The 71,800-nt window shown below is 47.8% G+C and overlaps 3 protein-coding genes and 2 pseudogenes across 3 annotated transcripts; 1 reads left to right on the top strand and 4 right to left on the bottom strand.

Annotated features, from left to right (window-relative positions):
• Positions 1–3,118: 3,118 nt before the first annotated feature.
• On the bottom strand, positions 3,119–4,221 carry LOC123405699 (1,4-dihydroxy-2-naphthoyl-CoA thioesterase 1-like). Its single transcript, XM_045099290.1, has 3 exons — positions 4,127–4,221; positions 3,440–3,650; positions 3,119–3,307 (listed from the first exon to the last, which is right to left on the bottom strand). The coding sequence occupies exons 1-3, from the start codon at positions 4,219–4,221 to the stop codon at positions 3,119–3,121; spliced, it is 495 nt and encodes a 164-aa protein (XP_044955225.1).
• A 143-nt stretch (positions 4,222–4,364) lies between these two features.
• LOC123405698 lies at positions 4,365–5,393 on the top strand (annotated as a pseudogene).
• A 300-nt stretch (positions 5,394–5,693) lies between these two features.
• LOC123401409 (cation/H(+) antiporter 15-like) lies at positions 5,694–8,815 on the bottom strand. Its single transcript, XM_045095195.1, has 3 exons — positions 8,389–8,815; positions 7,266–8,285; positions 5,694–7,171 (listed from the first exon to the last, which is right to left on the bottom strand). The coding sequence occupies exons 1-3, from the start codon at positions 8,638–8,640 to the stop codon at positions 5,852–5,854; spliced, it is 2,592 nt and encodes an 863-aa protein (XP_044951130.1). The 5' UTR covers positions 8,641–8,815; the 3' UTR covers positions 5,694–5,851.
• Positions 8,816–34,543: 25,728 nt separating this feature from the next.
• On the bottom strand, positions 34,544–49,948 carry LOC123405696 (protein PHOSPHATE STARVATION RESPONSE 1-like). The gene is made up of 4 exons (XM_045099289.1): positions 49,685–49,948; positions 35,372–35,648; positions 35,179–35,255; positions 34,544–35,040 (listed from the first exon to the last, which is right to left on the bottom strand). The coding sequence occupies exons 1-4, from the start codon at positions 49,946–49,948 to the stop codon at positions 34,780–34,782; spliced, it is 879 nt and encodes a 292-aa protein (XP_044955224.1). The 3' UTR covers positions 34,544–34,779.
• Positions 49,949–55,263: 5,315 nt separating this feature from the next.
• Positions 55,264–60,319, bottom strand: LOC123405695 (annotated as a pseudogene).
• Between the last annotated feature and the right edge of the window lie 11,481 nt (positions 60,320–71,800).

Here is a 71,800-nt window from a genome sequence, read left to right as displayed (position 1 = left end):
ACATTGGTGCGGTTGTTTATCTATGATTATTGTATACCTTGTTTTCTCATGACATTAGTTCAGAAAGGTTTGTCAATTTGCTACTTTAGAAGTTATAGAAGATCCCTATCAGTTTTAACATGAATTTCTCTTTTGAACCAAATAATTATTAAGTTAGCTCATTTTTCTCGTCATTGAATTTCCTTGTGATGTCTCCATCGCTTGCTCTCCTTATAAAGCTTTTTTTATAGCATGCACTTAGTTTTTTTTTTTAGAAAATGAGCTGAAGATTTTAAAAGCACAAGTATTTGTTTGAATGTGTATGTTTGCTTTTATGTTGTCTTCAGGTTAGTGTCATAGACTCATAGCTACTGTGATTTTTTCCTTCCATTAGCCCGATGGAGAGAGGCTGTCTATGGATGCCATTATAGTGATCTGAGAAAGGTGTGATAGCTCCCGGGTGCCTAGGCACCCTCTATGAACAGTAAAATTAAAAAATTAGAAAACAAAATTAAAAAAATCTGAAACTTTGCATCATCAACGATGATGATCAAACTTTGTAGGTTCCTACAAGTTTTCATGCCAAAAAACTATTCGAGGAGCTAAAAATCCACTCTCTAAATCAAATCCAAGTTTTCATAAGGAGTACGAAGAAATCGACCAAATCCTGTTCGGCGCTTAAGGCGCTGAACATAGGCCATCTCGTACACGGCACGTATGTGCTGTTTTGCCAGTTGTCAAGCAATCCGACCCAATAAAAAACGCTTGGTCGACAGGGGTTGCACCCACAACAAGTCGAAATTATCATGCCTATTCAGTGAAACTTCTAGAAGCTCCTTGGTCCGGTTTTTGGAAACTTCCAGCCAGGTTTTTTCTTCTTTTCTCTTCCTTCTGGATTATTGCTCAATGGTTTTTTTTCTCTGGTTTTCTATTTTGGTTTTCTTGTTTCTTTCCTTTTCTATTTCTTTTTTTTTCGTTTTCTTGTTCTTTTTCTTTTAAAATTGCATTTGTTTTTTTATTTGATGAACCTTTTGAAAATTGCAAACATTATCTCCAAATTTGTGAACTTCTTTTGTTTTATCAAATTTTCTGAATATGCCATTTTTTTAATTGGCAAACTTGCTTTGAATTCATTTAAATTTTGCGATCTTCTACTGATTTTTTTTGGTTTTTCGAGGAGAACGTTTTTCTCTGGGTTTTTCTGATTTCCTTTTTTATTTTTAATTCATTTAATTTTCATAGTTTGTAAAATTTATAAACATTTTTAAAATTTGTGAACAATTTTTTTTCAAACTTTAGAACTTTTTGTTAAATCTGTGAATTTTCTCAAATTTGTGTACTGAGATTTAGCAATCCCGGGGTGTGGAAAGGTCTCAGCCAGTCAAGTAATGTAACACGTGAAAAAAAAACTGTTTTTAGGGATCTTAATATAAGATCTGTAGAATATAGCATCGACTAAGACATCCACTGAGATTTGGCAAGACCAATTCATGAGATCTTACGTAGAGTATTTTTTAAGAACAAGTATATTTTTCGTCCCTCAATTTTTTTAAAAGTGTAGCAATGGTCCTTCAACATCAAATCCAGCAAAACTAGGTCCCTCAACTTTAAATATCGGATAAGTTTAGTCCCTCAGATGGTTTCCGTCCAGTGTGAATAGTACAGATATGAACAATAAATTAGAAATAATAGCAAAAAATCAAAATAATCTGAAATTGTATGACATCGAAGATACTCAGGTGGGTGCAAAAATTAGTCATGTTTGATCGTTCAGAGAGCTCGAGGCAAAAAAAAGAACATAAGTCGGCTCTATCATAAACATTAACTTCAAAAAACAGCAAACAAAATAAAAAAAAAACTGTAATTTGTTGGAATCCATGATCCTTGGGTGAGCAAGGTGCATGTCAATTTTTGTGTCAAATGATATTGAAGTTGCTCGTGGCAAAATAAGCAAAATAGTGTACGTGTACGGGACGTGTATTTTTGGCTCCCGGGAGCATACGCTCCCTAATGAACAGTAAAATCAAAAATAAATAGTAGATAAGTTTTAAAAATTCTGATTTTTTTTTTGTAGATGTTCATATTAGTGTGGTAAGTGTGCTTGTCAAATTTCATGCCATATGGGATAGTGGTGCTTCGTTGGTGGAAAAACAAAAATTAAGTGTAACATTTGGAGGTAAAAGTTGTCGTTCGACTTGTTCATTTTGCACAAGTCAAAATACTTAAGTTTTTGACCTGTAAATTTGTATGTGCCATTTGAGCGTGACAACGAACACATGTATATTTTTAAAAAAAATTGACATTTGTAAAATACATTTTGAACATGCAGGATCATTTGCTCCCAAGAGCCAAAATGAATATCCGACGTGTACGTGCCATTTCAGGAGGTTTCCAAACACCACAATCTCCTCCGATGTTATTTGAGCACGAATTTTTTCATGCACCTTGCGCAACTGAGCTTCTTCGACGCCAAAAAAACCTTTTTTTTTAATTCACTGTTTATCATAGAACAGGTTTACTTTTGTTTTTTGCCCCAAGCTCCTCGAAATACGGAACATGACAAAAATCCGCATGCACCTTGGGCACCCAAGTGTTTTTTATGTCATAAAATTTCAGTTTTTTAATCTGTTGGCTATTTTTTTGAATTTACTACTAGCAAAATGGCCCGTGCGTTGCAACGGGAGAAAAAACATAATCTTCCATGATGATGATCATATTATCTTCACACATCATCGCTTGATTTTGAAATTTTGTGCATAAATGCAAGAAAATGTTTCTTCTTTTAAATTTATTCACAAGTTGAAGCAATCTTTACATTTTAAAAAATATATATCATGGTTGTCAAAAATCTTACAAATACTATCTCCAGGTGATTGTTATCTTACACAATCCCAAGCCTTTGGTTCAATCAAAAGCTCAATTTCACACGTCGCCTTGTCCTAACTGCCTTCCGGTCAAATAAATTGTTTGTCAAGCTAGCTTTACAACAGGTATTTTTGGTAGCAATTTTTTTATTGTTTTTTTGCAAAACTTGCTTCATGTGTTATTTTAAAACTGGAGATAGTATTTGTAGATATTTTATTTGTCAAAAATTATGTAGTAAATGTACACATCGAGATGATAATGATACTACGAGTAGCTACAGTTTGCTGGTGGGGGTGGTTGTTGATGCAGCTCCGGCGGCGTACTTCTTGAGGGCGTCGCCGGCGTGGTGCAGGTTGTCCGGCACAGGCAGGTTGCAGAGCAGAGTGACCCTGGACTCGGCGATCTGCGGGCCCTTCTTCCCCTTCTCCGACGGGTCCATCTTCCAGAGCTTCACCTCCCACACCTATCCAAACCCAATCGGTTCCGGTCAGCCCCTCAAAATCTAGTTCCACGTCCGATTGAGCAAGCAAGCAAAGCTGGAGCAAGGTTGATGGCGAGGCGATTAACAGGAAGGCGACGGACGAGGGGCGCAGACCTGGGTGGAGCGTCCGAGGTGGACGGGGACGGCGCGCGCGAGGACGACGTCGCCGAGGGCGGCGCTGCGGAAGTGGTTGATGGCGAGGTGCACGCCGACGACGCGGCTGTACCCGGACGCCATGTGCGCGCCCATGCTGGCCAGGCCCTTCGACACCAGCGCCGACACGCCGCCGCGAGGGGAGTAGGAGTTGGGGGAAGGGGCAGGAAAACTAAAAAAGAAAAAGCAAAAACAGAGTGCAGAGGGAATCGAACCTGGGTCTTCAGCTAAGAAGAGCAAGGCTCTCTCCATCCTGCTAGTCCTTTACTATGGACATAATATGGCGGCATAGGTTCAAATAATACGTGCGGGCCGGTGAAAGAAAAAACTGAATCGTTTTTTAACTTACGGGTGGCATTGGTGGGTAATTTTGATCAACTTCAGGGGCAATTTCGATGACGTACGGACAGAAGTTATCCGTGCTTTATTAGTAGGTAAAGATTAGAAAGAGATTAGGGAGAGATAGCAAGGCACGTACGGCAGCACAAAAGTTAAAGATGTTGTGTGGGTACTTGGTAGTACGTGGCGCACAGCATATATGAAATGCCACGTGTAGCATTGCCTAGAAAAAAGGCCACATGTAGCATCGCAACCAAACACTTGGTCTGCATGTGCCCATGTTTCCTTTGGTCAAAAAGATGACTCCACCTGGGAGCAGAGCAGACAGCCAGAGACCACCTGTTCGCCATCTCTCCATGCACGGCGCTACGCGCGCTCCTTCCAAACTCCGCCGACGCATCCATCTCCGCCGCCCCAACTCCCGCCGCCGCATTTACTCCCACCCGCCGCGGTTTTTGGCTACTTAACTACTTGGCGTCCGCAGTAACGCGTCCATGGAGCAGCCTGGAATGAGCTCTGCTTGATCCCCTTCGACCGGCCAGGGGGAATGGTGAAGCTTGCGACGGCAAGGGAGGCGCGGCTGTACGGGCCGGCGCTGGCAGTGCGCCGGTGGGAGTACATCAACGCCGGCGCGTACATGTTCGGGACCCTGCTCCTGGCCGCGGGGCTCGCGGCGCTGTGCGCGTCCGAGGGCGGTGTTAGCCCCAGGGGACGCCGGGCTCGCCGTGGCCGGCGTGGCGCTGGCCGTGGTGGCGGCCGTGAACGCGCACGACCTGGGGGGGCACCTTGCCGGCGTGGACTGCCGCGTGGGCCTCGCCCGGTTCGACCCCCAGCTCGGCCTCGTCGAGCTCCTCGCCCCCGCGCTCCACGCCGCCGGCTGCGTCCTCGCCATCGTCGGCCTCGCGCTGCAGCTCTTCTCCAAGGTGAGTGAGTGTGCACCGTCGACAACCACAATCACCGCTGAGCTCGGCGATTGCTTCAACTGACCGACTGCTGCATTTTCGTGTTGATGGTGGAGCAGGGCGACAGGTTAGAGAGGCGCGCGGCCGACGCCCTGCTCGCCGGCGCGGTGCTCTGGATCCTGGGCTCGGTGCTCAGCTCGTGCCAGACGGACGAGCGCGCCGACAGCCGCGCGCAGCTGCTGCAGTCCAGCGTGCAGGTCCCGGTCCTCCTCGGCAACCTGCTCTTCCTCGTCGCGGCCGTCCTCCACCGCCGCGGTGAGCCCACCCTGCCAGGCGAGAGCGAGAGGTGGATTAGCCTGTGCGGGAGCGTGCTGTGGGTGGCGGACGCATTGTTCAACGTGCTCAAGGTGTTCGTGATGCACCAGAGCGACGCGCCGCGGCTGGAGAAGCTCCGCGGCGGCGCGCAGGAGCGGCTCGCCCGGGACCGTGAGGGCCGCGTGCCGCTCGTTTGGAGACGCCGCACCCGGCTGCACATGGGGCCGTGGCGGAGGAGGCGTCGGGCGGGGGCGCAGGGGGCGCAGATCCACCACATCCCTGGACCGGTGGAGGACAGGGGCTGTTTTAAAAAAACGAAACGTTTTTTTCCACTTAAGAAAGGACTGCGGATTGATTAACTGAAAATGGAGGGACTTTTTCGTAAAAATGCCACGACGGACGACCAGAAACCCTATTTGCTTTATTGTTAGGGAGAGATATTCATTGTTGTACTGTTCATGTCAGACTAAAACCATCGAAGGGACTAAACTTATCTGGTTTTGAAAGTTCAGGGACCATTTCTAAACTTTCAAAAGAGTTGAAGGACCAAAAATATACTTGTCCCTATTTTTTAATATGTTATACTATGTCACTTGCTTAAGTGTTAGCCAATAAATCGTTCTCAACAAAGCTAAGCTAGTTCATGAGATCTTAATTTTCTGTATGCTTCTGACTGGATTAATTTTTTGAATGTCACACAAATTAGCATCAGTCGACTGATCATTCGACAATCGACACTCCCTAATTCCCCTGCAAAAATTAGGCGCTCCCTAATTAATCAATGTGCTACTGTAGCAAGCATTTCCAGGCTATACTATCAAAGCATAAAGTCAGCTTGTTGTCGTGGGCGCCTTGGCGGGTGCCCCGTCCTCATGCCGGCCTCCTGCGCCGACACGGCGGGCTCTAGTGCCGGCAAGACGGCCTCGCCGACAGCAAATTCGGAAGACGTCGTCGCCGCCGCCGACGCCGATGCCGGCGCCCTCCCGTAGGACTGCACCACCAGCACGGACGCCTTCGTCTGGAAGTCCTTGGACACGAGCAGGTCCCCGATCGGCCCCAGCTCCGGGCACTCGCTCCAGTCCGACATCCCCGCCGTCAGTGCCGACGCCCCCGGCGTCTTGCTCACCAGGAAAAGGTCCTTCCCAGCCGCCTCCACGTTCCGTATCTCCGCCACCATCTCGTTGGCGTTGAACACCCCCCTCTCGCAGTACTCCACGCCGGCGCCGCCACTGTTAGCTCGGTCAAGGAACTCCCGCATGCACCCGTCGTCGGCCTTGCGCTCCTTGAGAGCGTCGAACTCGCTCGACGTCATGCTGCCGGCCCTGCCCTTCTGGACGAAGCGCATCACGGTGAGGTCGACGGCCGGGTTGCGCGCCATGCGTGTGGCCAGGGCCACCACCTCGCGGTCGTCGCGCCCGCCGAAGAAGAGCGCCGCCACGCGGCACCCGCCGGCTCCGCCCGGCACGGTGACGCCGCTGCCGAAGCCTCGGTCGACGAGAATGGCCACCGTGCATGGCGAGCAGGACTGCACGCTGGCGTTCAGCGACTGGATCGCCGGGTGGGACACCTCCATGCCTCCGTCCACCGACCGGTGCTTGTGGAATGGGAGCACGATGAGCGCCGAGTGCTGGTCCTCGGCAGCGGCGGTGATATCCTCGTGCATGGACGCGTACGGCGACACGGCAGCCATGGTGCGCGCCATGACGCCGCCTGCCGCGTGGTTGTCCACGTAAGCCATGAAGGCGTGGGCGATGTGCTTGAACTGCATCTCCACGTGGCTCCGGCCCTGGTCCGAAACATCAGAGGAAGAGGAGGCTGGGGCAGAGGCGTTGATCAAGAGGAGAGCCGAGGCGCGGCCGGCGAACTCGATGAGGTGAAGGGCGTGCACGGCGACGGGCGAGCGCCGCGAGGGCGACAGGACGTCGACCAGCGTGATGGCCGCGGGGGCGTCGCGGGGCATGTGCACGCAAGCGAGCACGCGGATCTCAGCGTCCGGCTGCGGCCACGCCACGGTGCGCCGCTTGTAGAAGACAAGCCGGCGTGCCGGCTTCACAACCATGGTCAGCAACGGGCTCACCAGCGCCGTGATCAGCGCCGACATGAACACCAGCACCGTGAACGATTGGTCACTCATGATCTGCAACCACCAGAGAAAGACACGCATAGTTTAGCAACAAAATTAGTTCAAAAATTATACACTACAATCCTAGAATCGACTTGGTAATTGAAACCTTTTTGTTTCTTGCAATGTTGAGGATGACGAGCTCGATGATCCCCTTGGTGTTGAGCAGGAGCCCAATGGACGTGCCGTCGTGCAGTGGCATGCCGAACCCCACGGCCACACCGATGCAAGCGACCACCTTCAACACCGACGCGCCCATGGCAGCGCTCATCAGCAGCACAGCGGCCTCCATGCTAGTAACTTTGGAGGTGTCCGTGCGGAGGCCGGACATGGCGAAGAAGAGCGGGAGTAGCGTCCCCACCACGTAGTCCTCCACCTTCTCCACAAGCTCCACACCGACGGGCCCGTTGGGCACGGCGAGCCCGAATACGAAGGCCCCAAAGATGACGTGTGTGCCCCCGGCGTCCGCCACGAGAGCTGCCACCATGACGCCCACAAGCACGGCGCACTCCCGATCCTCGCCGACTACCTCCCCCTCGGTGGTTGCGCGTTGCGCCAGCCGCAAGAGCGCGGGCCGGACCAGGAGGACACTCACGCCGAAGATGACAAGCCCCGACAGGAGCGTCCACACGGATGGGAGCAACCCACCGCCCTCCGCGTACAAGAGCGCCGTGGCGACGGTGAGCCCGGTCCACGCGAGAGTGTCGTTGATGAGGGCGGTGGAGAGCGTGATCTGGCCGACGTCGGTGCCGGCGAGCTTGAGCTCGGCGATGTTGCGGGCGAGCACGGAGAAGGCGGTGGAGGCGAAGGTGGACCCGAGGAAGATGGGAAAGGAGAGTCTGTTGAGGAAGTCAGCATTCTGACGGGCATCGTCGGTGCTGAGGGCGATGTAGCCGGTCGCGGCGCCGATGAGGAAAGGCAGGAGTGCTGACGCACCGGCGAACCAGAAGCTCCGGAAGCCGGCACGGGTGATGGTGGGGACCTCGATCTCGACGCCGATGGTGAAGGTGTAGTAGACGAGGCCGAGGAGGGCCATGGAGTCGAGGATGAAGATGCTGCGCGCGGGGAAGACGATGTCGGTGAAGTGCGGGAGCCGGCCCAGCACCGAGGGCCCGAGAACGAAGCCGCCCTGCAGGCAAGGCATTGGCGCATGAAAAACAGTTCAGCCGTCGTTGCCGCCATGGATGATGATGGAAGACGCATGCATGCGGTGATCATGGAGACGTACGTACGAGTATCTCCGAGATGTAGCGGGGGAGGCCGAGCGGGGAGAGGAGGAGGGTGGCGGCGCGGGTGGTGAAGGTGATGAGCAGCATCTGGAAGAGGATGAGCGGGAGGGAGAAGTCGAGAGGGTTGTCGCCGGTCCAGATGCCGCTCATGGTGATCTTGCTCGGGTAGAAGCAGGAGAGGTGCGTCCTGTTGGGCGACACCAGGTGCTCCCATAGGTCCACCAGAGGGTCGCTCACCGCCGGCTGCGTCGTCATCGATCGTTCCCGTCCTCGGCCGTTCTACCAGCTCCAACCCCGGCGACGGACGGCCCGACGGTGGCGGCGGCTTCACGATCGACGGTGACGTAGCGACCGTCCGATGCACTGCATGCCGGGGACGGAGAAGCTGCGGCGTGGAGTGATTGTTGGGCCGTAGTTTTGATTGAGCTCGTCGTTTCAGCCGGATGCATGCATCGCCATGTTGTGCATAACGACATGCCGTTGCCATCGGAAGCGGGCCGTGAGTGGTTTCCCACACCACATGCATACATGCAGCTGCAGTGTGAATCAATTTTTCGTATCAATCTCCACCGTTCTCTTTCCTTTTGAACCGTGATAGATGATCCAACTACTTGATTCACCCTGCAGAACAATCACCGGCGGATGATCCAATTTTCCTAGGGTCCTGATAATGCCCTGTGTGGTGGAAGCAATATCTAGAGGGTGTTTGTTTTCAGGGACTTATTGGTTTTGGGACTTAAAAAAGTCCCTATAAGTCACACCTAAACCAAACACAAGGGACTTATTGGGACTTATCAAATAAGACTCTCTAGTAGGAGCTTATTGGGACTTATTGTTGGTTAGGCCCGCGGAAGTCGATCCAGTGGCCGCCGCCCTGCCCCTCGTCGCTCGCACCGCCCCAATCGCCGCCGGCCGCCCGCCCCGTCGCCGCCCCGCCCCGTCGCCACCCGGCCGCCGCCCCGTCGCCGCCCGGTTCGTCCCCCCGTCGTCCCGTTTTCTGCAACATGGACTTATAAGTCCCTGTAAACAAACAGGTAGGGACTCGGGACTTATAAGTCCCTGTAAACAAACAGGTATGGACTTATGACTTATAAGTTGGGACTTAAAAAAGTCCTAGGACTTATGAAACAAACAGGGCCCTAGTATCTGCGCGCACATGTCTATAACACACAGATTACAGTCACGTCACCACATACATGCATATGTGAATCTTTTTTATTACAGTCACGTCACCACATGCATGCATATGTGAATCTTTTTGGATTTTCAGTTATTAAAATGTTTTATCTTTTAAATGAAAATTTCAATTGAAGATCCGTTTTCATCATTAAATCCACCGCGACGAGATCTTCGAAACTAGATACTTCCTCCGTTCCTAAATATAAATCTTTTTAGAGGTTTCACTAATGAACTACATACGGATGTATATAGACATATTTTAGAGTATAGATTCACTCATTTTGCTCCGCATATAGACACCTATTGAAATATCTTAAAAGACTTATATTTAGGTACGGAGGGAGTATCATATCAATATGTTTTGATGATTATTTTAGGGATAAAAGTTGCCATGCTTATTGCACATGAATTACCATGGTGTTTACACTGAAGTTGCGCAGATATTTTTTTCTTCTACCTTTAAAATTAAATTTTAACATAGTAATGATGAATTATTAAAAATTGTCATGATCCATACATTAAATTTGCCGTGGTAAATTACTAAAAAATGCCATGGTCAATTAATAAAAATTATCGTAAAAGGTAGTTGAAAATATAACGGTAGCTTTAAATCTAGAAGAAAAAATAGATAGAACATGTCATGACAACTTTAGTGTAAACACTATAACAACTACTGTGTAAACACTATGGCAACTACTGTGTAAACCTCATGCCAACTTTTGGTCAAAAAATTCCATCAAAACGTATCGACATGGGATCTAGTTTTGAAGATCTCGTTGAGACGGATCTAATGATGAAAACGGATTTTTGATTAGATTTTTTAATTAAAAGATAAAACATTTTTAAGCCAAAACTAAAAAGATTTCTACTGATGTCATCTGTTTTGACGTGGTAAAATGGATGATAATGAAGACGTTTGGGCCATGTTTTTTCGTGCCACACTTGGGGACGTTATCTTTTCCTTTTTCTAAGACTGCCAATGTCAACATGAACATCCTTGTAGAATGTTTGTTTCACTATATAAGAAAGGACATGATTAACGTCTGATCGTTCCGTCTGTAAGGAGTAAATCTGAACATCCATCCGACTATAGATGCATGTACACTTTCAGCACAAGCTTCTAATCACCTAGCATGCAAGTTTTTTTTGTTGGCCTTTAATAATTACTAGTAACCATGCACGTGCAACCGCACGTGTCGATCAAAGCATCCTATGAAATTTGTACGGGTGTTAAATTCTGTTTTCATATTGAGATTAAGTAACATTCATACAACACATGAAAAATACTAATAAATCCACACACTGTTATACGATATTGGACCAAAGTAAACATGGTTGCAATATTTAATCTTGGCACATAGTGTTGGCCTTGTTTCAAAGGAGTTGTGCCAGTCATCTTTCTGATTAGAAATATTTGGCTTCAGTCCTTCAACTTTTCATCCGTAACCATTTTTTTATAAATAATTTGCAAAAGAAAGACTGAATTAGGTTGATAAAATCAAACCCCATAGTAAAACGGAACACACAACAATAAAATGTGTCATCTAAAGATAAGTGCTTACAAAAGAGTGAATAAATCAAAAATAAATTTTGATTTCTATATCACTAAAATCAGATATAAACCAGATGGATCTCAGATATAATACAAAGGAGAACTGGTTCACATAGTAGGTTGAAGATTTTAAGAAAAAAATAACAAACTATTTTTTAGCAGGTGTGTTTCAAAACCAAATGATTTATATTGCGATTAAACTTGCCATAAGCATCCTTGGTTCAGTTGCTACCACAAAATATATATGAACACATGATGTTCTCAATTATGTACCCCATCCTCGTGTTGATGCCACAAAAAAGAAATTAGTTGCAAAACATCATTGGTTCAGTTCGTGCAGCAATAGGACATCCACAACCCTTTATGTTGGATGCTCTACTACAAATGTTTGCAATTCAGTTTTATATCATTCTTTCCTAGCAGGGTAGCAAATATGCACATGATTGAGCATTTTGGTGGATCAAGAGCTTTCCTATGTGAGATAGAGAAAACAAACAACGGTTGATCTCCTGCCGGCTACTATTAATCTCCGTTGTGCGTCCACGCTCATATGACCTCATTTGCGAGCGGTCGGTCCATCAACAGTTGATCTCTGTCACTCGCAACAGGGAGGTCGACAACGGCAGGGAGGAGACCAGCTACTGTTAATCTCCGTTGTGCGTCCACGCTCATGTGATCTCGTTTGCGAGCGGTCGGTCCATCAACAGTTGATCTCTGTCACTCGCAACAGGGAGGTCGACAACGGCAAGGAGGAGACCAGTGCTCCACGCGCACGCGACCTCGTTTGCCAGCGACTGATAGACCCACGGGCATCCACATCCCCGACGACGGTGACCTGGCAGAGGACGGAGCGGTTGATCTCCTCCTGGTGCCCACACTCAAAACTTAATCATGGACGTAATCGAGATGGAAAATTGCAGTTTTAATTGCAGAGAAACTTACATTAAACCCCAACCATTTAATTTATGTATTTTCCCTTTGCCTCTCGAGCTATCCCATCTTGCTCTGCCACTGTAATAGGTTAATTAAAAGGATTTAGTCAAAACAGCATTCGAATGTTGCATCCACCCAATGTGTTCTTTGTTATGTTGTCGGAAGAAATCCTTTCTTGTTGGCCCCATCTAGCTCTGCCACTGTAATTACTTAATTACAAGGATTCGGTCAAAAAGGCATTCGGGTGTTGCATCCACCCAAACAGGTTCTTTGTTATGCTGCCCAAAGATGGCCCTTCAAAATAACAATGATTGGCAACGTTATCATTTTATACTTTAAGATGGTGTCCAACCTTGACGCAAACCACAAGAATACATTTGTCCAACAAATTGTTATATAATAATCTACTCATGGTCAGTGACAACACAACATAAGTACATGAATGACTCACAAAACAACCGTTCTTATAAAAATGTATGGTAAGGCAAGACGGAATTTGGAAAGATATATACAGTATATACACAAACGCTTGCATATTGATCTGAAATCTCCATGCCCAATCCTTCTATAATATACAACTAAAAATAATATATTAAAGAAACAAGTGAAAGTGAATCAAAAAGAAAATTCCCTTATCCAATGACACAAACAGATCAGGTCAGACTACCATATAGTGAGAAAGAAAAAATGCTAGCATGAATAGAGTGATATCAGCCGACCAAAAATGATAATTTTCAGACACCAATAGAAGATATGAAATCAAGGGGCCATGCACAAAAGGCTAACATTAAAGGTGAATCACAATACATGATACACAGTGCTACTTAAGGTTAGATGAAGCAAATTACCCAAGAAAAAATATGTATCGACTGTCGAAAGAGCATGACCAGGCCAGACAACCATATAAAAGAGCATGACCAACAGCAGACTTCAGAGGGAAGTTGATTTTACCCATAAATAAGATGCTCCATTTTACATGCTCTAAATGGACTAATGAAATAATGGAGAACTCCTCTGCAACTCCAGGGATTTAGTGATTAATTGCAGATTGTACAAAGTGTCAAGTATGTGATTTACGTAAAATGTAGAGCAATGGAAGTAGAAGTTATACGCCTGAATAAAGCATAGCCTACAAGAATCACAAGGGATAAAAAATTAGAACGCAGAAAATTTACATATGCCAAGTCGATCAAGGACCAATAACCATATGTACTTCCATATTGCGCAAACAGGGGATAATTTTTTGATTTGCAGTTAATCACCTAAGCATTGGGTTAACACAGTGGTGCTACTTTTCTTTTTCGTCCAAAACGGAACCATCATGCCTTAAGTTTCCTATAAACAACAGTAGAATGCATAAGAATCCTAGTACTAATTAACAACACACAAAATATGGCGACGAAGCTTCAGAAACTTAGCAGCTGCAAATTTTAAAACAAACAAACATAAAACACATCGAGTTTCACAATTGTTTTCCTCGAAAACACAATTCATAACACATGCATATATCTCACCTGGAGCATTATTAAATACCTGTCTTCATGCCTTCGAAGTATATACCATCTCCATTATTATAAAAAAGTTAAGGACATGTGCTACTTAGAAAGATTCTATTTTTGATCTGGCAAAGCACTGAATCAGACAAGTGAACCACTGAGTTTCTCTGGAGCTAAACGGAAATAATCTCGTCGGTCCGACCGACCGAAAGAGGATGAATATCCTCCACTTGACAATATATCTTCAATTAGTGGTGAGACAACTGAACATCCTATTGGCGCTCGGTAGAGAAATCTTCGGGGGAACTATTCACGAATGCAAAACACCATCTTGATCAACACGAATATGTAAATGCGCACAAATTTTTACAGATCAACTGTTTGACGGGCGGATGGAGTTTCTGCAAATTAAGCTCTTCAGGCCACGTGTGTCCAAGGGGAGCTCCTTTACTCGTCAATTCTGAAAAGATCAATGTCAAGACTGATTAGAAGCCGGGCACCATGTGTCTAAGGGGAAAATACACGATTTACCGCAAAGCCTGTGTAGAAAAAGCATGCATCAAGATACTGCACAATTTGAACTTACAGTTCAACCACTTAGAGTGATGAAAATAGTGTGAACAAAATAACATTTAACTAAAGAGCAACGGTCAAAGCATGCATCAGGATACTATAGAAAAGAAAGAAACCAAGTCCTCATGTTTGAATTTTATGTCCAAGGCAATGATAACTAAGAATAATAATGTATTGATTTTTTATATAGGAAACATGTTCTTCTCCACATGAACTGATTTGCTAAGACACAGAGGATAGAATGAATAGTGATTTCTAGGATCCCATTTTTCACCCTTTGCTTGCCATTTAATTGGGATTCATGTGACCTTTACTTAATACAATTCAGAAAAAATGCCACCAACTACAGGTAGTACCCAGAAAGTTAGTAAAGCTACTTAGGTTCACGTCATAGCAATGGAATCCCAACATCTGCGTTGACGCGGCATGGAATCAATCAAAGTCTCTAATTTGTAAGATTAAAAAGCTACACATGGATGCATCTACAGGACCAACGAAAAATAATGTTCTACGTGGGAAAGAAAGAGGCAGCGGGTCAACAATGGCATGACGACCTGGACCTTGGCTTCACCACGTGATGCACGGGCCGCAATTCCGGCCGACCGATGGCCAGCGAGCAGCAGCAACTGGAGCACCGCCACATCTCGCCGCTCCATTCTCTCTCCCTCCAGCATCCCATCTCCATCCTCTCGTGGTCCCTTTCCTCTCCCGCTTATCTCGCTCCTCTCTCACAGGTACCCGACACGATGCCGCGTCCACCAGCTGTCGTGCTCCAAGCTCCGGCCTCCCTCCCCTCCGCCCAGCAACGCCTCACCTGCGGGCAATTAGAGGGGGAAGCAAACATCAGCCTGGTCGTGGAGATCGATTTAGAAGTGTAATTGGCAGCGGCAGAGGCGTTACTGTCCGGGGCTAGTGTCCATGACGCAGTGGAGCAGAGGAGTAGGATGACGACCGACTGTCCTGACGTCGCCGACCTTGGCGCACGGAGGCCGCCTCCTATCCGCTCGAAGCCTTGATGAAGGAGCAGAGAAGAACCACGATGATACTACCTGCTGTCCCGACGCTCGACCATGGTGCCAACCTCAATCACCTCTGTATACATGCCGACCTAGAGGTTGGATGGATGCAGGCCGTCTCCTCCCCAGATCCCGATCTAGGACCTTAGGGTAGGGAGAGAAGGTGAGGGAAAGGGGAGGGGAGGGTGTGAGGATGGGGCGGCGGTGGCCTGAGAGAGGGGCACTCGGGGTGGGATGGGCAGGAGGTCGGTGGTGGGGAATATGGTGGTTGCGGCGACGGCTGACCTTGGGGCAGGGAGATAAGGTGAGGGAAGGGAAGCGGGAGGGTGTGAGGATGGGGCGGCGGTGGCCCGAGAGAGGGGCACCGGGGGTGGGAGGGGGAGGAGGTCGGCGGTGGCCAGAGAGAGGGGCACCGGGGGTGGGAGGGGGAGGAGGTCGACTGTGGCCAGAGAGAGGGGCACCGGGGGTGGGAAGGGGAGGAGGTCGACTGTGGCCAGAGAGAGGGGCACCGGGGGTGGAGGTCGGTGGTGGGGAATACGGTGGTTCCAGCGGCGACTGGGAACCTCAAACCCTTAAATGTAAAATCAGTTTTAAGGATTGAGAATTGTTTATTTTTGACACTTTTAAGGGTTGAAAAATAAAGTCAAAGAGTAGAACCCTCAAACCCAACCCTTATAACGGAATATTCCGTTATAAGGGTTGGGTTTGAGGGTTCTAGTCTTTGCCCCAACCCCAAACCTTAAAACTGTCATTTCATATATCACACATTTCATCACATTTCATCATATGACATATCACAAATTCAATCACATTTGACATAAAACAATAATCATTTTAGTTATTATTACAGCACCGAATAAAACAATAATCATTCAAATTATTACAACAATGTTTGAGCAAATTACAACAATTGTTCGAATCAAATAGGACATAGAAAAGTAAAACAAAGATACATCATGGGCCAATACGCCGCCCATCCAACTGCCAGTGGTGCTCTACTAGATCATCCCGGAGACGACCATGAGTGGTTGCATCCTCAATCTCATGATGTGCTTCAAGAAAGGCGTGTATGCGAGAAGGGTTTCTTTCCGGTTGCACACGCGTATCAACATTGTCATAGAAACAAGGGAGGTTTAACCCTCTCTCATCCTCTAGGATCATGTTGTGTAGAATCACACAACATTTCATGATGTTCACCAAGGTTTTCTTGTCCCAAAACCGAGCTGGACCCCGAACTATGGCAAACCTTGCTTGTAAAACACCAAAAGCTCTCTCAATATCTTTGCGGGCTGCCTCTTGTGCCTTGGTGAAATGAGCCTCTTTTCTTGTTAAGGGCACCCCATTTTTCTCCTTGATGGACTTCACGAGAGTTGCCCATGCGGGATAGATGCCATCGGTGAGATAGTATCCCATTGAATACTCATTGTTCATGATTTTGTAGTTGCAAGCTGGAGCATCCCCAAAAATTAAACTTTTGAACAATGGAGATCTATTGAGGACATTGATATCATTGAGTGTTCCCGGCAACCCAAAGAATGCATGCCAAATCCATGTGTCCTCCGATGCTACGGCCTCAAGCACAATGGTAGCATCACAGCTTTTACCGCAATACATTCCATGCCATGCCTTTGGGCAATTTTTCCACCTCCAATGCATGCAATCAAGACTACCAAGCATCCCCGGCCATCCCCTTTTTTCATTCATTTCCATTAATCTCTTTGTATCTTCCTCGTTTGGTGCCCGAAGATACTTCTCACCATACAACCGGATGACCAACTTGGCAAACCTACGGACGGACTCCGTGGTTGTATCTTCCCCAATGCGAAGATACTCGTCGGTATAATCCGCGGGTATGCCATAAGAGAGTACCCGCATTGCCGCTGATATCTTTTGATATGCACTAAACCCCATGATACCGGCGACGGATCTACGACGTTTAAAGTAATACGAGGCGGCCTCACAATCGGTGACAATCTTCACAAACAAACTACGTCTCATCCGATACCTTCTGCGAAAGAGACGAGGAGGGTATGTAGGTACCTCCGCGAAGTAGTCTCGCATCAAATGCTCGTGTCCGAGAGCGCGGTTCCGGTAGATGGTGAGTCGCCCCATCTTCGACCCTCTCCTCTGATCCAAAAGCTTCACGCGGTCTTCAAACGCTTGCACGTCGACGAGGAGGCTCATCATCTCGACGTCGTCGTCTTGCAACAACTCGTCAATGTTCGAATCGTCGGATGACGACCAATCCGAGGAATCCGACAACGAGTCCATGTCGGCGTTGTTCAACTCCATCTACAATATGAGTGCCAAAATGTAAAAATGAAGAAAAAAGCAAAAATGTAAAAATGAAGAAAAAAGCAAAAATTCAAACCTGCAGAGGGCCGGCCGGGACGGGGCGGCGGCGCTGGGAGGGGCGGCCGGCGTGGAGGCGGAGGCGGAGCGCCGGCCGGGGCGGAGCCGGAGGCGCTGCGGAGGGCCGGCGTGGAGGCGGAGGCGGAGCGGAGGGCCGGCCGGGGCGGGGCGGGGCGTGGCGGAGGGCGGGACGGGCCGGGGCGGGGCGCTGCGGAGGGCGGGGCGGCGGCGGCAGAGGGCGGCCGGGGCGGGGCGTGGCAGCGGAGGGACGGCCGCGCGATGCGGACGGGGCAGGCGGCGGAGGGCGGGCCGGTGGCGGCAGAGGGCGGCCGGGGCGGGGCGCAGGCGGCGGAGGGCGGGGCGGCGGCGACGGATCGAGGGCGGGGCGGCGGAGCAGAGCGGCGGCGGCGCTGCGGAGGGAGGGAAGGAAGCTGAAACTTCCTCCCGCGCTCGCGAGGAAATGGAGTGCAGGTTGGGGGGAGAAACTCCCCCCAACCCTCACTTCTACAGGCTGCGATGGCGTTTGAGGGTCGGACCTCTAAAAATATTTACGGGTTTAAGGGTTTAAGGGTTCTAGTCTACGCCGTTTTTCGGACGAAAACTGTAAAAAAGCGGTTATTTTTAAGGGTTTGGAGGTTTGAGGGTTCTACTAGAGATGCTCTTAGGGCAGGGAGAGAAGGTGATGGGAAGGGGAGCGGGAGGGTGTGAGGATGGGTCGGCGGTGCCCGGATAGAGAGGCACCGGGGTGGGAGGGGGGTTGGCGGTGGGGAAGATGGTGATTGCGGCGGCGACTGAACCGGGGGTGGGAGAGGAGGTAAGAGCATCTCCAATAGCCGCGCTTCGCGCCGCGCCTAAAAAACAAGTTTGCAGCGCGCTGGGCGACTGGTTTTGCGCGTCGCGCAGCGCTGGCTCCAGCAGTAGCGCTGGTTTGCAGCGCGCGCGTTCCGCTCCAGCAGCGCGCAAAAATGCAGCGCGCGCGCCGCTGCAGCAGCGCCCAAAATGCAATGTGAAACATTTATCAAAATGCAATAACATGCGAAATTTAACACAAACAAGTAGATGGTCATCCCCACAAGTTCATCCAACCAAGTTCAAAATGCAAACCAAGTTCAAAATACAAGTTCATCCAACAAAGTTGAACACATCAATCATCTTCCTCGTCGTCTTCCTCTTCTTCCAAAGACGATTCCTCCGCCTTCGAAGATGAATCTTCCTCCCTAACCTCATCACGCACCGCATCACGTGTAGCTCCGACGGTCCTGGCAAGATCTTCAACGGCATTTTCATGGGTATGTGTGTGAGGCACATCGAAAGACATTCCACCCATGGCCGGAGGTGCACCCATGCCGCCCATGAGAGAAGCAAAACTCATGCCACCCATGCCTCCCATAGCGTTGAAGGGTGCTCCAAAGCCACCCATGGCGCCGAAGCCACCGCCACCCATGCCGCCAAGGACACCGCCACCCATGGCTCCCATGGCGCCGAGGCCCATGCCTCCCATGGCGCCGAGCCCACCGCCACCCATGCCGCCAAGGCCACCGCCACCCATGCCGCCAAGGCCACCGCCACCCATGCCGCCAAGGCCACCGCCACCCATTGTGCGGATCATGGCTCTTTTTTGAATCAACACTTCTTCACGGGCAAGGTTGACATATTCCTTTTGCGCATCATTGAACAAAGATGTGTCCAAGAAGAACAAGTGCTTTTCCCATTCCAACAACTTAGCTCGCTCCTCCATGCCCACCTTCCTCTCCTCCAATGCCACTTTCCTCTCCTCGGCGGCCACCCTCCTCTCCTCGGCCGCCAACCTCCTCTCCTCGGCCGCGGCATCTTGGTTCCTTGCCATTTTCCTCACCTCATTGGCTTCTTTTCTTGCCTTCACAATAGCTTCCATAGCATTTGTGAGCTCATCATCTCCTTTCCTCTTCTTCTTTTCGGTTTTGTCCTTCTTGCACCCATCCGGTCGTTTTGGTTTCGAGTATGAAACCGAGTTGGGTGTGGGGCTTCTCTTGCCGTCATCCGTTGATGCATCATCCTCCTCCTCATCATCATTCAACTCAATTGTGCGCTTGCGTTTGTTGCTCAAATGCAAATCATCTAAATCTTCACGCTTCTTTCATTTCTCATCATCCTTCAACACTTCGTAGCAATGAGGCAAGGTAAAGATTTTTCCTTTCTTGATCTTGCCCTTCTTGGTTGTCCTCGTCTCTTCTTTGAACAAGTTTTGGGCAATGTTGTACACAAGAAAAACAAAACAAGTTAGCACTTCTCACACCAAAAACAAGTATGATGAACATGTATGAGATGCCACTTACTCTATCATCCTCATTTGTGCCACTTGGGTTAAGCTTGTCAACTGCCTTCTGTGCGGCCGCCCACTTTTGACAATCCGAGTTGATTGTCGACCATCGGGACCGAAGTGATCTTTCGGAGCGGTCTATTCCACTCACGTTCTGAGCATCAAAGTGTTCTTTCATTCGCCCCCAATAAGCATCTCTACTTTGATCTCCTCCAATGGATGGATCCCTCGACACTTGCAACCAAGTATTGCATAGTAACTTGTCATCGTTGGTGGTGTAATTGCCCGCTCTTCCTTTCGGCGCCTCGATAATGCCCTCACCCTCCTCGTCCACCTCAAACTCATGGTCGTCCAAATGGATGTCATTGGTTTGAGACCAATGCGAATTGTTGGACCCAACACCCATAGTTGACATGTATGCATCATCGTTGAGACTACAAAGTTTTGTGACAATGCAAATAAGCTATCTATATGATGATGCATTGAAAAAAAACAAGAAAATTAAAGTTGGAATTTTTTTTCACCTTGGGGGCATTTCATCAAACACGTGGTGTGCGTCCGCCACCGGCTCAACGAGTGAGCTCGCCGGCGCTTCGGTAGACGCCGCGCCCGGCCGGCGCACTGCAACCTTCTTCTTCGGCTTTGAGCTGCCGGAGCCGTCCGTCGTCTTCTTCTTCGCGGATGTTTTACCTTTCTTCCGCTCCAACGGTGCGGCGGCGGCACGGGACGGCGCCGGCGCGACGCCACCCGCCGGCGTGGTCGTCCGCAGCGGCAAGAAGAGGCTGCGCGCGAGGCCGACGGTCGGCGGAGCTCCGGCGGCGGCGGCGCCAGCGCCAACGGCGGCCGCGCTAGGGTTTTCGGCGGAGGCGGTGGCGGCGGTGGCTGCGGCGGCGGGGGGGTCGTGGTTGTACAGCGGGGTCAGCGGGGCGCCGGTGTGCGCGTCCATGATGGCCGGGGCGCTGGCGCAGGCGCGCGCGGGAGAAAGGAGGAAGAAAGGGAGAGTTTGCGCGTGCGCTCGAGTCTGCCGCGCGCCGAAGTGAGCGCCCGAAATACGCAGCGCGGGATGGGGTTAGGACCAGCGCGCCCAAATCGTTTTAGCGCGCGCGCGGTTTTAGCGCGCCCGCTGGAGCTGTCCGCTGCGTTGCGCGTGCGCTATATTAGCCTTTTTTGCCGCGCGACGCTAGTATAGCGCGGCTGTTGGAGATGCTATAAGGAGCGGTTGAGGGAAGGAGCGGGGGTGTGGGAAGGGTCAAGGGCGTGAGGGGCGGGGCGAGCAGCGCTAGGACGTGAGACAAAGGATTAGCAACGTTTCGTTAGTATACTGTAGACCATTAGATTACTAATCCGACGATTAATATGTCTAGTTGGATCTGCCCTCTCGTGCTTTTAATAGTAGGGATGAAAAGCTTTCACGTGCATGTGTTGAATTCTCATTATAGGAAGAAGTTACGGATGTCATCAAAGATTCTTTTCAACTTCTAGCTTTAAGATTTTCTTTGGGACAAACTTTGAAAAATGTCCTAAGTGCTCATAAAATCACATTTGTGAAAGTTGTGGCAAAAAAACAAGATCAAAACTCTGAAAATGCTACTTTCAAAAGCATATAGGAGCACTAATTTTGTTATTTTTGCCACGACTTCAAAAAATGTGATTTCGTACTAAAATTTTGTAAGCTATTAAAACATTTGTCAAAGTTTGCTGTAAAATAAAAAAATTTGAATTTTTTTTTCAAATTTACTGTTCAACCTTCTCTTCACATGCACATGCTTGTTTGCATTAGAGGAAAAAACGATGTTATCCTAGGTTTCACCTTATTTTGCAAGTTGAAAATATTTTATAGTTCAAATCGTTAGTCCAATTAAAAAATCATTTTTACATAAAAAATCCATGGTGACTAAACTAACGAAACGAGATCACATGTTGAAAATTTCTGATGATCTTTCTTTCATGCAAATAGTTGCTAGCCTGGGCTAAGAATGTTATCAGCTCTAATGTGTGTATATTATCATGTTATTTACACATGAACTATTGTGGTACGTCTTCAACAAGTTTTTTTTACTGAAACAAAGTTACTATGTTGTTTGTGTGCGAGTTACCACAGCGCAGTCTGTATATTACCACACTATTTACACATAAGTTATCGAGGATATGTTTTCAAACAACTTTATCCTATGCGGTAAAAGTTACCATCGTGTTTGTATGTGAGTTATCAAGTCTACGATGCATATATTATCATGCTATTTATGTGGAAGTTATGGGGGAGCAACTTCCTCACCTCCCCCGACCTTGTGTCAAAATTACCGTAGTGTATGTGTGGGTGTTATCATGAATACAGTGTGTATAGTGTCATGCTATTTACACAAAAATTCCCGGGTGGGGGTATGTTTTCAAACAACCTACCCCCGGATTAAAGTTACCGTGGTATTCATGCATGAGTTATCATCTCTGTTGGGCGTATGTTACCATTCTATTTATATAGAATTTACCATGGGGATGTTTTTGAACAATTCTTTGCCCTGGTCAAAAGTTACCTTGATGTTTGTACGTAAGTCAGGTGTGTGATTTGTATATTACCATGCTATTTACACATAAGTTATCAAGGCATGATTTCAACAACTTTTTGCTCATATTTAAATTTGCCACATTGTTTGTGCATGATTTATTATGTTTACGGTGCATATATTACCATGTTACTTCCATATAAGTTACCGAGGGGGTATGGTTTCAACAACTATATTTTCTCCATGTAATGTTATTGCAGTATTCTTGCATAAGTTACCATACCTGTGGTTTATATATTACCATGCTATCTGTACAGGAGTTACCGAGTGTATGGTTTCAATAACTGTTTTTTCTTCGGGTCAAAGTTACCGCAGTGTTTGGGTTTAAGTTACCACGCCCGCGGGATGTAATTTATCATGATATTTATGTACTCCCCCCGTCCCAAAATAAGTGTCGCTGCTTTAGTATAAAATTTGTACTAACTTAGTACAAAATTTGCGTCACTTATGTTGGGACAGAGTGGGTAGAAGTTAGCGGGGTTATGTATCCCACAACTTTTTAACCCGAGCAAAAAAGAACTAAACACGGTGTTTGTATGTGAGTTAACAACTCCGTGGTGGGTAGATTACCAAGAAATTTATACAGAAATTATTAGAGGTATATTTTCAACAACCTTTTCCCAAATCAAAAGTTACCGCGGGTGTTTGAACGTGAGTTATCAGCTACGCGGTTCATATATTACCATGTTATTTACACATAATATGTTTTTCAACAGAAGTTAGAGGTTGGTATGTTTTTCAACAACACCCCCTCCTCTCAAAATTACCACCGAATTTCTACGTAAGTTATCACTTTTGTATTGTGTTTATTACCATCATATTTATCTTGTAGTTATTGAAATAACATTTTTCGAGAGGTAAAAAGTTATCATGGTGTTTGTAGCTAAGTTATCAGGTGTGTGGTACATATATTACAATGTTATTTTACACAAAATTTATTGCTTAGATAAGGTACTTTGTCATTTTGGACATGAGAGTATTCTATGGCTAGAGTTCGTTTCACTTGCGGCAAAGCAAAAATCAACATTAAATAAAGCAAAAATTAACTACTCCCCCCATCCATTTTTACAAGAGGCCTTAACCTCAAAAAAATTCATCTATACAAGGCCAAATGAGCTAATCGATGCATACAAGCTTTAATCCTTTCTCGTAAGCAGGGTCGGAGCATGAAGGAAGAACGAGGGGGAAACTGGTTTAGATTTATGAAAAAATAGGAAGTGACAGCAAGAAAATGCAAGTTCATGTATGTATGAGATATTTAGAACCATTGGAGAATATGCACATATATATTAATATATAAAGATGTTTACAAAATATATCAGTCTAAGAGCATGTAAGCATAGTTAAGCATCTAGCAACTTCAAAGATCACCTAACCATTCAACAAAATACGAGTCAAACATGGATAATTAGACATCATGGACTGTGTTATTCACTCAAGATTTTCTCTCCTCTTCTTGTGATCTTTGAAGTCAGCAATTATATCTTCAAAGTTAATTTTTGTTGCAAGTTCCCGTTCAACTTGTATAAGCAAGCTATTGGCAAGGTAATCGTCTTCCATTTTGCTGCGCAGCCTTGTCTTTATAATCTTCAAGCTAGAGAAGGCACGCTTAGTACTAGCAGTGGAAATAGGAAGAGTGATATGTTGGGAACGTCGCATGGGAAACAAAAAATTTCCTACGCGCACGAAGACCTATCATGGTGATGTCCATCTACGAGAGGGGATGTGTGATCTACGTACCCTTGTAGACCGTACAGCAGAAGCGTTAGTGAACGCGGTTGATGTAGTGGAACGTCCTCACGTCCCTCGATCCGCCCCGCGAACCGTCCCACGATCAGTCCCACGATCTAGTGCCGAACGGACGGCACCTCCGCGTTCAGCACACGTACAGCTCGACGATGATCTCGGCCTTCTTGATCCAGCAAGAGAGACGGAGAGGTAGATGAGTTCTCCGACAGCGTGACGGCGCTCCGGAGGTTGGTGATGATCTCGTCTCAACAGGGCTCCGCCCGAGCTCCGCAGAAACGCGATCTAGAGGTAAAACCGTGGAGATATGTGGTCGGGCTGCCGTGGCAAAGTTGTGTTAAATCAGCCCTAAAACCCCACTATATATAGGAGAGAGAGGGGGGAGCCTTGGCTTGGGGTCCAAGAACCCCCAAGGGGTCGGCCGAGCCAAGGGGGGGAGGATTCCCCTCCCAAACCGAGTCCTACTTGGTTTGGAAGGTGGAGTCCTTCTTCCCTTTCCCACCTCCTTCTTTTTTTCCTATTTCTCTTTGATTTTCTTCCCAATGCGCATAGGCCCCCTTTGGGCTGTCCCACCAGCCCACTAAGCGCTGGTGCGGCACCCCCAACACCTATGGGCTTCCCCCGGGGTGGGTGCCCCCCCCGGTGAACTCCCGGAACCCATTCGTCATTCCCGGTAACTCCGAAAACCTTCCGGTAATCAAATGAGGTCATCCTATATATCAATCTTCGTTTCCGGACCATTCCGGAAACCCTCGTGACGTCCGTGATCTCATCCGGGACTCCGAACAACATTCGGTGACCAACCATATAACTCAAATACGCATAAAACAACGTCGAACCTTAAGTGTGCAGACCCTGCGGGTTCGAGAACTATGTAGACATGACCCGAGAGACTCATCGGTCGATATCCAATAGCGGGACCTGGATGCCCATATTGGATCCTACATATTCTACGAAGATCTTATCGTTTGAACCTCAGTGCCAAGGATTCATATAATCCCGTATGTCATTCCCTTTGTCCTTCGGTATGTTACTTGCCCGAGATTCGATCGTCAATATCCGTATACCTATTTCAATCTCGTTTACCGGCAAGTCTCTTTACTCGTTCCGTAATACAAGATCCCGCAACTTACACTAAGTCACATTGCTTGCAAGGCTTGTGTGTGATGTTGTATTACCGAGTGGGCCCCGAGATACCTCTCCGTCACACGGAGTGACAAATCCCAGTCTCGATCCATACTAACTTAACGAACACCTTCGGAGATACCTGTAGAGCATCTTTATAGTCACCCAGTTACGTTGCGACGTTTGATACACACAAAGTATTCCTCCGGTGTTAGTAAGTTATATGATCTCATGGTCATAGGAATAAATACTTGACACGCAGAAAACAGTAGCAATAAAATGACACGATCAACATGCTACGTCTATTAGTTTGGGTCTAGTCCATCACGTGATTCTCCTAATGACGTGATCCAGTTATCAAGCAACAACACCTTGTTCATAATCAGAAGACACTGACTATCGTTGATCAACTGGCTAGCCAACTAGAGGCTTGCTAGGGACATTGTTTTGTCTATGTATCCACACATGTAAATGAGTCTTCATTTAATACAATTATAGCATGGATAATAAACGATTATCTTGATACAGAAATTATAATAATAACTATATTTATTATTGCCTCTAGGGCATAATTCCAACATGATAACCAAACGAATCAACATGTCAACCATGTTATAGATCCTATGAAGAGTGATAACCAAACGAATCAACATGTCAACCATGTTATAGATCCTATGAAGAGTGATAACCAAACGAATCAACATGTCAACCATGTTATAGATCCTATACCGTCCTTTCACAAAAAGGCATCTACAAAGTGAAATCAAAGTTGCAAGCTTCATTAGATCTTCATTATTAGAAGCATGTGAAGCAAATGGTTTAACTGATGCTCCAACGCAACTAGCTCTTGATATGTAAAATCTGCTGGATAGAACTTCTCAACCATTTTGCATATGTCTTTAGCAGTTAAAGATGCAAATCCATTTTTGGTATTAGAGTAACACTAAGAGATAAAAGACCCATCACTTTTTCATTGAATTTCAGATTTAACTCATATAATTGGTTGCCCAACGTTGCTCAAAATATCTCCACTTGTAAATAATGCTCTTTAGTAAAACCATCAGCTTGACAACGAGCACGACCCTCACGTATAATATATGTATGATCCATATCAGGAATCTCAATGCCATGATCTATGCAAAACTCAACAATGGTAGTAAAAAAATCATCCCATCCATTATCTGATCTCAATTTCTCTAGAAGGGCCTTTGTGGAAGAAACTAGACGAATTGCATTCTGTTGGAAATATGCCCTAGAGCCAATAATAAATTAGTTATTATTATATTTCCTTGTTCATAATAATCGTTTATTATCCATGCTAGAATTGTATTGATTGGAAACTCAAATACATGTGTGGATACATAGACAACACACTGTCCGTAGTAAGCCTCTAGTTGACTAGTTCGTTGATCAAAGACGGTCAAGGTTTCCTGGCCATAGGCAAGTGTTGTCACTTGATAACGGGATCACATCATTAGGAGAATCATGTGATGGACAAGACCCAAATTATATACGTAGCATATTGATCGTGTCATTTTATTGCTATCGGTTTCTGCGTGTCAAGTATTTATTCCTATGACCATGAGATCATATAACCCACTGGCACCGAAGGAATACCTTGTGTGTATCAAACGTCACAACGTAACTGGGTGCCTATAAAGGTACTCTACAGGTATCTCCAAAGGTGTCTGTTGAGTTAGTATGGATCAAGACTGGGATTTATCACTCCGTGTGACGAAGAGGTATCTCGGGGCCTACTCGGTAATACAACATCACACACAAGCCTTGCAAGCAATGTGACTAAGTGTAAGTCACGGGATATTGTATTACAGAATGAGTAAAGAGACTTGCCGGTAACGAGATTGAAATAGGTATGCGGATACCAACGATCAAATCTCGAGCAAGTAACATACCGAAGGACAAAGGGAATGACATACGGGATTATACGAATCCTTGACGCTGAGGTTCAACCGACAGGATCTTCGGAGAATATGTAGGATCCAATATGGGCATCCTGGTCCCGCTATTGGATATTGACCGATGAGTGCCTCGGGGCATGTGTACATAGTTCTCGAACCCGCAGGGTCTGCACACTTAAGGTTCGATGATGTTTTAGTATAGTTAAGTTATATGTGTGGTTACCGAATGTTGTTCGGAGTCCCGGATGAGATCACGGACGTCACGAGGGTTTCCAGAATGGTCCGGAAACGAAGATTGATATATAGGATGGTTTCATTTGGTTACCGGAAAGTTTCGGGCAATTCCGACAATGTACCGAGAGTGACGAATAGGTTCCGGGAGTTCACAGGGAGGGGCCCACCCGCTCGGGAGTGAGCCCAAAGCCATAGGGTGGCGCCACAAGTCCCTAGTGGGCTGGTGGAGTCAGCCCAAGGGGCCCATGGCGCCACTTAAAGAAATTCCAAAAGAAAAGAAAAAGAAAAAGGGAAATTGGGAGGTGGGAAGGACGAAGAGGACTCCTCCTTCCCCAAACCGAATTGGAGGAGTCCTCCTCCTCCCTGTCCGGCGCACCCCTTGAGGGCTTGTCCCTTAAGGCAAGCCTCGTCCCCCTCCCTCCTATATATAGTGGTGTTTTAGGGCTGATTTGAGACAACTTTTGCCACGTGCAACTCAGATCTAGACACCATAGTTCTTCCTCTAGATCGTATTTTTGCGGAGCTCGGGCGGAGCCCTACAGGAGTAGATCGTCACCACCATCGGAGCGTCGTCATGCTGCTTGAGAACTCATCTACTTCTCCGTCTTGCTTGCTGGATCAAGAAGGCCGAGATCATCGTCGAGCTGTACGTGTGCTGAACGCGGAGGTGTCGTCCATTCGGCACTAGATCGGAACGGGTCGTGGGACGGATCGCGGGATGGTTCGTGGGGCTGATCGAGGGACGTGAAGACGTTCCACTACATCAACCGCGTTTCTTAACGCTTCCAGCTGTGTGATCTACAAGGGTACGTTGATCCAAATCTCCTCTCGTAGATGGACATCACCATGATAGGTCTTCGTGTGCGTAGGAAACAAAGTCCAAACGGAATAAAATCCCCGAAAAGATTTTGGACTAACTTATTAACTCAGTGCCAGTTTCTGTTTTTTTTTCGTGTTTGCGCCTATATATTCCCTAAAATCCCAGAAAAATGAGAAGATCATCGAAATTACTTTTCCGCCGCCGCAAGCTTCTGTCTCCGCAAGATCCCATCTCGGGCACGTTCTGATGCCCTGTCGGAGGGGGGATTCGAATACGGAGGGCTTCTTCATCAACACCATGACCTCTCCGATGATGCGTGAGTAGTTCACCATAGACCTACGGATCCATAGCTAGTAGCTAGATGGCTTCTTCTCTCTCTTGGATCTTCAATACAAAGTTCTCCATGATCTTCATGGAGATCTATCCGATGTAATCTTCTTTTGCGGTGTGTTTGTCGAGATCCAATGAATTGTGGATTTATGATCAGATTACCTATGAATCTTATTTGAGTTTCTTCTGATCTCTCTTATGCATGATTTCATATCCTTGTAATTCTCTTCGAGTTGTGGGTTTTGTTTGGCCAACTAGATCTATGATTCTTGCAATGGGAGAAGTGCTTGGTATTGGGTTCATACCGTGCGGTGACCTCACCCAGTGACAGAAGGGGTAGCGAGGCACGCATCGTGTTGTTGCCATCAATGGTAAAAAGATGGGGTTTTCATCATTGGTTTGAGATTATCCCTCTACATCATGTCATCTTGCTTAAGGCGTTACTCTGTTCGTCATGAACTTAATACACTAGATGATGCTGGATAGCGGTCTATGTGTGGAGTAATAATAGTAGATGCAGAAAGTATCGATTTACTTGTCTCGGACGTGATGCCTATATGTATGATCATTGCCTTAGATATCGTCATGACTTTGCGCGGTTCTATCAATTGCTCGACAGTAATTTGTTTACCCACTGTGATATTTGCTATTTTGAGAGAAGCCTCTAGTGAACACTGTAGCCCCAGGGTCTACTCCACACCATATTTTTAGCCTTACACTTTTTCTTTGTTTCACTTTTCGTCTTCAGATCTCACTTTGCAATCAATCTTGAAGGGATTGACAACCCCTTTATAGCGTTGGGTGCAAGCTCATTGTGTTTGTGCAGGTACTCTGGACTTGACGAGATTCTCCTACTGGATTGATACCTTGGTTCTCAACTGAGGGAAATACTTACTGCTCCTGTGTTGCATCACCCTTTCCTCTTCAAGAGAAAAACCAACGCAAGCAAGTCTCCGTCAACGTGTCAATTTTTGGCGCTGTTATTTGAGAAGTAGCAGTGAACTACTCACGCATTATCGGAGAGGCAATGGTGTTGATGAAGAAGCCCTCCGTATCCGAATCCCCCTCCTGCAGGGCACCACAACGTGCCCCAGATGGGATCTTGCGGAGACAGAAGCTTGCGGCAGAGGAAAACTATTTTCATGGCTCCCTCCCGTGGTTTTGGATTTTTCGGGGATTTATAGGCGGAAGAAGTAGGACAGAGGAGCCACAGGGGGCCCACAAGCCTGCTAGGCGCCCCCAGGCCACGGCTAGGGGCTTGTGGCCTCCTCTGGTGCCCTTTGCCTTGGTTCTCAAGCTTCCTGCGTATCTTCTGTTCCGGAAAAAATCTTTTCGGAGTTTTATTCCGTTTGGACTCCGTTTGATATTCTCCTCTGAAAAAGTCAAAAACACGGAAAAAACAGGAACTGTCACTTGGCACTAAGTTAATAAGTTAGTCCCAAAAAAGATATAAAAGGCATACAAAACATCCAAAATTTGACAAGATAATAGCATAGAACCATAAAAAATTATAGATACGTTGGAGACGTATCAATCGTCACCACCACCGAAGCGTCGTCACGCTGTCGGAGAACTCATCTACTTTTCCGTCTTGCTTGCTGGATCAAGAAGACCGAGATCATCGTCGAGCTGTACGTGTAATGAACGCGGAGGTGTCGTCCGTTCGGCACTAGATCGGAACGGATCGTGGGACGGATCGCGGGACGGTTCGTGGGACGGTTCGTGGGGCTGATCGAGGAACGTGAAGACGTTCCACTACATCAACCGCGTTTCTTAACGCTTCCTGTCGTGCGATCTACAAGGGTACGTAGATCCAAATCTCCTCTCATAGATGGACATCACCATGATAGATCTTCGTATGCATAGGAAATTTTTTGTTTCCCATGCAACGTTCCCCAACACATTCACTATGTCTTGTCTTTTCTTTTGTAAAGCTTTCCCAAGCTCTTCACTGATTTCCAATTTCTCCCTCATCATACATAGTCCAAACACAAACTCAAAGTCGATCAAGTACTTGTAAGCAGTATCTGCATCAGCTCGGTGTGTACCAGTAGAAGCGCGAGAAGATATATTTTGTAGAGTAGAACTTACTGCGTTGAACATATCCATAAGGCTAGATACAAAACCCAAGTGCGACCCCCATCGAGTGTCTCCAGGACGCTTTAATGCCTTGATCTGGTTCCCCCCTTGGCTTGTCTCAATATGATCATCATGTCGCTTTGACGAAGAATCAACAAGGTTTATGATGTACAAAAGTTTTTGGAAAAGTTGGCTAACACGAACAACATCCTTTGCTGCAGCAACAAGGGCAAGTTGCAGACGATGTGCATAGCAGTGTACATAATATGCATACAGACAGTCTTTTAGGAAAAGTGCTTGTAATTCATTGAACTCACCCTTCATGTTGCTAGCCCCATTGTATCCTTGGCCACGTAAATTATAAACATCAAAGCCATTGTTGGACAAGAAAGCAGACAACTTTTCCTTTAATGTTAGTGCTTTGGTGTTCTGTACATGTATCACATTAAAGAAGCGTTCTTGTAGAAAACCTTCTTTATCGGGGAATCTAAACACTACTGCCATTTGATCTCTTTTAGCAACATCACATGTTTCATCCACTAGAATAGAGAACTTTGAATCACCAATCTCTTAGCGGATATACTGCCTAACCCTTAGTGCATAAATACTCAATATCTCTTCTTGAATTTGATGGTATATGTATTTCCTACACCGAGGAGAATTCTCTAGAACTACAGCTGAAATTTCGGGGTTGAATTGTGCAAGAAGCTTTATCAATTCAATGAAGTTCCCTCGATTTCTTGACTCGGGTGTCTCGTCATGGCCTCCGAATGCACAAGACTAGAAGGTGAGCCAGAACTGTAATTGATGTTCTCAACCGTAAAGTTTTTCTCTCTTTCTCTTTGTTGCTTTGAACTTCTATAATGTTTACTATGTGGTTTGGTTGATCCAAGATAGCATGACAATCCCTCACTATCTTGTTCTGCTGTGAGCAAGGACTGCATCCAATATGAGCCAAGAACGCACACCTTTCTCCATTTTTAAACTTTTTCCAATGGTTGAAGCCATGAGCACTAAACACATCAAAACTATTTCATTTCTTGATGTTATTGCTACCTAGGAAGCAGTAAAAACAATATGCACGATGGCTGCTAATAGAATATTCTAACCATGATGGAAAATCTTTGAACCAACTGAACTAGAAACGTCGTTGATATCCAGGTTTCCCAGAAGGTTTATACTTATTCAACTTCGGCTGCATAGGACCTAGCTGCGTGTATGCTCTTTGCACTTCATCTCTCACATTAGGTGGATATTGCCAAATCTATGGTCACAATGCACGATCACTGTGCAAGAACTCCACGCCTCGAAATATGATAGGCTCATTTGTTTGTTGTTCGTAATTTTAACTCAGCTGTTCTGCTTCTTCATTTTTAGTTTGATGTTGCTCTTCATTATGAGTATGATACTCTCGTTCAAGCAATGCCAATGGTAGAGGTTCAAGAGGCCAAATATCTTCAAGTTCAACACATGCATCATCTGTTTTTCTTTTAAAAAATGAATGCATATTTGTTTCTCTATTTCTGCACATTGCTACCTAAATTGAAATTTGCAAACAAACCATCAGCAAAATATAATAATTCCAGATTTATTCTTTAACTGAAAGTAATCTAGTTATTCTAGCAATGTAAAATCCAGAATTTCATATGGTATAGTACCTATTACAGTAGCTTTTCAAGGCGTTGTTCCCAACTGGCCAGCTTGTAAGTTGCAAAAAGTAAATCACCACCACCCACGAAATTGCTGCTATAGGCTGCCGATCCACTTGGTGTCGTTGGAATTGAGAAAGAATCTATGAGAAAAGAGAAGGAGATGTGGATTTGGGGACTGGATTGGGAGGGGGCTCGCCTCAAACACTTCCTCGGGGAGTTAGGAAGTAGGGGACAACCATACTAGTAGAGATGGGGAGGAGACGAGGATAAAAAAGATCTGGCCATTCAGGGACTAGGGGAGGAGCAATTGAGAGGAGGAAGAAGACCTAAACGCAGCACAGGAGCCATGAGAGCCGACCAAAGGAGAACGAACAAGAAACTGGTGTGTGGATTGGGGAAACGGGGCCGGGGGCTGGGGGGCGGCTCCCTCGTGATGTGCTCCCGAGTCCCGATCCTTCCAAGAAATGTGGTACTCGACCTCTCCCTCCGCCTTCGCTGCTGGGCCATGATCCCTATAAAATTAATTTCGGATTTTTAAAGGGGTGGCCACAACCCCCAATTGTCCCCACAATGCTCCGCCAGTGCTCGTAAGGAACGATTGATCATTAAGTACAGAGGCACTTAATGGCACTAGTAACAGTGCACGTATAACGCACGTGTAATTCAATGAATTTCCTTATTTATTAGGTTGTCAATCAGTTAATATGAAATGAAAATAATGAATATCTAGCATGCACAAATAATGAGCTACCTTAGAAATTAAAAACTTAAGCCTAAGGAAAATAAGACTAAAAAGATGCATTGTATTAACATGAGGTACCCCTATGAAGGTCAGAACGGTCAATGCAGCAGGAAAATTTTGAGTTTTTTGGAGAAGCATGGGGAACCTTGGGGCCTCATGGGGATCACCGATTCCACTATAGTGGGTGCCGAGAACGATGGAGATGGGGGCGACAAAGATGTAAGATATCTGAATTTAACTAAAATTACTTTTCCCTTATATCTTCTGCAACAACATGCATCATGTAGTCCGAAAATTACTGCATTTATCTTTCGATCAAGTGAATTAAAATATGAAAGAAAATAAGAAATAAAAAGAAGTAATAAACTAAAGAATGCACAAACTTACAAGCGGGGCACCACGACCCCATAATCCCCAAAGCACTATAACGCTTCACATCATAGGAGCTTAATAGTGGAGAGGGCACATCCTGAACCCATGGGTATATGAACTCGTTTTTTCAAAAGATGCATTTTAAGCACGTTTTAAAATTCCAAAATATTTAAATAAAAATTCCACACATACATGTTTGCAAATATGGGTGCGCGCCACAAACTTTTGTGAAAAAATATCCTTTTGTTTTGTCTCCGAGATAAAGTCAAATTTCACTTCTTCTAAATAGCGTTTCACAAACACATCTTTTTATCTTTTTGTACAGGCCACAAAAAAAGTTATTTTCTCGTGAAACTTTATGCATAAAAATAAAACATGGAGATGTACCCGTGTAACTTTTTTCAGATTATTTTTGAAATGGGCTCATATGTACCCACGTTCATCCGTGGTCTTTTCCTTAATAGTGTTGTAGCATAGGATGAAGATCGAAGGCTCTGCTGCCACATGGAAAATTCGCAGTGCCCTCCACCTCGTGGAGGACATAGAGTTTAGCGATGAAAATGGAGTAGAAACGTATGAAACTGGATGCTATCATATTTGTTTTCATATATTTCTGTAGAAGCGAAAACGAATATAGTAAACCCGGAAATGAATACGGAAAGAAATACTGATAAAAATAGACACTGAGCAAATACGAAAATAGAAGTGAACGTTGACGGGAAACTAAAAACCCCTTAACCAGAGAGAAATACATAAAACAAACAAATTTAATGAATTGTTAACATTGCTACAACATAGTATATGTACGTTCGCAATTTAGCGTAGTACTGGAGTTTACGAAACAATTGAATTTGGGCCTCAAATGATCATTTCTATTCATTATGTTATTGTGTGTTTTTTGATAGTTGACCTAGAAAACAACCATAGACCCATTATAAAAACGGAAACTTCATATTCATGGAAACGAAAAGTTCGAGTTTCACGTAAGTTTCGGAAAACACCATTCGTTTTTGTTTTCGTTTCCACATAAGAAATTCCTTTTTTACTTTTGTTTTGCAAATTTCCATTTTTGTTTTCATATTTTCTCTCCGTTTTCATTTTTTCTCCCAAAAAAGGGGAAACTTTCCACTCCATTTTTCATCCCTAACGGAGCGCACGCACGACAGGTCGTCACCCAATTTTAACCGAAGGTTGTATACAATGTTAATAACATAGCTCATATCTCTAATACAGTGTAACCCAAGGACTCACGTCAGTTCAGTTAACTCTCAGCACATTCCACGTCAAAAAGAACACACCTCTCAATCTCAGAATCTCTCATCCACTGTACACAAAGAAGAAGAAAAGCCTCAACCCCGAACCCTCAGTGGTGTGTTGCTGTGCAGCGTGCCTCTGAAAATTCCACACATGTGTTTCAAGACGACGAGGAGGCCTTGGTGCCGTTCTGCTGCATCTCCCAGCTGTAGCTCGCCGACTTGCCGTCCTCCTCCTCGTTCTCCTCGCCGCCGTCGCAGCTGTCTCCGACGGTGACCAACATCCCCCGGCTCGACACGGTGAGCTGCAGCGGCCCCTGAGGCGAGCCGGACTGCGACGAGCTGTGCTGCGACGTCGTGTACTGCTCCGGCCGCGGCCACTGCCCGGCCGACGCCGACTGCTGCTGGTCGCCGTCGGATGCTCACCACGTGTGCAGCCTGTATTTCTGCAGGAAGAGAATTGTATTTCTGGTAAATGTTCTGATGCACATGTGGTTGGAAACATGGAAAATTGTAGATTAGATTGATGAATGAACAGACAGAAGTTAATAAGAACAAACCTGCAGGTGGCTCTTGACCTCATCATTCGTGAGCCCATCCACCTTCATCATCTCCCTGATTTGCTTAGGAGTGGCGACTGCATCCATCAACAGCAAAGCAAAATTTCAGCACACCAACCACGAAGGAGGAAGAACATATATTGCTCAAAGCATTCCAACAATAAATGTGATTAACGAACTGCCCAACACCCACCTTGTGGGCCCTCGAGGTGCTGGAGCGCTGCGACGAACCGGCGATGCAGCTCCGGCGACCAGCACCGCCTGGCCTTCCGCTGCGCCGACTGTTGCTGGCTTTGAGCTCCGGCGTCCGTGACAACACTGCTATCGGCACTCGGGGCGGCCATGCAGGGGGCGTCGATTGCTGGAGATGAGAGGGACAGCTCCGGGACTGCCATGGCCACCGCCTCTGGCCTCTCCGATGATTTTGCTAAGTTTGGCAAGCCATTCAGTGGCATGAACGCATTGGCCACCTGATGCAATTGAGATTGATAACACAAGTTAGAAACAAGAAACAAGTTGACATATATGGTATCTGAAATTGACTTCTTCCGAGTATGAGCCAAGGAGATTAGGATTTTTCCTTATGAGATGGGATGCAAAATCTGGAGGATAAACTGACATCTTCTTTTTAGAAGAAAAAAATGACACATCAAAACCGCCCCCAAAAAAGTATGATCTGAAGATAGCAATTGATGGGGTCATAGTCCTAGGGTAGGGTCATAGGCCTGCCATACAGGTCCTACCCAAGGACTACCCCACACAAAGGGCAGGGCCCTAAGTCTGCCCCGACTGAATCAAGGAGTCCCCATCATCCAGTCGGTAACAGGTCATCAATCATTCAGTCGGAGACTAGCATTCGGAGGATACCAAGCTAACCGACTGGATACACTCGGTACATCGTAACCTCTCTGGAGGGAAACGGCCGTACGTTTCCGGGTGCATTTATTAGCATTTAGAGCATACGTTACATGTAACGTACGCATTCAATCCCCACTACTCCACCCCCGTACCGGAACCGTTGTGAAGGGCAGTGCACTCTATATAAGCCGCCCTCCCCCACTGGTAGGGGGGTTAGCAAATCATTGTATTCCATATTACACTCGACAACAAGCTCCGAGAGCACTGAGACGTAGGGTTGTTACCTCCACCGCAGAGGTCCTGAACTCATACAACCTCGCCGTAGCTAGGACTCTGCCCATCTCATTCGTACCCTACACATCTACTGTCAGGCTTATACCCACGACAGTTGGCGCCCACCGTGGGGCAGGCGTCTAAGCGACTTCCGGCGAGTTTGTGACTACTTCTTTTCGTCATGTCGTCCGGTGGAGATTCGAGCATGGGTCACCAGATCTTCTTTGGCGCTCTCTCCTTCATCGTCGACGACTCGGCGTGGCTTCGGGATGCGCCCCTCCACATCGAGGCGCTTCCCCGTCGCGGGGCTACGCACTTCCGTGCCGGCGCTCGCGGCGTCCTTCTTCTTCAATAGTCGACTCCGGTGTCGACCTGCACCGCTGCCACGCGCCGCAGCAAGCGGTCCCGCCGTCCGCGGCTCCAGCGTTGGGTGCAACACGCCAAGGCGCGCCAGAACGCATCTTTGCAAGTGGCAGTTCTTGAGTCCGTTGTGGTTGCCCCGTCGGCCCAGCACTCGGACTTGGTTCCGACTGAGTTTCCTTCCGAGTATGCGGGTCATGGGCCCGCAGCAGAAGTACACATGGCCAACTCCCATGAAGATCCCTGTCAGGCTGGCCGGAACGAGCACGAGATCGGCGAAGCGTCCGGCGCACGTCGTCCACCTCGTCGTTCCGCTAGTCGGCACACTCGGCGGAGCAACGTGGAGCTGTTCCGCACACCCCTCCTCAACTTGGCTGCAGCTGCCAAGATAATCGATTCCCTCCAGCCGACTGATTCAGAGGCTGGTAGAGGGATCGAGCAGATCCGAGCCCTGTTGCACACGGCGCAGCAGCAGAATTCGGCAGTCTCCCAGTCGCACAACCGGATCTATAACAGTTCCGTCCACGCGAATACGCATCGGTCGGTTCACAGCCATGGTTCCCATCAGCGCCACAGGGGAGGCAGTCGTTCCGTGATTCACGAAGATCGTCGCCGCTCGCGCACCCCTCCGCGGGATGGGCCCTATGGGTCCCGACATCATGATGATCGGCGTTCAGTCGGCGACAGTTACGACCCAAGACCCGACGCAAGAGGACGTATCGCCCAGCGAAGAGTCGACAGAGGTCGAGCCCACCGCGATGGTCGTGGTATCGACCGTCCGAGTGGAAGCAGGGCCACCGTGTCTGGTCCCGAGTGTTTCAGTCGAGCCATCCGTTCGGCTGACATCCCTCCCAACTTCCGATTGGCGACGGGAATTAGCAAGTTCACAGGAGAGTCCAAGCCAGAAACGTGGCTGGATGACTACCGAGTGGCAGTCCAGATCGGAGGAGGGGACGACCATGTCGCCATGAAGCACCTCCCTCTGATGCTCGACGGCTCGGCGCGAGCGTGGCTGAACCAGTTGGCCCCCTCAAGCATCTACAGTTGGGCAGATCTGGCCCGAATGTTCATCAAGACCTTCGAAGGGACGTGCAAGCGCCCTGCTGGCCTTGTGGAGCTCCAGCACTGCATCCAGAAGCAGAATGATCCCCTGCGTGACTTCATCCAGCGCTGGACAACTCTCTATCACACGGTGGAGAACGTCACCGAGCATCAAGCAGTCTGCGCCTTCAAGGCAGGCGTGCGGTACAGGGATCTGTACCTGAAGTTCGGCCGAACAGGCGACATCTCCATGAGCAAGATGATGGAGATAGCAACGCGCTACGCAAATGGCGAAGAAGAGGACCGCATCCGGAGCGGCAAACACAAAACAGTCGTTGACTGCGATGGGGGCAACACTCGGAAGCAGAAGCAGAAGGCTCCGGCCGCTCCGCAAGCAGAAGCTGCAGCCGTAACCAATGCCAAGTTCAAGGGCAAAGGGAAGGCTCAATTCACCCCCAAGAAGAAGCAGTTCAATAATCCCATCCTGGACCAGCCCTGTCCGGTTCACACGAAGATGGACGAAGAAGGCAACCCCATATACGCGAAGCATACCACTCGACAGTGTCGCCTCCTGACCCAGGGGTTCAGCGAAGGGCAACCGAGTGAGAAGGACCATGAACAGGACGAGGAGGATAAGGAGGATCCGTTCCCCCAAGTCCATGCAACCATGATGATCTTTGCTGACGTCGAGAGCAAGAGCCGACTGAAGCTGGTGAACAGAGAGGTGAACATGGCCACCCCTTCCAACCCCAAGTTCCTCAAATGGTTCCAGACTGCGATCACCTTCGACCAGTCGGATCATCCGGCACATGTACCCACCCCGGGGAGACAGGCCCTGGTCGTCGACCCGGTGGTAGAAGGAGTCCGACTGCGCAAAGTCCTCATGGATGGCGGCAACGGCTTGAACATCATGTACGCCGACACACTCAAGGGGATAGGCATCCCGATGTCCAAACTCAGCGAGAGCAGCATGCAATTCCACGGAGTCGTCCCAGGACGGAAGGCCAAGTCACTCGGCCAGATCGCGTTGGACGTCGTTTTCGGCTCCGACAAGAACTTCCGCAAGGAAAAGCTGACGTTCGAAGTGGTTGACTTCCAGAGTGCTTATCACGCAATTCTGGGTAGCCCAGCGTATGCGCACTTCATGGCCCGTCCACGTTACGTGTACCTGAAGCTGAAGATGCCAGGCCCGAAAGGTGTGATCACCATCACAGGCAATCGGCAGCGGGCTGAAGAGTGTCTGCAGCAGGGATCAAGAATCGCCGACCAGCAGATGACCGTCCTCGAGCTGGACGAGTACAAGAAAACAGTCGACCCCGCCGACCTGATGCGCTCGAAAAAGCCGGCTTCAGAGTCTGCATTTCAGTCGGCGGGAGAGACGAAGAAAGTCAGCATCCACCCGACGGACGCCACAGCTACCCCGACGAACATCTCCACCACCCTTGATCCTAAATAGGAAGCCGAGCTCACCCAATTCCTCCGTGAGAACTGGGACATCTTCGCATGGAAACCCTCTGACATGCCAGGTGTACCCAGGGAGTTGGCTGAGCACCGACTGCACGTGGATTCCACGGCTTGGCCTGTCCGAGAACGCCTGCGTTGGTCCGCCGCGCACAAGAGGAAGGCAATCGGGGAGGAGGTGGCCAAGCTGCTGGCAGCCAACTTCATTCGCGAGGTTCACCACTCCGAGTGGCTCGCCAATATTGTCATGGTGCCCAAGAAGGACAAGTCGCTCTGAATGTGCATCGACTTCAAGCATCTCAATAAGGTCTGTCCGAAAGACCATTTTCCGCTCCCCCGCATAGATCAAATTGTCGATTCGACTGCGGGTTGCGAGCGTCTGTCATTTCTCGATGCCTACTCGGGCTATCATCAGATCCGTCTGTATGGTCCCGATGAGTTAAAGACAGCCTTCATCACCCCATTCGGGTGCTTCTGCTACATCACTATGCCTTTCGGTCTGAAGAATGCAGGAGCTACCTTTATGCGCATGATCCAAAAATGTCTCATCGACCAGATCGGTCGCAATGTGGAGGCATATATGGATGATATCGTAGTCAAGTCACGCAAAGGTTCCGACCTGCTGACTGACTTGGCAGAAACATTCGCCAACCTTCGTAGATACGATATCAAGCTCAACCCAACCAAATGTTCATTCGGTGTTCCCAGCGAAAAGTTACTCGATTTCTTCGTTTCCGAACGAGGGATCGATGTCAACCCCGAAAAGATCGGGACCATCGTCCGAATGAAGAGGCCGGTCAGAATACACGATGTTCAACGGCTCACGGGTTGCCTGGCGGCTTTGAGCAGGTTCATCAGTCGACTCGGTGAAAAAACACTTCCTCTGTACCGACTCATGAAGAAATCAGATACCTTCGAGTGGACAGACGAAGCCCAAGTCGCATTCGACGACCTCAAAGTCCTACTTTCCACCCGGCCGGTTCTTACTGCTCCGCTCAGTAAAGAGCCCCGTATTCTATATATCGCGGCTACAAATCAAGTTGTCAGTACTGTTCTTACAGTCTCCGAAGTCCTGACTCCTTCCAAGCAGAGGTATCCCAATTATCAAAAACTTATCTATGGGATCTATATGACTGCGAAGAAGGTGACTCATTATTTCCAAGACCACTCGGTATCTGTCGTTTCTGATGCTCCGTTTTCGGAAATTCTTCACAATCGAGACGCATCAGGAGTCTGTGACATCAAGTTCGAGGCCAAGATTCTCAAGCCCTGGCTGACTTTATAGCAGAATGGGTAGAACAACAGCAACCGACCCACATCTACTCGGCTCATTGGACAATGTTCTTCGATGGGTCTAAGATGTTGAATGGCTCCGGTGCTGGTGTTGTGATCATATCACCAAAGGGCGACAAGCTCAAGTACGTGCTGCAGATACACTTTGATTCCTCCAACAACGAGGCAGAATATGAAGCTCTCCTCTATGGATTGCGCATGGCCATCTCACTCGGCGTCCGTCGCTTGATGGTCTACGACGATTCGGATTTGGTGGTCAATCAGGTGATGAAAGAGTGGGACGTCAGGAACCCCACCATGACCACATACTGCAATGCAGTGAGGAAGCTGGAGAAGAAGTTCGAAGGTCTAGAGCTCCACCATGTTCCGAGACTGAAGAACCAAGCAGCTAATGAGTTGGCAAAACTCGGATCCACTCGGAGACCAGTCTCGAGTGATGTCTGCCTCGAGGACCTCCACCTTCCCTCAGTCAAAGAAGATCCCTTCACAGAGGAACCGGTACAACCCAAGAGCACAACAGATCCGACTGAAGTCGATGTACCTGTTGTGGTTAATCTGGTCATGGAGATTCTGGCTGTCATTCCCGATTGGACTGTGCCGATCATTGCATATATCCTGAGGCAAGAACTTCCAGAAGACGAAGTCCAAGCCAGGCAAATAGTCCGCAGGTCAAAGGCATTCACTGTCATTGATGGCCAATTGTACAAGGAGAGTGTTTCAGGCGTTCTTCAATGTTGCATTTCCCCAGAAGAAGGGCAGTTGATCCTAGAGGATATTCACTCGGGAACCTGCGGTCATCACGCTTCTTCGAGAGCAATCGTCGCCAAGGCGTTCAGAGCCGGTTTCTTTTGGCTGCAGGCAAACGATATGGCTAAAGATATGGTCGACAGATGTGAAGGCTGTCAGTTCTACTCCAACAAGTCCCACAAGCCAACATCTGCATTGAAGACAACCCCTCTTGTGTGGCCATTTGCAGTTTGGGGATTAGATACAGTCGGACCATTCAAGACAGGCCAAGGAGGCTACACACATCTGTTGGTGGCAGTCGACAAGTTCACAAAATGGATAGAAGCCAAGCCCATCAAGAAACTCGACGCCTCAACAGCTGTCAAGTTTGTCAGAGACATCATTTCCAGATTCGGGGTACCTCACAGCATAATCACGGACAACGGGACAAACTTCGACTCGGACAGATTCAAAGGTTTCTGTGCGAGTCAGGGTATCCGAGTGGATTTTGCTTCCGTAGCACATCCTCAATCCAACGGACAAGCTGAGCGGGCGAATGGGCTTATTCTTCAAGGTTTGAAGCCCCGACTCCTGCGAGAGGTGGGACACGCTGCTGGCGCATGGGTCACCGAGTTACCTTCGGTGCTTTGGGGCCTCCGCACCACTCCGAACAGATCAACGGGGCGATCATCGTTCTTCCTTGTTTATGGAGCAGAAGCGGTCCTTCCGAGTGACCTGCTTCATAATGCCCCACGAGTCGAACTCTTCTCCGAAGCTGAAGCAGAACAAGCAAGGCAAGATGGAGTAGATCTTCTAGAGGAGGAACGCGAGATGGCACTAACTCGCTCAACAATTTACCAGCAAGATCTGCGACGTTTTCATGCGCGTCACGTCAGGAGTCGCACATTCCAAGCAGGCGACTTAGTGCTCCGAGTGGATCAGCAAAGACCCCACAAGTTGGCTCCGGCATGGGAAGGGCCTTTCATCATCTCTAAGGTGCTGAACAACGGAGCATACAGACTCTACAACATTCAGAGGGAGATAGACGAGCCGCGCGTATGGAACAGAGACCTCCTGAAGCGCTTCTACACATGACCGTCGACTGAAGCGATGTAAAGAACAAGTATTGGCGAAATAATATAAAGCAGATTGAGTTTTTTGCAGGTTCAAAGTCCTTCTGCGGTCGCAGACTCCGGTCTCAAAAAAAAAAAAACTTAGCTGCGACCCCGAATCGCCTAAGTATTAACTTTCTCCGAGTGTGCACTTAACGTCACACTCGGGGGCTTAGCTGCGATCCAGCATCGCCTAAGTATTAATTTTCTCCGAGCGTGCACTTAACGTCACACTCGGGGGCTTAGCTGCGATCCAGCATCGCCTAAGTATTAATTTTCTCCGAGCATGCACTTAACGTCACACTCGGGGGCTTAGCTGCGATCCAGCATCGCCTAAGTATTAACTTTCTCCGAGTGTGCACTCCACGTCACACTCGGGGGCTTAGCTGCGATCCAGCATCGCCTAAGTATTAACTTTCTCCGAATGTGCACTTAACGTCACACTCGGGGGCTTAGCTGCGATCCAGCATCGCCTAAGTATTAACTTTCTCCAAGTGTGCACTTAACGTCACATTCGAGGGCTTAGCTGCGATCCAGCATCGCCTAAGTATTAATTTTCTCCGAGCGTGCACTCAACGTCACACTCGGGGGCTTAGCAGCGATCCAGCATCGCCTAAGTATTAAGTTTCTCCGAGCGTGCACTTAACGTCACACTCGGGGGCTTAGCTGCGATCCAGCATCGCCTAAGTATGAACTTTCTCCGAGTGTGCACTTAACGTCACACTCGGGGGCTTAGCTGTGATCCAACATCGCCTAAGTATTAACTTTCTCCGAGTGTGTACTTAACGTCACATTCGAGGGCTTAGCTGCAATCCAGCATCGCCTAAGTATTAACTTTCTTCGAGTGTGCACTTAACGTCACATTCGAGGGCTTAGCTGCGATCCAGCATCGCCTAAGTATTAACTTTCTTCGAGTGTGCACTTAACGTCACATTCGAGGGCTTAGCTGCGATCCAGCATCGCCTAAGTATTAACTTTCTTCGAGTGTGCACTTAACGTCACACTCGGGGGCTTAGCTGCGATCCAGCATCGCCTAAGTATTAAATTTCTCCGAGTGTGCACTTAACGTCACACTCGGGGGCTTAGCTGCGATCCAGCATCGCCTAAGTATTAACTTTCTCCGAGTGTGCACTTAACATCACACTCGGGAGCTTAGCTGCGATCCAGCATCGCCTAAGTATTAACCTTCCCTGAGTGTGCACTACACGTCACACTCGGGGGCTTAGCTGCGATCCAACATCGCCTAAGTATTAACCTTCTCCGAGTGTGCACTCCACGTCACACTCGGGGACTTAGCAACGATCCACCATCGACTGTTTGCCTTTGGCTTCACCAAGAAACGCCAAACAAAAACTCGAATCAACATTGTAACAGAAGAACAAAAATCGGATTCCAAAATTCTCGCAAAGATAGCTAACTCGGTGCTGATCAAGCTTACCCACACCGATTTAAAGTGTGACGGCCAACAGAAGTGGCCAAAGTACCTTACAGATAAACACTCGGCATACCGAGGATAAAGTTTCTTACGCGTCAGCTGGGCCGGCGCCAGGACTGGAGGGCTCCACGAAAGTGTCCAAGTCGATTCCGTCGGCGATGCGAGTAGCGCTCTCAAGGAACGTCTCCATGAAGTCTTCGAATCGAAGCTTCTTCGTGTTGGCGACCTTCAGCGTCTTCAGTTTTTCCTCACGCACCTCCTTGCAATGGACTCGGATCAAGGACAGAGCAACATCTGCACCGCATCGAGCTGCAGATTTCTTCCACGACTGCACTCTGTTGGGAATCTCCTCCAGTCGGGTCATCAGATTCTCCATCTCCTGCCGCGACTCATCTTCTGGCCAAAGCTCCTTTTCGATTCGGTCGACGACTTCTCTTAGTCGACCGATGAAAGGACCAACTTTGCCCACGCGGATGTGCGCACGGAGCAGATCACGATTGGCGTCGTCGCCGAGTGGAACGTTCTCAAGAATCGAACGCTCCACGTCAGCCGCTTCAGCTTCGGCGTCAAAGCAAAAATCTGCGACAATAGGACAAACAGACAATAAGCGCCGAGTGTTACACGCATAGCACAACCACTCGGAAAAAGCAAGACTTACCAGCCAGACGCGTCATCATCTGCCGAGCCAAGTCGCTGACATATTTCTCTTGCGCCCTGCATCGTTTGTTCAGCACATCCATCTGACTCATCAGCGCAGTCCTCTGTTTCCCCATCTTTTCCACTTCCTCAGTCAACACCTTGTTCACTTCACGCGCCTGCTCCAATGACTTCTCCCGTTTCGCGAGAGCATCCTTCATGCCGACCATTGCAAGCATGGCCGCATCAAGTTCATCAGCGAACTGATTCCTCTCCGCCTTAAGAGCCTCATAGGCCATCCCCATTTCACAAGTTTTCTGCCAACAAGAAACAAGGGACAATCAGAAAGTTCAACAGTCTAAGTTCTTCAGACCCTTGCCGACGCAAGCAGTCGACAGCGGTCTCGGGGACTACACCCAGTAGGTTCACTAAGAGTGACCCCACTGGCATGCACCTCAAGCAGGCCTGCCCTATTGAAATGCATGTTATCACCTACGCCTCCGAGGCCAATACTATCCGACCTGAGTACAACTTACTCTCGGGGACTCTTACCGTAAGTGCACTCCGACTGCAACTACTACTCGCACTCGGTAATCCTATCTACAGACACAACCAAACTCAAGGCAAAGTGTATAAAGACAACTGTCGGTGCAAGCACTCGACAGAAGTCTCGGGGACTACACCCACTGGGTTCACTCAGAGTGAACCCATTGCAAACAACAACTGATATTCAAGAACACCCACTAGGTTACAGGGGAAAAGTAAATACTTACTAGACCACTTACTCGGATATCATCGCGCAGCTCCAAGCTCCGCTGGTACAAGGCCACAATGGAGTCATAGGCCCTCTTGGCTTCTCCAGCCATCAGCTCCGCCTGCACCATAGCCCCCTTGGCCGCTCCCACCTGCTCCTCCGGAAGACGCTGGATGTTGAATTCAGCATTCGACGAACCTGGAATCGTCGGAGGTTCCTGAGGCATCCCAAGGTCCGCCCCAGTCGGATCCTCCTCCACCAGCACTGGTTCAGTCGGTGGCGGCACCTCTGTCGGCAGCACGTCAGCGACGAGAGCGACAGCGGGAGGAGCAGCCTCAAGAACAGGCTCCATAGCTGGGTCGGCTCTCCCCTGGTCGCCCTCATCCAAGCAGATCGCCCCTGACAGGCCGAATGACACGAGGTCTCAGAAAAAGAAAGAAGCACCTGGCTGGGAAGCGATAGTATAAAACACTCGACGTTCCTACAACGCACCTGGCTGAGACAAGACGACGTTGTCCGTGTCCATGGGGTCGTCTTCCTGACGCGCCGGAGAGGTGGCAGAAGTAGCGACCCTGTCGAGTGAGATCCATTCGGCCAGTAAACAGAAGTTCACTCGGATATCAGAAAGAACTGAAAGCTGAGTACACTTACGTGGAGGTGACGGGGACAGCGACCCTCATTCGCGGCAGAGCCTTCCGAGGTTTAGGCCCACTCGGCTTGGGCGCCTTAGAAGATTGGCCCGCGGGCTCAGCAGCGGCATCCCTAGCCCTTTTAGTGCTCCGAGCACTCGGGACCACCGGGGCAGCGGGCGGAGCACTCGACGATGCTGGAGGGGCTGAGGGAACGGCAGGCTCGTGTCGGCGCTTGGTCTGATGCTCTCTTTGCGGAGGCGGCGAGCCCTGCTCTTCATCTTCCTCCTCCTCGTTGGACTCTTCCTCCGACTCCCCGCTGTCGGAGACATATTCAGCGCTCTCCACGCTGCCCTCCTGGCTGCCTTCCTCCTCCTCGGCCGAGTTCCCGTTCGAGACGAGAGAAAACCAGTTGGTCCACTCCTGCATAAAATTCAGTCGGCGACATCAAACATCACACAGAGATTCAAGCAAACGACAAGATTAAGACGGTTAGGAGCACTCGACAAGAGTCTCTCACCTGATTCGGCGGAGGATTATCCGCGCAGAAGGGCTTCGCTCGCCGTGATCCTTTGGGATTCTCGCAGGGGCCCATGATCTGGAGCACCCACGAGGTCACCCTCTCCTCAGTCACGCCCACAACATTGGTCCGAGTAGAATCCTCGGGCCCCGTATAATGCCACATGGCGTGGTCGCGAGCCTGCAGGGGCTGGATACGCCGACCAAGGAAGACCTCGAGCAAGTCTATGCCAGTGACCCCCCTCCTGAGGACGTCTACGAGCGCCCTGACCAGAGGCTGGATGTCGTTCTTCTCCGCCCTCGTGAGCGTGAGTTGCTTAGGTGGGGCGGGCCGGTCTAAACTGAAAGGAGGCAGCCCAGTCGACGCATTCAGACAGACGATATCCTGGCAGTAGAACCACGTCGACTGCCAGTTCCTGACCGACTCACTTAACTGAAGAGCAGGATAACTACTCCGACTCTTCTTCTGAAAACCTAAACCCCCGCAGAGCTGGAGGAGATGCGTCTTATCATCCGACTGGCTAAGTCGTTTGATGGTTTGGGATATGGCGGAAAAGATGTGTTTGAAAAAACCCCAATGGGGAGGGCAACCGATGAAACAGTCGCACAAAACTATGAAGGCAGAAAGATGGGCGATGGCATTCGGAGAAAAATGGTGAAGTTGGGCCCCGAAGTGATTCATGATGCCCTTGAAGAAAGGATGCGGGGGCAAAGAAAAACCTCGGTGGACATGGCTGAGGAGCAGGACGCGCTCCCCCTCCCGAGGCGCTGGCTCGACCTCGTCCTCCGCCGGCAGTCTCCAGGACTTATGCACGAGCACTCCGTGCTCCACCAGCTGCAACAGATCTCCCTCCGTCACCGTGGAGGGGAGGAAGTCTCCTTGGATCCACCCCGCCGGCAGCGGCCGCTGCCGCCGCTGAGCAGGCGCCGCCGCCTTGCCCTTCTTCTTCCTCGCCTCGGTTTGACCCTTGGTCATGGAGGCGACGACGAACCCTCGAGAGGAAGGAGAAGGAAGGAGTGTAGGAGCGCTGGAGGTGGCGAGGAAGACGGAGCAGGCGAGAGCGAAAGATTCGGCGAGCGTAACGAAGAAGCCTCGCCTCCCAGATTTAAATAGGGTTCCGACTGGGTCACTGGCGAGTGGCCCCGAAACCTTATCCGCCCGACCGGCCGCGGCGATATCAGTGGAGGAGTTGAAGGCGCGAGAATCGAGGCGTCAGGCGCTACTCGAGTGCGCTGGCGTCATCCCCGCTGAGCGCGCGGAACCCGAAATTTGAGATCCCGGAAAATCCGTCGCTGCCAGTTGACCGGCCGCGTCAAAAGATGCCGCGGAAACACTCGGCTCCCGACAGTCTGTTTCTCAAGCACTTCCACTCGGATCGTTGGTCAGAAAAGATAAAATGAATAGAGGCAAGCAACGCCCAAGCCGAATCTAATCCAGTCAGATCCGAACTTCAAGCACCGCTTCGTCGTTTCAACCCCAATCCATTCGGGAACTAATGATGGGGTCATAGTCCTAGGGTAGGGTCATAGGCCTGCCATACAGGTCCTACCCAAGGACTACCCCACACAAAGGGCAGGGCCCTAAGTCTGGCCCGACTGAATCAAGGAGTCCCCATCATCCAGTCAGTAACAGGTCCTCAATCATCCAGTCGGAGACTAGCATTCGGAGGATACCAAGCTAACCGACTGGATACACTCGGTACATCGTGACCTCTCTGGAGGGAAACGGCCGTACGTTTCCGGGTGCATTTATTAGCATTTAGAGCATACGTTACCTGTAACGTACGCATTCAATCCCCACTACTCCACCCTCGTACGGGAACCGTTGTGGAGGGCAGCGCACTCTATATAAGCCGCCCTCCCCCACTGGTAGGGGTTAGCAAATCATTGTATTCCATATTACATTCGACAACAAGCTCCGAGAGCACTGAGACATAGGGCTGTTACCTCCACCGCAGAGGGGCCTGAACTCATACAACCTCACCGTAGCTAGGACTCTGCCCATCTTATTCGTACCCTACACATCTACTGTCAGGCTTATACCCACGACAGCAAGACAAAGGCATCTTGGAATATCAGTGATGCAAAAATCGATAAAATGAAAACTGCAGATGAGCTGAAAGAGCTACTTATCCTTCTTCTTTTTTCTGCTCCCTCCGATCCAAAATAAGAGTCGCGGCTATAGTTGAAAGAGCTACTTATCCTTCTTCTTTTTTCTACTCCCTCCCTCCCAACCCTAGCCACCTCCCCCTCCCCCTCCCTTCCTCGTCGTCGCCTGAGGCAGCCGCCTGGCAAGCCCGGGGCGTCAAGGATGGTGGCGGCGGGGCCTAGGCTGCCCTGCATCTGCATGCGGAGACCCGGATCTGGAGCGACGGCTTCATTGGCGAGGCACGGCAGGCTAGCAGCCGTGCGGGAGGTGGATCCGGCGTCTCGGTCGCGCGGGCGGCGAGATCCGGTGGTCGTTGGCGTCCTGCGGCGCTTTTGCGGTGGCCGGTGCGCGCGATCTGGCGCCTCTCCCCTCCTCCCCTGTTCGGCGTGCGGGGCAGCCTGGTCGGGCCGCGCTTTCTTGGATTGCCGGTTTTGTACAGGAGGTGCTACTGGTGGTGGGGATCTAGTTCGGGCAAAATCCCTGGTCGGCCATGGCCGGCCGCGTTGATGGCGACGCCTGAGGGCGTCGTTCCCCTCCTTGGAGGCGTCAGTATGGACTGATCCCCTCACTTCCCCTTCCCCTAGGTCTCCCCGGCGAAAACCTTAACTTTGTTGGGCGGCGGCGGCGCTCATGGCGTCGTTCCCTTCTTGAAGGCGTCGCTTTGGGAACCTTGGGGCTGGGTGACGCTTGTGGGTGGTGGGCGACGGCGGTGGTGCGGCCCTATCCTAGCATGGATCTCCGTCCGTTGCTTGGAGATGGACTCGTGTAGGTGGAGGTCGTCGTTTGGCGTCATGATGGCGTCGATGGCGGAGGCACCTGCCAAGGCTGGTACCTCAATCTGATCTGAAGATGGACGAGTGTAAAATGACGGCGACGACACATGTGAGTGCGTCGGATCGGTTTGTGCCCCGGACCCGGTATGTGGCTCGGTCAGGGTCTCCGGCTTTAGATGTTAGGCTTAGGTGAGAGGTCTGGGTATTTGGTCCAGCTTGCACCCCTTCATCATATGAATAGGAGTAGCAACAGATGTTGCCAAGATGGCGGATTCAGACATATTGTTGTACTGCTTTGTAAGGTCCTCGAGAATAATCAATAAAATGACCGCATGCATCTACCAGATGCAAAGGCTGGGGTCATCCTCCTTTTCTTAAAAAAAATTCAAGTTTGAACTAAAACTAAACGAAATCATCAGAGTTAAATCATGATAAACTAACCTTGTAATTGGGAAGCAACAGTTCCATTTAGCATGTAAGGGTATACAAGGATTCTCTCATTATCTTCAGAGCAGAACCCAATTAGATTAATGAGGCTGCGATGAACAACCAAGCTCATGACTTCAACTTCTGTATGGAATTGAACTTCACCAAAAGAAGCAAATTCCTTCAACCTTTTCACAGCAGCAATGGTGCCACCATGCAAAATGCCCTTGTATACTACCCCAAATCCTCCATGCCCCAAGATGTTATTTGGGTGGAAGTCGATGGTTAGTACGCAGGCACGTGCAACACGCGTCTTAACTGTCATCATCACTCACTATGTTCTTCCTAACTTAAATCTACCACCCCTCCCAAACCTAAATGGGCGTTGAAGGCCTATAGTTAATGATCAGAGGACCAACCCTGTTCTTATGTTTCTATCTACAGGGATCTCAGTGTGTTGACAGAATTAAAATACATGTGGCCTCAAAATAGAAATATTCATTGATTTTGTAGGTAATACTTCAGAACTAACCAACAGCAGGATAAATCATGGCCATATTTTGTATGGACGGGTTTGCTAGCAACCAAAACGTACCCAATATGCATAACCTTTGGCATGCGATCCAAAGGGCCGAGCTCCCACAGCTCCAAGCTGCCGCTGCCGCCCCGTAGGCTTGCGTCGGTGCCGTACGCGGTGCGCCGCCTCTCGCCAGAGTCCGTCGCAACCGGAGGTTCACCGTCAAGGCCGCCACGCCCCTGCCCTTCCTCCTCTCCCTTCCTTTTGTTCTTCTATATATCTCCTCCTCACCTTCGAAGTTGTGTCTCCTTGAAACTGCAGCAGGCCATGGAGAAGCTCAGCAACTGTCGCAGTTCATCCAACTCGCCGGAGCCGCCTGTCGTACATACATCATTTAATGGCAACCAAATCTGCATATAACCCTGCATGATTTAGTACCTTAGTTGTGCTCTATTATAATAGTTGATTAGAGTGATTAAACCCCCAAGAATATACATAAGCTATACCTGTTCCCGAAGTTGCAATCATTAGGTTGAGAAGGAACAAAACCAAATGAGATGCTTGGTGCATAATTTCTAGCCAAGAGCCAACCTGCAGTTTAATGTATGATTCAGCTAGGTTGACAAGATGCTTCACATATCAGAGCAATTAATTCTTCGATAGCCAAAAATTATCGATTTTGGAAAGGTAATTTTTAACACTCAGACCTCATTTTTTTAGCATTGGTTAACTTTAGTGCCATGTTCTGGGCCTAAGAAATGATAGCATCACAGTAAATAAAAGTCACTCAATTTTTGCAAGAATTCTACACAAATCATAGCATGTTTATTACTCCCTCCGTTCTTAAATATAAGCCTTTCTAGAGATTCTACTAGAGGGTTACATACGGATGTATATAGACATACTCTAGAGTATAGATTCATTCATTTTGCTTTGTATGTAGTCATCTAGTGAAATGTCTTAAAAGACTTATATTTAGGAACGGAGGGAGTAGAAAAAGACGTACAGAGTTCATATCATAGTCACCACACAGAAATTGTTTAGCAGCTTCCAAGGCACTGGAATATGCAGTATCCAAGAATGGCATATGGAGAAAATGGTCATATTTTAAAAGCCAGTCCTTAGCAAGTCGTGCATATGATATATGCTGATCTTTTGCCCTGCAGAGAGACCGATAAGGACCCATCAAAAGTAAGAAATGAAATGAACCAAACACAATCAAGTTGGTCTTCCATAGCAGAAAATTATTGTACATGGTGCGGCATAACTTCTTATTCACCGAGAGAATGACAATTTCTTACTCGCTCACAGAATGACAACACTATCGTAAAAAAGCAAGCAAATCACTCCATGCATACTCTTGTTTAATGGACAACTAAATGCAAATATTCAAATCAGCTTAGTCAATTGATAGGCTGGTGCATTGTAGTCCATATCAAACCTTTTTAGATGGTGTGGGATGTCATTAAGCAATAAGGAGCTGGGCTTAACATTCTCCCCTGAGAGATTAGCCTTGACCTCGGAAGCTAAATCACCCTACTCTGAAAGGGTGTGGCGATGAAGTAAGTGAAACTTCTTTGGATTGCATTCACAAAGGTGCTTCCAGTGCTGGGAAAGAAAGAAATTGTCCATTAACCGAGAGCAAGAATTCTTCAGTACACAAGCATTGTCCGTCATTCCAACCATTTTGTTTCAAGAGTGCATAGAAGGATCAACATAAACACAAAACAATACAATGCAAAGATCGGTGGCAGCTTAAAATGCCATCTGTAGGCTACTGGATGAATATGAATATATGATGCAGATCCAGGTGGACACAGTATGCAAATACCCACAGCAGAAAACAAGAAGAAATGGAGAATGCCCACAAGCAGGAAAAACACATTAATTATGACTGTTACTTGCCAAGCAGAAACTCATAGAGAGAGCGATGACAGCTGGTACAGAACTTACCCTATAACGACTGAAGCCTTCACTGGTGCATGGCTCTCTCTGGAGTCCAATTGTAGAATATCCTCAGTTAGTAAACCTGAGCTGGTTGTGTTTTCTTGAAGATAGTCAGTACTGTATGGGCAAGGCTGCTTTGGGCTTGAACAGCCTGAACCCGGCGGGCAAAGCTCATGGCTGCAGGGCAAATGTCGACTCGTTGTTGATTCAGCTGGTTTGTAAATCCCGAGATCTCTATCCTGCATAATAGATGCTCCATATATGACGGAGCACCTGCCAATCAATCATTGCAAATAAGCACTAAAACTGCTTCCCAATTTGTACAAGTCCTCTTGTCTGTGTATTTCTATCAAGTAATATAAGCAACTTTAGGATCGGTAAAAATCAACAGAAAATTTGCACCAGGGATTACTGAATATGTCTCCAAGTGGCAGTTGGGCTTAAATTGGAAATTATGCAGCTCAAGTTATTGCGACTTTTCAGTTAGATAAAACTGGTGGTTGGTATTGAGGTGCAAAACAAATATGGATCATGTATGCACAAGCATCTTTTTTTTTGTAATAGTATGTGCAAGCCTCTAACGCAAGCATCTTGTCAAATCGACATGACCATCTCCAAATCCAGCATCTGCAGACCTTAACACAATGTAACTGTTCAAAAAAGGGTGCGTACCAAAGTTTCACGGTAGCCAGCCAATGGAGCACACCCAGTATCCAATGCGGCCATAAAGGAAGTGTTCGATGTCCCGACATCGACCCATGTGTAATACAACCTGCACAGACAGAAGTAACACCATTAGTAATCAGTAAAGCTAAGCTTCGGCCCATCATAGATTCACAATGTAACACACACCCCACACAGCAAAGCAACTTCTCGCTTTCCAATGCTGCGTTCCTCTATTACCAAATGCTAGCTAAGTGCCCGTGCGTTGCCACGGAATAAAATAATGTAGATAATGCCAATTAAACAATTGTTTGAATTAAAATTTTGTGTGAAATATGATAATATATTGGTCCTAGTTACTCACTCTTTGCAAGAAAACAAGGTCCTACAAAATATGATAATATACTGAAAAATTCACATCACGACAATTTCTTACTCTTTTATATCTCTTCTCCAAACCGAGAGCAAGCAACAACCATCCATGTCTTGCATGATGCCCACCCATCTCCATCGCTTGTGGCCTCCTACATCACGGTGGAGGCCAAGGGGACCCATCCCGACAGCAAGCGAGCTCCTCAATCCTAACACCAAAAGTTTCGTCACAAAGAATTCAAGATCGGGCTCAAGCCTACATTCAGAATTAGACCAAGAAACCTAGATAGAAGGGCAGGAGAATGGGGCGCATCGGCCGGCGGGGCGCGTCGGCGTCACCTGCAACGGTCGCGCTCGCGTCGAGCCGTGAGTATAGAGGAAGACCTGCACGGATGGGGCGGCTCCCACGTCATCGGAAGCGCCTGGCGGCGTCGACGTGAAGGGGGTCGGGGCAAGCGCCTGGCGGCGGCGGCGTGAAGCGGAAAAGGAGAGCGGCTGGCGGCGGCGGGGTGAACAGGACAGGAGCGAATAGATGGTGGTTGCGGCGGTGTGAAGGGGAGGTGGGGCGAAGACGCGCGGCGGAGGCGTGAAGAGGGCCGGGGCGAGCAGCGTGAATGGGAGCCGGCGAGGCGGAGGCGGCGGGGCAGATGCGGGGCGGCAGGGGGCGACGGCGTGGATGCGGGCAGGAGCCGAGGTGGCCGGCGGGGCAACGGGGCGGCGGCGTGGATGCGGGGCGGAGGCGTGGGGGCCGGCGGGGTGGAGGCGAGGGGGGGGCGGCGGGGCAACGGAGCGGGTCGACCAGGAGGAGGAGGCGGGGCAACGGAGCGGGTCGACCAGGAGGAGGAGGCGGGCGAGCGGGGGATTGACCGCGAGACGTGGGGGTGGGCAATTAGCGGTAGCGCTAACGAAAACTGTCAGTTTCGTTAACAACGTTTTTAGTCCGTTGATAATCTAATTAGACGGTCTAGATTGCGAGTTGGATCTGCCCTTTCGTGCTTTTAAAAACACAACAATTAATTGAATTTGGCACCAGCATATTGTTTTTCTAGTCATCAAGAACCCTATGTTCTAGTCATACTCTGTATTAGATACTGCGGATTTATGCTACAGGATAGAAGTGACGAAAGACTCCTTTTTTTGGGGGGGATGCATTTTCCGTTCCGAGTTAAATTAGCTGTGAAGGTTGGGGGTTTATTTCACCCCAATGAAGAACAAAAATCTCCATTTTGCAACAAACAAAGTCTGCAGTTCCTTTTTTCAGCATTACAGATTGAAGTACTAATGTAATGACATATATAACCAACGATAAGGACCTGATGCTCCGCGAGATTGCTTGACAGATAACCAAACAAAAATGTCCATTTTGCACATGCTACTCAGATATTTCATAGAATTTGATAGATAATACGTTCACGTGTCACATCGTGGCGTGGATAGACAATTAAGAGTCGCCTGAAGTGTTATTCAAAAAATAAGCCAGCTAGTCCATCTTCAGGACAAATGACGGTAAATACGATGGCTTAGCTTGCACTTGGTCCGATTAAAATAGCTTTGGCAAGACAATGCTAGGTTGTGACAGAATAATAGTTCATACAAAAGGATAGCTATTCATTTCATTCAATATGCTGAAAATTCCACGCATAGCATACGGCGGGTTCATTATTGAAAGTTCGAGTGCGCACGTGGCCTAATAACGGAACGCAATAATGCCTCTAACGAAACGCCATTACGACGGCACCATACTTTTGAGCCTACTGAGTAATTACTGGTCCATGAGAGACTGCTACTATACTACCAGCTAAATACAGACTAATTGACGCGCCTCGGCTTGCTAACACTACACACTATTGTTGATACCGGTTTGATTAAGCAACTAAATTTGCACGGGGAGAGCAGAACAGGGGGAGCAGGCAGTAGCGTGTTACCTTGGGTTCAGGGGGTAATTGGGCGGAGCGTAGGGCGACACATCGAGCCTGGAGCTGTCCCTGCTGCCGGCCGACGCCCGGCCGCCGCTAAACCCAAAGATGTTGCTGTTGCCAGCGCCGGCGTACCTCTGCATCTCGCCGAGCGAGTCAGCAGCAGCATGCCGCTGCCGCTGCCGCGAACATGGGCCGGGTTCCCCGCGAAACCCTAGGAGCGGATCAGGGCGCGTCCCCTCCGGTTCGGCTGGGATCCGCGCGCACGCCGCACGGATTCCCCGATCCCAGACCCAAAGCTAGGGTTTTGGCGGCCGGAGGTCGGAAATCTGCGGGGAATTTCTCGCGGAAAAGGGGAAGAACGGCGCCGCCGGCCGGCGCCGGAGGTGGGGGAGGAGCTAGGGTTTCCCAATCGGGCGGCCGGAACCCTAGCTGGCCGAGCGGCGCGGAGGGGAGCAGGGAGGAGCGAGCGCGGAGGGGGGGACGGGGCAGTGATGCGGGGCGACGGGGCGGAGGCGGGGGGCTGGCGGGGCAACGGGGCGGGTCGACCAGGAGGAGGCGGGCGAGCGGGGGATTGACCGCGAGACGTGCGGGTGGGCAATTAGCGGTAGCGCTAACGAAAACTTTCAGTTTTGTTAACAACGTTTTTAGTCCGTTAATAATCTAACTAGTCAGCGTGCACGTGCAATGCACGTATCATACAGAAACGATTTTCTCTCTCCCAACCTCTTTTCATTGAGGCGACAAGAGCGACGACAGTTTGCCCCCATCCCCTTTTCACTTCGGCGATGCAAGAGGGAAAGGACATCGGGCGCTTCAAATCTAGCATCTTGATATGGTGTTTGCAGGGTGACACATTGGTGGCAATGATGGTCTTGCATCAAAATAATCCTCGTGCTTTCTTGCCACCTTAGTTGTTCTCTGATCATAGTCGTTCAGGAGAGGGTAGCTTGGTCATCTCAGTGGTCTCCCGACCTAGCGAGTTTGGGAAAGAATAATATGGTGTTTTTGATGGGGCATGTGAAGCAGTATTCTTCAACTGTGTGGGATGAAGATGGTGCGCCAGGATTATCCCTGGGTGATGTGCCACAAAGCCTCGGTCTCATAATGTGTGGTGGTCGGTCGGTTCATCTCTCGAAGAGCAACATTGCATGCTTAAGTTGCTCCTATAGATTTGGGTATGGAGACAGTTCTCCTCCTTCTCTAGCGGTGGTATGGCGACATCAAAGGCGAATGTTGAGCAACGATTCGACAAGGCACAATTCTTCGCAATCTTGATTCCCCATGAATCTCGCCGAGTTCACAAGCGGGGAAGAAAATGAATAAATGATACTACAAGAGAAAGAGACTTTTTCTCTGAAGGAAAAAAATGACGATGCGAGGAAAAGTGGATAGCAGCTGGCAGCTTCGTGTGTTTCTCCCCAAGATTTTTTCAGATTTTAGCCTCGTCAAACTGGACGAATTCTCGGTCAAATAGGTTACCATCATGCCAGTTCTCCACAGTTAACACGGCCGGACAAAGTTGCAACAAATGTAAAACCTAAAGAACCAATCAATTCCTTACGAAAATGTATATACAAGAATTTACAGGACAACTGAAGACCATGCCTCAAGTTTCGGCACATGCATCATCTCAAAACACAACAACTATACACGCCTCCCATTACTGAAATGAAAAAGGAAATAGCTACACAAAATTACAGAAGCTGCTAGTAGATTTGAAACAAGATGAGGCACATACAAAAACGGCGTGCGGTACCTACTTTTACTTGAAGAGAAAAAGAAGCAACCTCAAGACGGCAACTATCTACACTTCGAGGTGTGTGATTTCGAAGGGGACGCGGATGGACCCGACGCCGTGTGATTTCGAAGGAGGCGGATGGACCCGACGCTGATGATCCGAATGACCCTTCCCGCTCCACCGAGTAGGCCACCAGCAGCTTCACCACATGCCGGTACCGCCTCCAGTACGTCGGGAACTTGGACATGCTCCTCACTATCCCCACCACCCTGCAAGCAACAACATCATCATCAAGAAGAAAAACAGCAACAATCTGACAGACATTACCAACAGAAACAACCACTGACATCTCAAACGAAACACTAAAACACAAATAAGCAGTTGAAGGAGACAACACACCTTCTACTGATCGCCTGGATCTGCGCCATCCTCACGGGATCACGGGGTGTCTCGGGGCCGTTATCCCACACGTCTGCACCAGCAGTAGCAGAACTACTGCCGACGAAAAGAGTCGACCTCTCCAGGAACCTCACTTCCTGCTCAGTCATCTTCTGCATCTGATCCTTGAGCACCAACACGGGGTGGAAGAACCAGTCCAGCAGCAGGTCATGCGGCCGGTTCTGCTGATCGACCTCCACGCCGTTGCCGAGAAGTAAGCCCGTGGAACCAGCCTTGATCGAGTGGAGGACGGTGCACAGCATATCATAAGAAGGCAGTCCCAGGTTTATCGTCTCGTTGCCACTGTCTTTTGTTCTTAGCCACTCGGTCAAGTCAACACTGGTTATGACATTCAAATTCAGTAGGTCCCTGCCCCTTTGCTCACATGACTTCATAACGTTTTCCCATATATGCAGATCAGAGAGAATGATTAGGAATTCAGGCAGGACTTGACATTCAAGATGAAACACCATGTACGTTGCGGTGCTGAAAAATATTTCAATCCACTGCCTCGCACGTACACCAAAGTTTAACCTAGTACATCTAATTATATGTTTCTGCTTCACATATACATCTCATGACATTCAAGTACACTATTTGTTCAGGCTCGTCTATGATCTATCCATTATATATTTGACAGCAAAGTTAAAAGAAGCTTCCACTTTGCTCTGAGAGGATAGAGATTCCAACATTGATCAGAGAGGAAGATGAAGGAATGATACTACTTATTTGGGTTTGGTACAGATTATATGGATAGATATTAGGAAGCATACAGTTGTCCAACACCTTTTCTAGGCAGAATGTGCTGCCAACTTCTCACATCTTTGAATTAAAGTCTGTATCCTAATTGTGGCCACTGGCCAAGTCAGTAGCTACCATACAATCTTGTAAGTTTAGAAGGCCAGCATTCCTTCTTTTATGTGCTTCTTTTGATCGGCAATCTCTTTCGCGCGTAATATGAAATCGGACGCGTGGGGGACGGGCAGGAAATGGCATTGAGGCACGATGGCAGCGGCAAGAAAGAGACCTGGTAGACGATGACCGCTCCGTAGAGACCCACGAAAATGCTGCAGACGACGGCCAGCAGGACGCTCCCAACCACCACCAGGGGCCAGAAAAGGATGGCCAGGCCGGCGATGGGCACGCAGACCGGCTCTAGGAAGGGGCCTTCGCTGCTGATGAGGTCGTGCAGCAGCCTCTGCCAGCCCTTGAAGAGCATGTAGGGGCTCTTGATCAGCGCGATCACCGTGTAGAGCGGTATGTCCACGATCAACCCCAGGAGGCCAACGAGTATGCATGACGGCACGTCCAGCACCCTGCACAAAACAGAACACGTTTTTCAGCGTGATTTTAGGCGTTCGCCATCACTTTTCTTTTTTCTTTTCTTGAGGGAGCATTCACGGTCACTTTCGGTGTCAAGCTTGAAGCAACTGTATATGTATATATAATGTGATCATGAGAGGGAGATCGACCCAGACCAACAGGGTATGAAAGTTTTTTGAAATACAAAGTGCGGATTTTTTTAACAGTTACCCCGCCTTTTCACTTAAACTATTGCACAGGTTTAGAAAAAAAGTAGCAACACATTAACTGGGTATGAAGGTTTTCTGAAATACACAGTGCGGATTTTCCTTGCCAAAACAACACAAGACATGCATATATGCATCCACACAATGTTCCTTTTTTTATTAGAGAACATGACAAGTTAGACTTTTCTCGCCAAAAAAATACATGACAAGTTAGAATTGAAGCACAATTTCGACTTAAATGACCACAAAAAAACTTGAGCCATAACGACATTCAGCCATAGATGAACACTGGTCGGGCAGATTTCGCATATGTTGGTGGTGTTTCATCACACATCAAAATAACTTGTAGCTACCCTACCATTGTTAATTATCCTCAATACTACAATCAAGTTACCCGTGCTTCAAAAATTGCAACGGCTGTCACATGCTATATCATAAGAAACAAACAGCTAGTTTAAATGTTTGAGGTTTCAGATAATATGAACTTACAAAACGGTAAACACCAAAGGAAACAAGTTTTCAGAAAATAATTGAATAACAACCAAGATAGGCTAACATTGAAGAATAATTCAAGAATGGACAAGAGCCAGTTTCATCAACATACAAATGGATCACTCAAATCCAAGTCATGGACATGATGCACATCCCAAACACCACGGGCACATTTATCAGTTGTAAAAAGAAAGTCAGCAATGCTAAATATAAGATGAAACTGAATTTAAATATGTCATTGACACTCAAAATCGACTGTACCGTAGAGGCAAACTGAAGCTCCGAGAAAAACTGAGCAACATGAAACACACCAATGCATATTCTTGACAAAGGGAGCTATATGCTAGAATTGTCAGTTATGATGCCCAGCTAAACAAGGCAGTCAATGCTAAGATGACCCAAAAAAGAGAATCAAGTACAATTGTTTCATTCCCAACCAAACAAGGTGGTCAATGCTAAGACTTAAATCTTCGAAACAAAAGTATATCATGCTAGTACTGTTGGACAAGTAATTTCCTTGCCAAAACAACACAGGTAAATATCCATACAGCGATCCTCTTACGATTAGAAAACATGAAAAAATAGACTCAAAGCATAACTGACTCAAATGGCCATACAAAACTTGAAATATAACAAAATTCAGCCACGGGTTATATAAAAGGGAATTGTACTCAAATCCTTTTACTCCAGGTTATGAACACCGGTCAAGCAGATTTCCAATATGAATATGTTGGTGGTGTTTCACCATAAATTAAAATAAGCTGTAGCTGCCTACCATTGTTAATTATCCTCAATATTACAATCAGGTTACCCGTGCTTCGTAAATTGCAAGGCCGTCACATGCTATATCACAAGACACAAGGGAGAGGGAGCAGGACATACCTGACCGCGACGCCGGCCGGTCTGGAACCGCCGTCGCCGCTGTCCCTTCGTTTAAGGTGGAGGAGGAGGTCCGTTGAGCAGCGGGAGGAGGCGCAGTGGCGGGGGGAGGGGTCGCGGCGGCGAGCGGCGGGAGGTGGGGGGGGGTCCCGGGCGCCTCCCCCGGCGATGCGCCCCTCCCCCGCATGACCGCCCGGGGCATGGCCGACGCCGAGGGCTCGCCAGAGGGCCCGACCCTCGGCAGCGTCGACCCCTTCGAGCAGACCAGGAAGGCGTTGTCCCTGCGGACCCTGTTCGAGGGCGAGGAGACGGCGTCCAGGGCGCCCACCCTGCCCACGCGCCTCGTTAGCTGGTCGGGCCCCAGCGACCGGCGCAAGAAGCACAAGAAGCTCGAGCTGGGCGGCAACCGGTGCAGGCGGGGCGAGCGAGCGGCGGCGTGAAGGGGAGGCGGCGGGCGGGGCGAGCAGGTGGAGCGGGGCAGAGCGGACAGTGCGGGGTGGGCGGGGCAGGCGACGTGAAGGGGGGCGGGGCTGAGTGGTTGGCGAAAAGACGTGCGTAGGATTAGCGTTAGCATTAACGAAGGCTTCGTTACTTCGTTAACAACGTTTTTAAACCGTTGATTACATGATTAGACGGCTAAGATGGCGAGTTGGATCTGCCTCTTCGTGCTTTTTATAGTAGAGATTAGACAGTCTAGATTGCGAGTTGGATCTGCCCTCTCGTGCTTTTAATATTACAGATGCATGAGTTTGAGTTGTTTTCTGTTTGCATTTTATGCCAATGCATGTCAAATTTGATCCATTGCCGAAGTTTATTTTGCTATAGTGGTTACTTTCCATGAAAAAATTTGACACTTGAGAAAATTTAACATATCATTTTGCAGGGAACACCTCCGAGTTGCCCATGTTTTGTCGAAATGTTGATTCATTTCCGTTCTCGTAAATTTCACGCGTTCGATGCGTTCGTGTCGAAATTCCCGTCGAGAAGAAGAATGTCGACTATTGTCGTGGGGGTCGCACTTCCTCTTTATACTCGTGATAGACCTTTTGGTAATGCATGAGAAGAAAGAGAAGAGCGATCATCATCGATGGTCGTAATATCAATGTGAGAAAGTTTACACCATATACACCACCAGATCAGTGTGACGGAGCACCCACCAGATAGACATGAGAGGTGGGAGTTTTTCAAGGAAGACTTAACAGACCAAAATGATTGAGCTTCGAGGCACCACCGACCGCCTAGGGCGCTAAAGCACCCAAGAGGCGCAAGCTCAAAGGTGCCCAAACACCCACACCAGATTGGATCGTGAAGACGTTCGACTACATCAACCACGTTATATATTCTTCCGCTTAGCGATCTACAAGGGTATGTAGATGCACTCCCCCCTCTCGTAGATGCTGATATCCATAGATTGAACCTGGTGAGCGTAGGAAAATTTTGTTTCCCATGTGACGTGCCCCAACAATCCAAGCATTATTCTATTTTACTTAATACTCTAGATGCATGTTGGATAGCGATTCATGGATGGAGTAATAGTAATAGGTGCAGGCAGGAGTCGGCCTATTTGCTTAAGGACATGATGTCTATATACACATGATCATTGTCATGAATATCACATAACTATGCACTTTTCTATCAACTGCCCAACAGTAATTTGTTTACCCACCATATGCTTATTTTCATGAGAGATGCCACAAGGGAAAACTATGCCCTCCGGGTCTATTCACTTATAAGTTTACTTGTTGGTGAACGTAGTAAATTCAAAATTTTCCTACGCCATACAAGGATCTATCTATGGAGAGACCAGCAACGAGCAAGGGGAAAGAGCATCTTCATACCTTTGAAGATCACTAAGCGGAAGCGTTACTAGAACACGGTTGATGGAGTCGTACTCGCATCGATTCAGATCGCGATGTGATTCTGATCTACGTGCCGAATCACGACACCTCCGCGTTCAACACACGTGCAGCCCGGTGACGTCTCCAACACCTTGAACCAGCAAGGAGGAAGGAGATGTTGAGGGAGAGCTCCGGCAGCATGACGGCGTGCTGGAGGGAGAGCTCCAAGCACCGCGGAGGACGAGGAAGGAGAGAGGTAGGGCTGTGTTGAGAGAGAGAGAGAGAGTTCGTCGTCTCAAAACAGCCCCAACGCATGGGTATATATAGGAGGAGAAGGAGGAGGGTGCTACACCTCTAGGGTTCCCACCCTAGGGGTGGTGGCAGCCCCATCTGGCGCCAGGAGGTGGCGGCCAGGGCAGGGAGAGGAGGGGTGGCGCGCCAGGTGGGCCTGGGCCCCCTCCTGCGCTAGGGTTGCCCCCTCTTTCCTCCCTTTGCCACGCCTTGGGCTGGGTGGTAGGCGCACCAGCCCACCAAGTGGCTGGTTCCCTCCCACACTTGGCCCACGTAACCTCCCGGGGCTGGTGGCCCCTCCCGGTGGACCCCCGGAACCCTTCCGGTGGTCCTGGTACGTTATCGGTGACGCCCGAAACATTTCCGATGTCCAAAATATCACTTCCTATATATAAATCTTTACCTCCGGACCATTCCGGAACTCCTTGTGACGTCCGGGATATCATCCGGGACTCCGGACAACCTTCGGTAACCACATACACTATTTCCCTATAACCCTAGCGTCATCGAACCTTAAGTGTGTAGACCCTACGGGTTCGGGAGACGTGCAGACATGACCGAGACATCTCTCTGGCCAATAACCAACAGCAGGGTCTGGATATCCATGTTGGTTCCCACACGTTCCACGATGATCTCACCGGATGAACCACGATGTCAAGGATTCAATCAATCCCGTATGCAATTCCCTTTGTCTATCGGTATGATACTTGTCCGAGATTCGATCATCGGTATCCCTATACCTTGTTTAATCTCGTAACCGGCATGTCCCTTTACTCGTTCCGTAGCACATCATCTCGTGACTAACTCCTTAGTCACATTGAGCTCATTATGATGATATTCTACCGAGTGGGCCCAGAGATACCTCTCCGTCACATGGAGTGACAAATCCCAGTCTCGATTCATACCAACTCAACAGACACTTTCGGAGATATCCGTAGTGCATCTTTATAGTCACCCAGTTATGTTGTGACGTTTGATACACCCAAAGCACTTCTATGGTATTTGGGAGTTGCACAATCTCACGGTCCAAGGAAATGATACTTGACATTAGAAAAGCTTTAGCAGACGAACAACACGATCTAGTGTTATGCTTAGGATTGGATCTTGTCCATCACATCATTCTCCTAATGATGTGATCCCATTATCAACGACATCCAATATCCATGATCAGGAAACTATAATCATCTGTTGATCAACGAGCTAGTCAACTAGAGGCTTACTAGGGACATATTGTGATCTATATAATCACACATGTATTACTGTTTCCGGTTAATACAATTATAGCATGAACAATAGACAATTATCATGAACAAGGAAATATAATAATAACTACTTTATTATTGCCTCTAGGGCATATTTCCAACAGTCTCCCAACTGCACTAGAGTCAATAATCTAGTTCACATGACTATGTGATTGCAATGAATCCAACACCCATATAGTTTTGGGGTTCGATCATGTCTTGCTTGTGAGAGAGGTTTATTAGTCAATGGGTCTGAACCTTTTAGATCCGTGTGTGCTTCACAAATCTCTATGTCTTCATATAGATACTCCTACCATGCACCATTTGGAAATATTCCAAATGACCGCTCCACTATACGAATCCGGTTTACTACTTAGAGTCATCCAGATTAGTGACAAAGCTTGTATCGACGTAACTCCTTTACGAAGAACTCTTTAATCACCTCCATAATAGAGAAAAATTCCTTAGTCCATAAGTTACTAAGGATAACTTTGACCGTTGTCCAGTGATCCGTTCCTGGATCACTCTTGTACCCCTTGACTGACTCATGGCAAGGCACACTTTAGGTGTGATACACAACATAGCATACTTATAGAGCCTACGGCTGATGCATAGGGAACGACATTCGTCCTTTCTCTTTCTTCTGCCATGGTCGGGCTTTGAGTCCTACTCAAGTTTACACCTTACAACATAGCCAAGAACTCCTTCTTTGTTGATCTATTTTGAACTCCTTCAAAAGCTTGTCAAGGCATGCATTTCCTTGAAAGTTCTATTAAGCACTTTGATCTATCTTCATAGATCTTGATGCTCAACTCTCAAGTAGCTTTATCCAGGTTTTCCTTTGAAAAACTCCTTTCAAACAACCCTTTATGCTTTCCAGAAATTCTACATTGTTTCCGATCAACAATATGTCAATCAAGCACATATATTCATTAGAAATTCTACAGTGCTCCCACTCACTTCTTTGGAAATACAAGTTTCTCATAAACTTTGTATAAAACCAAAAACTTTGACCGTCTCATCAAAGTGTATATTCCAACTCTGAGATGCTTGCTCCAGTCCATAGAAGGATCGCTGGAGCTTTGCTTACTTGTTAGCATCCTTTAGGATCGACAATATCTTCTCGTTGTATCACATACAACCTTTCCTCGAGGAAACCATCGGGAAACAATATTTTGACATCCTATCTGCAAGATTTCATAAATGATGCATCAGCCGCTAACATAATTCCAACAGACTTTCAGCATCGCTACGAGTGAGAAAGTCTCATCGTAGTCAACTCTTTGAACTTTGTCAAAAACACCTTTGCGACAAGTCGAGCTTTCTTAATGTTGACTTTTCACCATCATCGTTTGTGTTCCTTTTAAAGATCCATTCACAGTTAATAGTCTTATGACCATCAAGTGGTTCTTCCAAAGTCTATACTTTGTTTTTCATACATGGATCTTCTCTCGGATTTCATGGCCTCCAGCCATTTGTCGGAATCCGGGCCCACCATCGCTTCTCCATAGCTCGTAGGTTCACTGTTGTCCAACAACATGACCTTCAAGACAGGGTTACTGTACCACTCTATAGCAGCAGTACGTGACCTTGTCGAGCTACGAGGTTTCTAGTAACTTGATCTGAAATCTTATGATCACTATTATTAGCTTCCACTTCAATTGGTGTAGGCGCCACAGGAACAACTTCCTGCGCCCTGCTACACACACTGGTTAAAGTGATGGTTCACATAACGTCATCAAGTTTCCACCAAGACTCCCACTCAATTCTTTTGAGAGAAACTTTTCCTCGAGAAAGGACCCATTTATAGAAACAAACACATTTGCTTCCGGATCTGAGATAGGAGGTATACCCAACTATTTTTGGTGTCCTATGAAGATGCATTTATCCGCTTTGGGTTCGAGCTTATCACGCTGAAACTCTTTCAGATAAGCATCGCAGCCCCAAACCTTTTAAGAAGTGACAGCTTAGGTTTCTCTAAACCATAGTTCATATGGTGTAATCTCAGCGGAATTAAGTGGTGCCCTATTTAAAGTGAATGCGGTTGTCTCTAATGCCTAACCCATAACCGATAGTGGTAATTTGATAAGAGACATCATAGCATGCACCATGTCTAATAGGGCATGTCCATGACATACGGACACACCATCAGTCTATGGTGTTCCACGTGGCATGAGTTGTGAAACAAATTTTCATGTGAAACTATTTTCACCTTGTCTTAAACGTTTACCAAACTTGCAACTCAGATATATATATGTTTACCTCCACGATCACATCGTAGACATATTATCATCTTGTCACGATGATCTTCAACTTCACTCTGAAATTACTTGAACCTTTTTCCATAATTCACACATGTGTTTCATCAAGTAAATACACTAGTATCTACTCAAATCATTTGTGAAGTATGAACTTAATGATATCCACTGCGTGCCTCAGTACGCATCGGACTGCACACATCAAAATGTATTACTTCCAACAAGTTACATTCTTGTTCCATGTCACTAGAAAAAGAGGTCTTCAGTCATCTTGCCCATGTGGTATGATTTGCATGTCTCAAGTGATTCAAAAATCAAGTGAGTCAAACGATCCATCCGCATGGAGTTTCTTCATGCTTTTATACCAACAGGCATGGTTTGCATGTCTCAAACGTTTAAAAAAATGAGTGAGTACAAAGATCCATCAGCATGGAGCTTCTTCATGCATTTTATACCAATATGACTCAAGCAGCACTGCCACAAGTAAGTGGTACTATCATTACTACTTTTTATCTTTTGGCAACAATATTATGAACATGTGTATCACTACGATCGAGATTCAATAAACCATTCATTCTAGGTGCAAGACCACTGAATGTATCATTCAAGTAAACAGAATAACCATTAGTTTCTTTAGATGAATGATCGTATTGCCATTAACATAATCCAATCACGTCTATGATCAACGCAAACACCAAATAACAATTATTTAGGTTTAACACTAATCTCGATGGTAGAGGGAGCGTGTGATGTTTGATCATATCAACCTTGGAAACACTTCCAACACACATCGTCACCTCACCTTTAGCTAGTCTTCGTTTATTCCGTAGCTTTCATTTCGAGTTACTAACACTTAGCAATCGAACCGGTATCTAATACCCTGGTGCTACTAGGATTACTAGTAAAGTACACATCAATATCATGTATATCCAATATACTTTTATCGACTTTACCAGCCTTCTCATCTACCAAGCATCTAGGGTAGTTCCCCTTTAGTGACTGTTCCCCTCATTACAGAAGCACTTAGTCTCGGGTTTGGGTTCAACCTTGGATCTCTTCATAGAGCAGCAACTAGTTTACTATTCAAGGAAGTATCCCTTCATGCCCTTGCCCTTCTTGAAACTAGCAGTTTTTACAAACCATCAACAATTGATGCTCCTTTTTTATTTCTACTTTCGCGGTGTCAAACATCGCGAATAGCTCATGGATCATCATATCCATCCCTGATATGTTATAGTTCATCGCAAAGCTCTAGTAGCTTGGTGGCAGTGACTTTGAAGAACCATCACTATCTCATCTGGAAGACTATCTCCCACTTGATTCAAGTGACTTGTAGTACCCAGACAATCTGAGCACATGCTCAACGATTAAGTTTTTCTCCTTACTTTGTGGACAAAGAATCTTGTCGGAGGTCTCATACCTCTCAACAAGGGCACGAGCATGAAATCCTAAGTTCATCTCTTGGAACATCTCGTATGTCCCGCGATGTTCGAAACGTGTTTAGCGCCTCAATTCTAAGCCGTTTAAGAATTGTTCACTGAACTACCACGTAGTTATCGAAAACGTTTATGTCGGATGTTCGCAACATCCACATATCACGCTTGGGGTTCAGCACACCGAGCGGTGCATTAAGGACATGAGCCTTCTGCTTAGCAATGAGGACAATCCTCAGTTAATGGACCCAATCTGCACAATTGCTACTTCTATCTTTCAACTAAGTTTTCTCTAGGAGCATATCATAAAACCGTAGAGCTATAGCGCAAGCATAATTTGCAAAGACCTTTTGAATATGTTCATGATAATTAAGTTCATATAATCAAATTATTTAATGAACTCCCACTCAGATTGACATCCCTCTAGCCATCCAAGTGATCTATGATCCACGTCGACTAGCCCATGTCCGATCATCACGTGAGACGGACTAGTCATCAATGGTGAGCATCTCCATGTTGATCGTATCAACCATACGACTCATGTTCGAAATTTCGGTCTCCCGTATTCGAGGCCATGTCCGTACATGCTAGGCTCGTCGAGTCAACCTAAGTGTTTTGCGTGTGTAAACTGGCTTACACCCGTTGTATGCGAAGGTTAGAATCTATCACACCCGATCATCGCGTGGTGCTTTGAGACAACGATCCTTCGCAGCGGTGCACACTTAGGGGAATACATATCTCGAAATTTTAATGAGGGATCATCTTATCTTTGCTATCGTCGTTCTAAGAAATAAGATGTAAAACATGATAAACATCACATGCAATCATATAGTGACATGATATGGCCATTATCGTCTTGCTCCTTGGATCTCCATCTTCGGGGCACCATGATCATCATAGTCACCGGCATGACACCATGATCTCCATCATTGTGTCGCCGTGGAGTCGTCACGCCAACTATTACTTCTACTACTATAGCTAACCGTTAGCGATAAAGTAAAGTAATCAACATGGCGTTGCATCTCATACAATAAATTAAGACAACTCCTATGGCTCCTGCCGGTTGTCATACTCAACGACATGCAAGTCATGAATCCTATTACAAGAACATGATCAATCTCATACATCACATATGCAACATCACATCTTTTTGGCCATATCACATCACATAGCATACCCTGCAAAAACAAGTTAGATGTCCTCTAATTGTTGTTGCAAGTTTTACGTGAATGATTTGGGTTTCTAGCAAGAACGTTTCTTACCTACGTGACAGCCACAACGTTGATATGCCAATGCTATTTACCCTTCATAAGGACCATCTTCATCGAATCTGATCCGACTAAAGTGGGAGAGACAGACACCCGCTAGCCACCTTATGCAACTAGTGCATGTTTGTCGGTGGAACCATTCTCACGTAAGAGTACGTGTAAGGTCGGTCCGGGCCGCTTCATCCCACGATGCCGCCAAATCAAGATAAGACTAGTAACGGCAAGCAATTGACAAAATCAGCGCCCACAAAACCTGGCTCTGATACCACTATTGGTGAATGTAGTAAATTCAAAATTTTCCTACGCCATACAAGGATCTATCTATGGAGAGACCAGCAATGAGCAAGGGGAAAGCGCATCTTCATACCTTTGAAGATCGCTAAGCGGAAGCGTTACTAGAACGCAGTTGATGGAGTCGTACTCGCAACGATTCAGATCGCGGTGTGATTCTGATCTACGTGCCGAATCACGATACCTCCGCGTTCAACACACGTGCATCCCGGTGACGTCTCCAACACCTTGAACCAGCAAGGAGGAAGGATAGGTTGAGGGAGAGCTCCGGCAGCACGATGGCGTGGTGGCAGTGGAGCTACGTGGGATTCCGTCAGGGCTTCGCCAAGCACCGCGGAGGACGAGGAAGGAGAGAGGTAGGGCTGCGCCAAGAGAGAGAGAGAGAGTTCGTCGTCTCAAAACAGGCCCAACTCATGGGTATATATAGGAGGAGAAGGAGGAGGGTGCGCCACCTCTAGGATTCCCACCCTAGGGATGGCGGCAGCCCCGTCTGGTGCCAGGAGGTGGCGGCCAGGGCAGGGAGAGGAGGGGTGACGCGCCAGGTGGGCCTGGGCCCCCTCCTGCGCTAGGGTTGCCCCCTCTTTCCTACCTTTGCCACGCCTTGGGCTGGGTGGGAGGCGCACCAGCCCACCAAGGGGCTGGTTCCCTCCCACACTTGTCCCATGTAACCTCCCGGGGCTGGTCCCTCCCGGTGGACCCCCGGAACCCTTTCGGTGGTCCCGGTACGTTACCGGTGACGCCCGAAGCATATCCGGTGTCCAAAATCTCACTTCATATATATAAATATTTACCTCCGGACCATTTCGGAACTCCTCATGACGTCTGGGATCTCATCCGGGACTCCGAACAACCTTCGGTAACCACGTACACTATTTCCCTATAACCCTAGCGTCATCGAACCTTAAGTGTGTAGACCCTACATGTTCGGGAGACGTGTCGACATGACCGAGACATCTCTCCGGCCAATAACCAATAGCGGGGTCTGGATATCCATGTTGGTTCCGACACGTTCCACGATTATCTCATCGGATGAACCACGATGTCAAGGATCCAATCAATCTCGTATGCCATTCCCTTTGTCTATCGGTATGATACTTGCCCGAGATTTGATCGTCGGTATCCCTATACCTTGTTCAATCTCGTTACCGGCATGTCTCTTTAGTCATTCCATAGCACATCATCTCGTGACTAACTCCTTAGTCACATTGAGCTCATTATGATGATGTTCTACCGAGTGGGCCCAGAGATACCTCTCCGTCACACGGAGTGACAAATCCCGGTCTCGATTCGTACCAACTCAATAGACGCTTTCGGAGATACCCGTAGTGCATCTTTATAGTCACCCAGTTACATTGTGACGTTTGATACACCCAAAGCACTTCTACGGTATCCGGGAGTTGCACAATCTCACGGTCCAAGGAAATGATACTTGACATTAGAAAAGCTTTAGCAGACGAACAACACGATCTAGTGCTATGCTTAGGATTGGGTCTTGTCAATCACATCATTCTCCTAATGATGTGATCCCGTTATCAACGACATCCAATGTCCATGATCAGGAAACCATAATCATTGATGACCCACGAGTATAGGGGATCAATCGTAGTCCTTTCGATAAGTAAGAGTGTCGAACCCAACGAGGAGCAGAAGGCTCTGATAAACGGTTTTCAGCAAGGTAATAACTGCAAGCACTGAAAGTAGCGGTAACAAGTGATGGTGTAGTGAGGTGAAACGTAGTAGGTGAAAAGTAACAAGTAACAAGTAGTAGCAACGGTGCAGCAAAGTGGCCCAATCCCTTTTGTAGCAAGGGACAAGCCTGAACAAAGTCTTATAGGAGGAAAAACGCTCCCGAGGACACACGGGAATTTCTGTCATGCTAGTTTCATCATGTTCATATGATTCGCGTTCGTTACTTTGATAGTTTGATATGTGGGTGGACCGGCGCTTGGGTACTACCCTTACTTGGACAAGCATCCCACTTATGATTAACCCCTCTCGCAAGCATCCACAACTACGAAAGAAGAATTAAGACAACGTCTAACCATAGCATTAAACTAGTGGATCCAAATCAGCCCCTTACGAAGCAACACATGGACTGGGGTTTAAGCTTTTGTCACTCTAGTAACCCATCATCTACTTACTACTCCCCAATGACTTCCTCTAGGCCCAAATATGGTGAAGTGTTATGTAGTCGACGTTCACATAACACCACTAGAGGAAAAATAACATACAACATATCAAAATACCGAACGAATACCAAATTCACATGACTATTATTAGCATGACTTATCCCATGTCCTCAGGAACAAAAGTAACTACTCACAAAGCATAATCATAATCATGATCAGAGGTGTAATGAGTAGCATCAAGGATCTGAACATAAACTCTTCCACCAAGTAATCCAACTAGCATCAACTACAAGGAGTAATCAACACTACTAGCAACCTTACAAGTACCAATCGGAGTCGCGAGACGGAGATTGGTTACAAGAGATGAACTAGGGTTTGGAGAGGAGATGGTGCTGATGAAGATGTTGATGGAGATGACTCCCCTCCGACGAGAGGAGTGTTGGTGATGACGATGGCGACGATTTCCCCCTCCGGGAGGGAAGTTTCCCCGGCAGGATCGTCCTGCCGGAGCTCTAGATTGGTTCTGCTCAAGTTCCGCCTCGTGGCGGCGGAGAATCCACGAAAAAGCTCCACCCTGATTTTTTCCCCGGACGAAACCCTTCATATAGCAAAAGAGGGGGGCCAATGGGCCACCAGGGTGCCCACAAGCCCTGTTGCCGCGGCCAGGGGCTAGGCCGCGGCCACCAGGCTTGTGGGCCCCTGGCAGCTCCCCGGTGGCACTTCTTTCGCCCAATATTTTTTATATATTCCCAAAAAATTCCACGTTGATTTTTAGGGCATTTGGAGTTGCACAGAATAGAGGACTCATACTTGCTCCTTTTCCAGTCCAGAATTCCAGCTGCCGGTATTCTCCCTCTTCAAATAAACCTTGCAAAAAAAGAGAGAAAAGGCATAAGTATGGTACCATAAAGTATAATAACAGTCCATAAAGCGA

This window comes from Hordeum vulgare, chromosome 6H, assembly GCF_904849725.1.
Source record: "Hordeum vulgare subsp. vulgare chromosome 6H, MorexV3_pseudomolecules_assembly, whole genome shotgun sequence".
NCBI classification, from domain to species: Eukaryota; Viridiplantae; Streptophyta; class Magnoliopsida; order Poales; family Poaceae; genus Hordeum; species Hordeum vulgare.
The sequence above is the reverse complement of the archived record's forward strand: the minus strand, read 5'-3'. Positions and strand labels throughout refer to the sequence as shown.

Bases quoted from the DNA above. Each gene is read 5' to 3' on its own strand.
- LOC123405696 (XM_045099289.1), bottom strand. From the start codon at position 49,948: ATGACAGTTAAGACGCGTGTTGCACGTGCCTGCGTACTAACCATCGAC. The intron at 35,649-49,684 runs GTATACCCTTAC...CAATTGCATCAG, and splicing joins AAGATAATGAGAGAATCCTT to GTGGCCAATGCGTTCATGCC. The intron at 35,041-35,178 runs GTTTGTTCTTAT...CACACGTGGTGA, and splicing joins AGGTCAAGAGCCACCTGCAG to GCATCCGACGGCGACCAGCA.
- LOC123405699 (XM_045099290.1), bottom strand. From the start codon at position 4,221: ATGGATGCGTCGGCGGAGTTTGGAAGGAGCGCGCGTAGCGCCGTGCAT. The intron at 3,651-4,126 runs GTGGAGTCATCT...TTTCTTTTTTAG, and splicing joins GCTGTCTGCTCTGCTCCCAG to TTTTCCTGCCCCTTCCCCCA. The intron at 3,308-3,439 runs GTCTGCGCCCCT...GGGTTTGGATAG, and splicing joins ACCTCGGACGCTCCACCCAG to GTGTGGGAGGTGAAGCTCTG.
- LOC123401409 (XM_045095195.1), bottom strand. From the start codon at position 8,640: ATGACGACGCAGCCGGCGGTGAGCGACCCTCTGGTGGACCTATGGGAG. The intron at 8,286-8,388 runs GTACGTACGTCT...CCTTGCCTGCAG, and splicing joins GCTACATCTCGGAGATACTC to GGCGGCTTCGTTCTCGGGCC. The intron at 7,172-7,265 runs GTTTCAATTACC...TGGTGGTTGCAG, and splicing joins ACATTGCAAGAAACAAAAAG to ATCATGAGTGACCAATCGTT.